This window comes from Nuphar pumila, chromosome 4 (assembly GCF_984573655.1).
Source record: "Nuphar pumila chromosome 4, dmNupPumi1.hap1.1, whole genome shotgun sequence".
Lineage (NCBI taxonomy): Eukaryota > Viridiplantae > Streptophyta > Magnoliopsida > Nymphaeales > Nymphaeaceae > Nuphar > Nuphar pumila.
Window position 1 is genome coordinate 136321835 of NC_143252.1, and position 60942 is coordinate 136382776.

The 60942-nt window shown below is 38.1% G+C and overlaps 2 protein-coding genes across 10 annotated transcripts; one reads left to right on the forward strand and one right to left on the reverse strand.

The window, feature by feature from the left end:
- The first annotated feature begins 11993 nt into the window (after positions 1-11993).
- LOC149841207 (uncharacterized) lies at positions 11994-33273 on the forward strand. Of its 6 annotated transcripts, none has more exons than XR_016431430.1 (7): positions 11994-13459; positions 13550-14406; positions 14476-14565; positions 31768-32481; positions 32644-32808; positions 32900-33013; positions 33205-33273. XR_016431430.1 is itself a non-coding variant. In XM_090003680.1 (7 exons), exons 1-6 carry the CDS (start codon positions 13351-13353, stop codon positions 32989-32991), a joined length of 1998 nt encoding a protein of 665 aa, XP_089859806.1. In that variant the 5' UTR covers positions 12408-13350; the 3' UTR covers positions 32992-33013; positions 33205-33273. The 6 variants fall into 6 exon arrangements, 4 of the variants coding, with proteins under 4 accessions (XP_089859808.1, XP_089859807.1, XP_089859806.1 ...); XR_016431429.1 differs by having other exon boundaries at positions 12408-13459; positions 32644-32779; positions 32900-33101; XM_090003680.1 differs by having other exon boundaries at positions 12408-13459; positions 32644-32779.
- Positions 33274-35776: 2503 nt separating this feature from the next.
- LOC149841208 (uncharacterized) lies at positions 35777-46254 on the reverse strand. 4 transcript variants are annotated; one of them, XR_016431428.1, is made up of 10 exons: positions 45967-46254; positions 45535-45626; positions 44966-45119; positions 43138-43269; positions 42832-42981; positions 39338-42706; positions 39073-39236; positions 38813-38909; positions 38577-38688; positions 35777-36303 (listed from the first exon to the last, which is right to left on the reverse strand). XR_016431428.1 is itself a non-coding variant. In XM_090003672.1 (10 exons), the coding sequence occupies exons 1-9, from the start codon at positions 46063-46065 to the stop codon at positions 38656-38658; spliced, it is 4290 nt and encodes a 1429-aa protein (XP_089859798.1). In that variant the 5' UTR covers positions 46066-46254; the 3' UTR covers positions 35777-36303; positions 38611-38655. The 4 variants fall into 4 exon arrangements, 2 of the variants coding, with proteins under 2 accessions (XP_089859798.1, XP_089859797.1); XM_090003672.1 differs by having other exon boundaries at positions 38611-38688; XR_016431427.1 differs by having other exon boundaries at positions 38611-38909.
- Positions 46255-60942: the final 14688 nt, after the last annotated feature.

A 60942-nucleotide genomic window follows, 5' to 3' on the forward strand; every position in this document is an offset into this window, starting at 1 on the left:
ATTGTCTCAATCAGATTTCATAGATGCATCCAACATACTTTATTTGATAGGAATCATGTTTTTTATACAAAAATAAGGTTTTTTAAGTCTTGACATTATATATATATATATATATATATATATATATATATATATATATATATATATATATATATATATATATAAAATCACTACAATATGAGAACTGGGAATATGGGAACTAATGTGTGAACAGCTATTTTCATGGATTTTTTGTTCTTTTCTCTTGAATCTAACTGTAAGGATGTGATTTACATGATTGGATTTATAAGAACCAGCTCTTGAATCATCTGATTTTGATACATAAACATTATTTTTTTAAGGTTTTAAAATCAATAGCTCATAATCTTCATAAATATTCAGACATTCAAAAATCACTTTTTTTCATCTAAAATACATGATCCAACTGTTGATTCCTAGCAAATTCACCATGCCAAGCACATCCACATGGTTGGATTTGCAAAAAAAATGTTGGAAGTGCCCATATTTCTAGTTCTCATATTTCAGCTCTCACATTCTAGTTACCATATATATAATTACTAGAATATGAGAACCAAATATTAAAACTGAAAACATGGGCATTTCCAACGCTTTCTTTGCAAATCCAACCATGTGGTTGTGCTTGGCATGATGAATTTGCTAGAAATCAACCATTGGATCCTGTATTTTTTATGAAACATATGATTTTTTAATGCTTGAATATTTGTGAAGAATATGAGCCATTGATTTGAAAGCCTTAAAAAAATCTCATTTATACGTCAAAATTGAATTATTCAAAAGTGTGTTCTTATGAAACCAACCTTGTAGATCACATCCGTACAGTTAAATTCAAGAGAAAAGAATAAAAAATTTTGTTTCACACATTAGTTCTTATATATATATAGGGGAATGGAAACATACCCAATAGAAAACCTCTCAAACCTACCCAATAAGAAACATTTATGGGATTTTTTGTGTTTTTTAGAAATTTTGACCTTATAGATGTTATCTATGCCCTTATTTTGATAGGAATCAGTTCTTCGAGCACTTGATTATGATGCATGGATATGTTTTTATAAGCTTTCAAAACTCAATGGCCTGCAGTTTTATAAATTTTTGAGGTTCTAAATATCATTTTTTCCATTCAAAATGCATGTTCCAAGTATCGATTTCTACCAAATTAATCATGTTGAACACATTTGTACGACGAAAATTTTGAAAAAATACTGAAAATCTGATAAATATTTTTTATTGGATAGGTTTGGGAGGTTTTCTATTTAGTAGGTTTTCATTTTCTCATACACACACATTATATATATATATATATATATATATATATATATATATATATATATATATATATATATATATATATATATAGTGTTTTAGGAGCACCTACTTCCACCTAATAGAAACCATATATGTCAATATTTCATAGATGCATTCAACATAGTTTGTTTGATAAGAATCATGTTTTTTGACACAAAAATAAGATTTTTTAAGTCTTAAAATTTTGGTACATTGTGGGCCATTGTTTGTAAAGATCTTGAAAAACCTACTCATAGGTTACATTCACATGATTTAAAGTCAACAAAAAAAAATCAAAAATCTTGAAAAATTAAAGATTTCTTTAGGTAAGTGTAGGTGCTTTGGGAGCATCCCATCACTATTAATATATATATATATATATATATATATATATATATATATATATATATATATATATATAATAGTTGTGTTGAATATTAGATGAAAGTGATTAAAATATCATTGAAATTAAAATAGTATTTTTTTAAATGCATTGTTATTTTTTTTAGTATTATAGGTCTTTTGAATTTGGAGGGAATTGAAAAGTCAAACACCTTTTCTGAAAAGTACCTTTATGAAGCTATCAAAGTTAGCTTTTACCTTGCATGTTTAAAAATAATATTATTTTAATGGTATTTTAATCATTTTAATAAGATTGAATTCATCTAATGTCAAATACAACTAATTATATATATATGTATATATATATATGTATATATATATATATATATATTGGAGTTGAAATGTGTTTTTGAACTGAATTTGCACTTCTATGGTTGAAATTTTCTGGATTCAGACTCAGATACAGGTCAACCTTTTTGTTGTATCTGCATTAGGATACAGATAAATTTTGATTAATTTATGCATTTTACATATACAATTAAAAATACAAATTTTGTTTTGCTTTTTTACTTGATTTGATGGTACCATATAACATTTGGATTAAGAGTCAAACATACTTCATCAGATTTATTTTGGATTCATCTTGTTGCTTGAAGTTTGGATTTAGACTTGAATCAATCATGATCCATCTCATAGAGCATCGGTATGCACTCTTCAATATTTTGCCGGAGAACCCATTTTCTTAATAAATTGTACAATCAAATGGCTCACAGCCCATCAATAGGTTGTTGGGCCTGATAAAAAATAAACATCTGCCAAACCATTTATGGGCAGCCCATGGCCCAATTCTTCTGGCTGGGTCTGAGCCAGGGCTTTCGACCGCCATTGCCCAGCCTTAATGCCACAGTCATTTTAGATTTTGGTCTTACTAAAATTTTAGGTGCACCTTTGCTTTGGTCAGAGGTGGGATGGGCCATCATGCTTGGGAAAGTTCAAGCCATAAGGTTACATTTGGAAGTGAGAAAGATGTAGGAGAAGTAATCCAAAATGAAAAATCTGTCTCATTTTTTTACTCTTTCAAATGAGACTTTTTCAGTGAAAGAGTTTTTCTAAAAGTTAACTTTTTGATAAGAAACATTCCTCCAAAAGAAAATTTATTTTTACACTCCCTACCACCCTTCTCACCACTACCATCTATCTTACCACCACCTACTACCCTCCTCTCTCTCTCATTTTTTTACATTTTCCCACTTTGTTTTTCTCATGCTATGCAAACAAGCCAAAAACTTTCTTTTGGAAAACTTCTCATATAAAAAAACTCTCATAGGCAAAACTTTCATTTCCTATGAGAGTTTTCCACTCTTCCAAATGTTCCCTAAATGTCAGCTAAAAAGTTTGTAAAGTTTTAAGAAAATAGCATTTTCAAGTGATTCTCACAATTGTGAGACCTAGGACGTTAGGCAGGTAGTCTAAGTTCAAATCCCATAAGTGTCACCCCTTACACAAGCCAAAGTGTGGTGACTTTTTTGGAGGCAAGGGGTAAGCCCAGAGAGTTTTACGCTGCTAGGACAATGACCTTAAGTACGACAGACAAAGCTAGTGCAGCTAGGTCTTTGATCCTGATTTGCAATCACAAGATCCTGTGAAGATCCAACTTTCACAACTATAATGAATCCATCTAAGGTAATCTGAATATGGTTTGTTGTAGTTAAAAATTATAAAACTGCAGCAGATTTCTCCCCCTCAAGTTTGATAACAAACTTATATCAAGTTTACATTTGTGCTATGTCTGGCAAGATCAGTTAGTGCATGTCACCTTGTGTTGGGACATTGCAATTTCAAATCCCAATGGTATTAGTTGTATAACGGGTAGGGGTCCGCCTAACCTGAGCTTTCTCTGTCAAAAAAAAAAAGTTCACATTTGTACTCTTGAAGTATCAAAGGCACATATAAACCTAACATTGACATGAAGGGGAATATCCTAGACAAATTTCATGCAACCAACTACAAAAGTTATGAACTTGAAGATGAATGATCTACCAGTACATTTGAGTACATTTGAGAGCCCTAGTTCTCAAATTTGGGGGATTTGATTTGAGCTCCGAAGATTTTTAGCCTGATCTAATGGGGTCAAAACAAAAAAACGCAGATTTTTCTCTAAAACGTGTGTAGTAGATTTAGTGATCAGCCGAATACTTTACAATGCTACTTAGCCCAACATCCCACACCTCCCTCTTTCTTCAAAAGGACCAAGTACCTTGCAAAATACTCAGCCCTAACACTGGATCCTCCCTCCAAAATGCCATGGATTTTCCTCCAAAACGTGTGTAGCATATTCAGTGATCGGCCGAATACTTTACAAAGGTACTTAGCCCAACATCTCACACCTTCTTCTTTCTTCAAAAGGACCAAGTACTTTGCAAAATACTTGGCCCGGACATTGGATTCTCCCTCTAAAATGCAATAATGTTAAATTTGGTTCACTAGGTGAATTGACTTATCAAAAAAATAAAAAAATGGAATTGAATCAAATCAATCTTAAATTGACCCATTTTTTACCATCAAATGACGTGTCATTAAAAAATATTTTAAAATATTAAAAATGTTAAAAACAATAATTTAGATCGACCTTGAATCAACCCTTTGAATCGTCCTTGGGCCTGAGTCAAGCAGATTTAGACCGATCTTGATAGCATTGACAAAAATATTTATATAAGATCCTCAAAAAAGTGAAGATTTGGGATACAATGTTTAAATGCATTGGCTTTGCATGTGGACTCCATGCTGGATCAGCAGCTGCCCATGCCACATCAAATATTTGGATCTGAGATTCATAACTCTAACGCACCATAAATGTCAGGCTAATGAAAGAACCTAAGGTTGAAATGAAAAAATAGCCACAAGATATATACATGGGGCCGAGAGAGGGATGCCTTCCAAATGTGGCATCTTTTTCCATCCATTATCTTGAAAATCTCTTATCTAAATCCAAATCACAAATTAGTGATGGCCTTTAGGGGTTGTTTGATGCGGCGTTCCGTGCAAGATGTCGTGGATGTGCGGAACGCCGAGTCAAACAAACAAGGGATGAGGCGAATGCATGGAATGCGTCCGCTGCGTCCTTTTTATCATATTATTTTCGTTATACCCACCCTGTTATGGTTAGAACATGGACAGTGAAACATTTTTTTTAGTTGGGGGAGGGATCTCCCAACTCTCTCTCTCTCTCTTAGTTCTTCTTTGGTGTTCTACTTCTTTTTAGGGCATTGTTAGGTTTTTTTATTAATTAGGTTCTTTTTATTTTCATTGATTAAAGGTTTTTTCTTTGATTTTCATGGTGATTTTTTTTTTATTTTCATAGATTAGGGTTTTTTTCTTGGATTTTCATTGATTAAAGATTTGAATCAAATTTCTTAAATTAGGGCCTTTTTGTAGTTAATATGATTATAGTTTTTTTATTTAATTTTTTCTTATTAGTGCTTTTAATCAAAATTTTAAATTAGGACTTTTTATAATTAATTTGATTAGGGTTTTCTTTGATTTGATTAAAGTTTTTTTTTTCTATGATTAGTGTGTTGAATCGATTTTGTGTAGATAATTTGATTAGGCATTTTCTTGTATTTAATTAAGGTTGATTTTTTTTTATTAAAGTTTGAATTTGGGCTTTTTTTATTTTATGATTTATTTTTCTTGTATTTTAGGGTTTTTGGTTTATTTATGATTTATTTTCTTGCATTTTAAGGTTTTATGATTTAATAGGGTTTGATAATTTGATTTTTATAGTTAATTTGAGTTCAAGGTTTAATATTTTTATTATAAACTCATAATTTTGATTAAAACATTTATATACCAAAAACAAAAAAATATCAATTCTTATTTTTTCTCAAATTACTTAAATTTTAAACATTTTTTAGTTTTTAGATCCAATCTAAGATCTATATCCGAGGATAAAATCCATAATAAACATGTTTAAACACTCATATGGTTTAGCGGATTGAGTCATACAATTCAAAACGAAGTTATCTGGCCCATTATCCATGTTTGTCCATGTTGTACATAAAACAAACATTGGACATAGGGAACACAACTTTTGTAAACAAGCTACCAAATGTTGGATGTAGTGCAGTTGTTACAGAACAAACATCACTTGTGTTTTGTCGGTTTTGTTCTTTCATTCTGTCCAATCTTGGACAAGCTATCAAACAAAGGCTTACCTCCCCTTCCAAATGGACAACTTGGCCATTTACGAAGTCAAGGTGAAAATTGGTCCCAGTTCCTATCAGGGTCAAGCCGCATCTAACCCATATTATTAGATTTAAGTAGCATATATTTGAATTCATGTAGGATATGAAAAAAGTACCGTAAGCTCAAGTTTGAATTAAGGCCAGAATAAGGTTTAACCCGAGTTATTTTACTTGTTCACATGAAAATCAATAGATTTTACTCATTTTCAACATATTCATTGCCATAAGAATTCAAATCATAGTAAAATTGAAAACTTTGCTTTAAAATCCTAATAATATCTAAATCTAATTCCAGGCAACTCACGGTGTGTTTGAATGTCGTGGATCCCCTTAATGATCCATGGACTCATCAATCAAGCCATGGGGTTGACTCTCTTTCAAACAAGGGATAGATGTCAGTCACAGGTTAAAAAGTTATAAAAAATGACCATACTACCCATGAGAATAACAATATTTTATACAATAGCCATAGGATATTGAATACTCATCCGCTCAATTTTCATTAAATACAGGGATATTTTTTATGATTTTGCCCTTCACTAGAATATAAAAAAGTAGCTTTCATCAAGAAATATTTTTTGTAGAACTCCTTTCTAGCGAAACTCTTACTTGAAAGCGTAATTGGCATTTGCCCAGGGAACAAAACAACTGAAGTACAAAAGACAAAGTTAACACCCTTCCATTGAAATATAGTAGCGGATTTCGCTGTCAAAACCCAACAAAACTCTACTTTTAAGCAGATATGAGTTTCGCCTTTTATTGGACATAGTGAACCTCAAATTTCTGGGTTTACCTACTAGCGGAACTCTCCAGTGTTTAAATTTATAATGAAGTTTCACTTTCAATGTAACTCATTTTCTAGTGGATCTCTTTCAATAACTAGAAAAACTCTCTAGTAAGTGGGACTAAGTTTTAATGAAACTAAGATTCTAGCAAAACTCCTTTTGGTATAAAATCGAAATTTGAAAACATGTTTTTTGGTCAACTACACACTAATTCCTAATGAAGATTCGAGAAGGTGCTTTCTCCTAGTTCGTGTCCTTGCACTTTTTCCTACCACTATTCTAGCAAAATTCTCTTGTGACTTTTCCAACAGTTATTCCAACATGTTTCTTCAGCAATTATTCCTCTCTGGTCAGTGTTCTTTTCTATTTTCTCATGAAATATTTCTTTTGATGATTTTTGTTCTTTTATGAAGTTATTGTGTATTGTTTCATTTGATCATTATCAACCTCCTTTTGTGAGATTCCTTGTAAGAGACACATCTATATTTTTTTATGTAATGTTACCACCTATCTTTATGGATGTCAACATTCTACTTTGTCATGTTTGTGTGCACTGTTTTATCAATTTGTTGTCAACCTTCTTTTTTAAAATTGAATTGGCCTTTGTTGTAAGATGGTTCATTTGTACATGTTTGTTATTCTTATTATTGTTGATGTTTTGAAAATTATGAAGTTGAAACATTTATATTGCCTGAATGTAATGTACCCATATGCTTGCATGGTCCTATCTCTGACAAGAATCTGCAATAACATCACCGATTGCATATGTGAGTGTGGATTGTTTAATGCAATCATGTAAAAGATTGTCAAACATTGTCATGTTTTCATCTGTATTTAACGGTCATACCGTTGTATACTTTTTTTTCATTATTACATTATTGATTTTTTTTGCCATGTTATTCTAATTAACATGACATCATATCATGTTTTGTATCATAAGTATACTTTTTGCTTAAGATTGTAGTGTTGAGGTTTCTATAATAAATGGTTTGAGTAATGAGGTTAAGATATGATTATCTAAAAAAATAAGAGTTTACTTTCTCTGTGTTGATGATAAGGAACAACAAACTTTACTGTTGTTAAGAAGCAATAGTTTTAATGATGATAAATTGATGAAATGAAAAATTGAATTGGTAGGGAAAGGTATGAAGTTTTGCTTTAGCTTTAGAGATTTTTAATGGAAATATAAAGTTGGTGCGCATTGAAGATGATGATGACATGACTTCAATGTTGAGCAATATTGATATTTATCTTGTCATTTCATGTGATGGAGATGACAAGTTGAAGTGCAAAGATACTGACCGAGTGAGCAAGCACGCTTGAAGGACAGAAAAGCCCAATAAAGCATTATCAAAATATATAAGCTTTGAATTAAACAATGATGTTGTCAATGAAGAACCATCCTTCATGGGGACAATTGTATATGATAAAGACATGTCAGCAAGGATGAATATAGCAAAGGAGCACAAACCCCCATTGATGCACATTCATAGTGATGCAGTTGCAAGAAAAGTTGTGCATAAGAGCACAACAAAGTACATAAGTGTTGACGATTCTGATGATGAAGACTCACTCTATAAAAAATGGATGCATATAATGAGAATGATGCACATGCATGAAGTTGCACACCGTTAAGGGATGCATGAGATGGGCAACTTAATTGTGAAGGACATTACATGTCAAATACAATTGTATAATGCATTACATATTTCGAATGTGACACTTGATAAAGTTGAGAACATAAATAATGTGACAAATGAAACAGATGTGCACATATACATTGTGACAAATAAAACACGTGTTCGATATCAATAAACTTAAGAGTGACAACAATGGCCCAATAAGTTTAAGATATGCCTTCTATAATTTGATTGAACATTCATGATGAGTATGCACATTAAATTTTCGTTTATATGCATAAGATATCCATCCTCCCAAAGTTTTGATGATGTACTACATGATTATATGTCTAATACATATAAAAATTAAAATGAAGATAATGGTGAAGAAGTTTATGCTAACGAATATTAAAGGAATTTGCATAATACAAACCAAGGAGTCTAAAACACAAATATGATTGTATAATACTTACAAACATATTGTGTTGTAATATAATATCATGAAAATTCATAACATGGTTAATGTTTTGCATATCTATGATATGTGGATTTTGTAATGAAGTGGATTATAGAGCATTTTGATTGCAAGTCTACAAGTTGATCAAGAAAATAGATCAATGTTATAAAGAATGTGATGAAATAAATGTTCTTTCATCTGCAATTGGGCCTTGTGTTAATCAATCATTTGATGATATGAAGAGTTATCAAGAGTGACCAAAAACTTATGTGATACAAAAAAATTATAACGTCAAATTCAAGAGGAGTTGCAATAATTGAGTTACGATTATATGTATTTGAGAATGGAATTGCCCATAGAAGATTCATTATTTGAGGGTGTGTGATATCATTTAACTTCAGGTTAGAATCGATGAAAACACTTACACCTATGGTGGTTTATATGGGAACATGCAAGCGGTCCATGTGCTAGCAAAATAGGTTTTCAGTGTTATATGTGATCGACTACACAATCAACCATCAATGACGCAACGATAAATCGTCAATGATATATCTCATGATTGAGAGATTAAAATTAGTTACAAGCAAGTGTGGCGAGAAAAAAGGCACAATTAGAGTTTTATGGTTTTTTTGAACTCTTTTTCCTTGTGTACATTCATCGGTCAAAGACAACACATCCAACCTCATATGAAATTATCAAAATTGAAAGAAGGACAAATCAATTTAAATATATGTTTATTTATTTAAGACCTTGCATTGAAGAGTTTATACACGAATGTAGGCCACACTTTCCACACTTTCTGCACAATGATACTTTCTTGAAGGGAAAGTACATGTCCATATGCTTAGCAACATATTCTATCAATGCTTGGGGACCATATTCATTATAACATTTGAGGTTGTAAACACAGATGTTATTGCATCATGAAAATTATTTTTGTAGTGTCCAAAAAAAGAATTACACCAACTCAACGTGCATCGTCAACTAAAAAAATATTGATATTGTTCGATAGACAGAAAGGTTTACAAAATGTTGTGCCCTAAGTATTTTAAAATGCTCATGTTAGCTATTGCAAGAAATATCTTACAAATAACTTCAAGAATAATTTCAAATCAGTACTTGTGAGACATTGGTGCAATGCAACTATGGTCTATACTAAAATACAATACAATGAATATTTTGGTGAAAATCAAGGAGCACAGCTTGGTCGGGTATGATTGTGTTGTGTCAATTGACCTTAAACTTTGGGTCAACTCTCAAATTTTCAAAAAAAAAAATCATTTGACAACAAATATAGTTGAGAGTTTTAACTCATAAATTGAAGATAATCATGATAAACCACTCATCATGTTTGTGAATCATACTTGACATATATTGATGTTTTTTTGTGGAGAGAAGGCAATGTAAGAATGAAATGCAAGGCATTGTTATACCAAGTGTGACTAAGAAATCTGAAGAGTTGAAAAGTAAAGCTAGAAAATTGTGTAAATGAGATAACTGATTTGAAGCATGTGTGAGTCCTCACAAGTATTAAGTTAACCTTGAGAGACATTGTTGTATACGTATAAAGTGAAATACACTGAGATTTCATGTGCTCATGCAATTGCTTGCATATATAACTTGTATAAACGATCAAAAAATTATTGTGGCGAGGGTTTCACAAATGAAAAGTATAGGAAGATGTACAACAATTTATCTTTTATTAAAATACCAAATAACATTCCTTATGAGGCTCCACTTGATCAACTTATGGTCATAATGATGTCTGTCCTAACATGTCCACCAGGGTGATCGAAAACCAAAATAAAAGAAACAAATGTACCAAACAAGATATCATACAAGTGTGGTACATGTGATAATTATGACCATATCAGACGAACATGTCATAAATAATAATAGGTATAAAAAAAGAGGTAACTATAAAATAAACAAATTATTTAGTTTATGGTGTATTTCATAGTTGTATCTATACTTTTTTTGTTATTGCAAATTTTGTTTTGTGTAGTTATGTTTATCATTTTGTTTATTCATATTTATGTATTAATTGTTATGTGCAGCAAGTGAGTGTTATAAATAGATAAAAGAAAGGTTAGCGGCCATAAAAAAGGCAAGAAAAAAGCAGATGCCAAAGAGAAGGGTGACTCCATTGAGGTAAAAATGTTATAAATGTATGAACACTTGTATTTGATGTTTGCATACAACATGTCATATTATTATTTTTTACTCTACATACTTTGATTAAACACAGGTATCTCCTTTGACTCTGAGGAAAGCCACAACGATGAAAGAAGAAAATGCTAGCGCACTCTTGGGTCCCTACACAAAGTTAAGCATTTAAGTAAGCAATAGTGTCTCATGAATTGCTGTTTTAGTTAAATTAATCGATAATATCAGTTCAATCTCAAATTAATGAATCTCATTGTGTAGCATATTCATTTTTTTATGGAGCAGCTCATATATTTGTACAATACCTTACCTTACATAATGTATTGTTTCTCCATTTTTTATGGTGAGTTTGCAATGTTGATGATATTGTTCGAGTTTGATTTAAGCATATTCTTTATGTTATATTTGCATAATACCCCCATATTTAGGGAAAACCAAACAAGTGGATGTTTGAGAAATATTATATCGTGTGACTATTATGTGAAATACCGTTATTCTTAGAAGTAGTGCTGTTATTTTCCGTAGAAGTTAAAACCCTTCCACAGTCTCAAATCTCTAGTTCAATGCAAGGGGAGTGTGGCAGGATCAGATTACAGTTCATTGGATCTAGGGTTGGGAAACAAGCCGAGGTGCTCGTGACTCTGCTCATGTTCAGCTTGTAAAGAGCTTGTTGAAACTTGTAAAATAGTTTCAGCGAGCTAAACATGAACAATAAGTACTTTACTCGACTCGAATCATATAAGCTTGTTATATAGTAAGAAATACATTCTAGATATATTTTACATGCATGTTACTTAATCTTATTTCTTTCAACTCTAAAACAATGTAGTTTTTTCTATAAACAAGCCAACTTAAACTCGACTCATCTAATTCTGACCCATTATGAGCTACTTTCTACAAGATTGAGCCTTGAATACTTCAAGGGCCGTTTCTTTAGCGGGAAAATAACGGAAATTTAAAGATTTGGGGGAAACCTTAAAAATGGAAGGAAAATGTGGGAGAGGGCAAGAGAGAGAGAGAGAGAGAGAGAGAGAGAGAGAGAGAGAGAGAGAGAGTACAAATCTTGGGGGAGGGCGTTTTTTTTAAGGGGGCGGAGAAGCGCAGAAAAGAGGGTGTTCATACGTTTCTGCAACCAACAGCAAACTCAGATAAAACCCTTCCCCTTCCCTTATTCCCTTATTGTTCCCATCTCTCTCTCCCCGTAGTCTCTGAGAGCACCGGCCGGAAGTGCACCCTCTGCCTCAGTTTCCTGGCGACCGGAGTTTTCGCCTTCTTCCGGTGGGCGAAGAGGAACTCTCTCTCTCTCTGTGGGTGGAGAGAGGTAGGAGATTGAACGCCCTAGCGCTTACAGATCACGCTCGTGTGCTTCCTTTCGGGTATCGGTTTTGTTCAATTCTGTCGTTGGGTTTTTCCTTCTCGGGGAGGGAGGGAGGGTGGGAGGAAGGATTGGGAATTGTGGGTTTTTATTGAGGAGGGGGATTGAGGAAAGAGGGGTTTCTTATCGTATTCAGCATTCGGTTGTTTGGGTTATCTTTAGTTTTTCTGTTTTTAGTCATATACTTGCTTATAGAGCACTTCTTGTGTGCTTTCTTTTGGATGGTTTTTCTTCTTTCCACTTCTCCGTGGTTTTTGAATATATCGTTTGCCAGGTTTACTTTAGGATTTTATTGGTTTTAGTTCAGCTTGGTATTGGGTATTGGTCCTTCGTTTCTAGTGCTTCTTCTTCTTCTTCTTGCCAAGAGATGAAGGTATTGAGAGTGAATTCGTCGGGTTGAATTTTTGTTGATCTGCGGAACGTGGTAGCCCGTTCTTCAGCGTCTCTCTTTTCGGGATCGATTTTCCCCCTTGATCCTCCTCTCTAGGTAATGCGGGCGCGTGGGTTTCTGGTTCTGCGTAGAATTACGTTGCGCATTGGACTATTTTGACGCAGAATCTGGTTGGCGGTGAAGGATGTGATGCCCAAGGAGAAAGAACTCTAGACACATCGATATATTTGGTGACCTTGCCGATTCCTGAGATTTTAACCAAGTTTCTATGTGAAGAAGTCGCACACCGGATAAATATTCTACAAGAGTTTTTGTCATTCTGCAGGGAGCAGTATGGACTAAGATTATGTGTTTTTTATCAGAAGCAGGCATGCCAAGCTGGTGACAGTCTCTAATTTTAATGTGGGATTCAGGGCGTGGATTAGTTCTACGGAGACCAGGAAGCTTTGGAATTGTTGTTCAGGTGCTGCTGCAGAGATAGTGGAGAAAGTTGGTGTTCTTGGGTCTAGACGAGCGGAAGGCGTAGGGGAGTTTTGCTTTTGTTTTTGGTAGAGTATTGCATTGCTGAATCTGCATCCAACAATGCTTTCTATCAACGGCAGTTTGTGTACCGGATTATCAATTTCCATATGGTCACAGATGATTTGATCATGGTTGAGAAGTGCCATGGAGAAAGGTGAGCCAGCACTTGTTCCTGAATGGTTGAAGGCATCTACTGGAAGCACGGTGGGGGGTGGCACCACCCCCCATCGCCTCACTTCAGCTTCTCAATCGGGTATTGAATATTTGCACTCAGGTTTTAGTGTGTAATCTTCTAAAAGTCTTCAATTTCTCATTATTTGTTAGATTGCTTGTTTATTTACAGATGATTTATTGCCTTCAACTAGAAACCGATCATCTCATTTGCAATTTCCTGGGTCAAGTGTTAACGGTTGTGACACTGCTCGATCTTCCTCATTTGCTGAAAGGAATTCAGCCTCTCACTTTCTTCGGAGTTCTAGTAGTAATGTTGTTATGATGAATGACAGGGATCTGCTATTAAGTTCACGTCCATATAGTAGTTTTGGATGGAATCACCGAGCTTATGACTATGATTGTGATAGGGATGCTCCACGGCCTGATCGGAGTAGAGACCGGGAAAGGGACTTTGAATTTCGTGAGAAAGATAGGTTGGCATTGGGGGATGTTAGGGACAAGGATCACGATTATGCTGATGCTTTGACAAATCACATGGCTACCATCAGGCCTGAGAAGGCGACCTTGAGACGGTCGCAGTCCATGGTTTCTTCAAAAAGGGGTGAGAGAAGTGAGAACAGGGTTAAATGGCCAGGGAGTGAGTTGGGAGGCATGGTTACTGGGGGAAGTCTTGTGAGCAGTATTCAGAAAGCTGCATTTGAAAGAGATTTCCCGTCTCTAGGTTCTGAAGATAAACATGGACAGCTTAGTACAGGAGCTCCTGATATAGGTAGAGTTCCTTCTCCTGGCCTTAGCACGGTTGCTCAAGCCTTACCATTGGGTAGCACATCTGTTATTGGTGGTGATGGCTGGACATCTGCTTTAGCTGAAGTTCCTGTTATAATTGGAAGCAACAGCCCCATGCTTTTATCTGTTCAACAAACTACCACAGCAAGTGCAGCTTCTGTGCCACCAAGCACACCAGCTGGTCTTAATATGGCTGAAACATTAGCTCAAGCTCCTGCACGTGCTCGTACCACTCCGCAAGTATGTGTTTTATTTTAAAATTGCTGAGAAACTGTTCTATTGTTTTATACTTTATCTCCTTTTATGCAGGTGTCCATCGAGACTCAGAAGCTTGAGGAATTGGCTATTAAGCAGTCAAGACAGTTGATCCCTGTGACACCTTCGATGTCCAAAAACTCGGTAAGAAACATGATTTATCCTTTTCCTTCTCTAATGCAGCTCCAGTGAACCTAAGTTAGAATAAATTAGTTGCATCTCCATGTTGATGTTGCAGGAAACGATGCTTTATCAGTTTCCTTTTCTGAAGAAATTAAACACAACAAACTTATTATAGAGTTTTGGATGTATTTGGTACATTTGATCCGCAATCTCATACTAAGTTTTCACCTGATGAAAAAGTATGGTCCAATTAATTGGTTTAAGAGTGTTGTATACCTTTAGAGAATAGGAATTAAACACACTATCAAGGAGAAGGTTATTCAGTTAATCTGACAGAAAAATGCAATGACTTTTTGAGTGTTGCAAGATCTTGATATTGGAGTGAAGTTAAAAATACCTATTTAATCATAGCTGTAATTCTTTGTAATGCTCCACTTTGAATGCTCTTGGATAGAGCAGGTTCGCTCTTTGGGTGTTCCTGTGTTTGTGGGTTTCCCTTTATGCATGTGCGCATGACCGTGTGAGCTACACTTGTGGGTAATTTATTTGTTAATCTCTTTCCTTTTAACTTTGTTTCTTCATCTAGGAGAAGGAATTGCTATGAACAAATTTTCTTCAATGACTGAAATTACTTTTTTTCTTTCTTAATGAGCATTTTGGTTAGATAGAAGCGGGAAATTGATAGATACATTACCTGATTTCCTTTTAGGCAAGTGGGCTTGAAAGTTGAAACATCTAGCTTATGAGATTCTCATTTGGGATTTTCTGGAAAGCATTTATGATGCCTCTAATGACTGACTATGGATGATAGAAGTTATGAAACTTTATTTATTCCTTCTAAACAATTTTAAGTTTTTAACAATGCTGAAGTAAGAAACTGTGCAAAATTATTGCATTTAGTCATCAATTTCTTGTACTCTTTGGTGTTTCAACTTTCAGTTAATAGGTCTAGGTACACTGTTTCATTTTTTCCCTTTTGTAGCCACTAGTCCATTAAAAAGGTTCTGTACACCTTGGTGGCTAACTATGAGATATCATATATGTACTCTTTGATTTTGAAGTCATTTATCATATCTGCAGACTAAGTGTTTGTTAAAATTCCTCAAATAGGAATTTCGACCCAGGTGATGCGTTTTGAGTTGGTTTATTTCTCTTTATTTTCTTGTTTGCTGAATTTACTTTTATGCTTAATTGTTTAACTATTTTTAGGCTGTGTATAACTGTTTAGTGTACATTGTCGGTCCCAAGCCCGGATAAAGGAGGAGGGTTGCGGTAGGCCAGTGACAGCTAGCATAAAAACTTAGTCACAACTTATGCATATGAACCAATATGAGAATTTCGTTGGGGCGTTCACTACTGAGCGACTCACTGTACTAGATAGGCCCGGAGGCAGTGATAAATGGGCAAGGGTTGTTAGGTCGTCGCCCAAAAGCGACGCGTCACATTGGCGCCCAGGTGTGGTGTCAAATAGGCAAGGGTTCTCTCATTTTGTTGGACGGGTGGGGGTAAAGAAGATAGTTCAAGAACATAAACTTAGGTTAGCCACTTGGAACATAGGGTCTTTAACGGGTAAGCTGGTAGAGTTAGTAGATGTTATGTGTAGGAGAAAGATTGGTATTTTATCTCTAGAAGAGACCAAATGGGTAGGTGAGAAAGCAAAAGTGATAGAACCTTGAGGATATAAGATTTGGTATACAGGAATAAATAGGAATAGAAATGGAGTAGGGATTGTTATTAGTTGTGAGCTTATAGATAATGTAGTTGAGGTCCGTAGGAAGGGTGATAGGATTTTACTTATTAAATTAGTATTATGTACGGATATTATTAATATTATTAGTGTTTATGCACCTCAAGTAGGTTTAGATGATTCCATTAAGTGTCAATTCTAGGAAGATTTAGATGGAGTAGTACAAGGGATATCGTATGGAGAAAAGCTTTTCATCGGCGGTGACCTAAATGGACATGTAGGCATTAGTCGGGATGGATTTGAGAGTATCCATGGAGGCTATGGTATAGGAGAAAGAAACGAAAGTGGAGAAAGAATTTTAGATTTTGGTTTGTCCTATGATATGATCTTAGCAAACACTTGGTTTAGGAAGAGGGAGTCTCACCTAATAACATTTAAAAGTGGGGTTAATACGAGTCGGATAGATTTTTTCCTACTTAGAAAGAGAGATAGGGGGTTTTGCATCGATTGTAAGGTTATACCGGGAGAAAGTGTAGCTACACAACATAAAGTCTTAATTTTAGATCTTAGAATTAGAAAATGCCGCAAAAGGGATAGACATAGGATAGATCCTAAAATTAAGTGGTGGGCATCGAAAGGAGCTAAACAAGGAATGCTTGTAGAGCAGGTAGTTAAGGAAGTTGATTGGTGTACCGAGGAGGATTCAGAATCAATGTGGAATAAGATAGCGGGTTGCATGAGAAAGGTGGCTAAGGAGGTATTGGGTGAGTATAAAGGCGGTGCACCGCTAGGTAAGGATACATCATGGTGGAACGAGGATGTCAAATTAGCTATTAAGGTTAAAAGAAAGTGTTATAGGAATCTAAGTAAGAGTCGTGGTAATGAGAATTTGGAGAAGTATATGTTAGCAAAGAAGGAAGCTAAAAAAGTAGTGCGAAACGTGAGGGATAAGGTCTATAAGGAGGTTTATGACAAGTTGGATACCAAAGAGGGCGAGAAGGATATTTACAGGCTTGTAAAGAGGAGAGATAGGAAATCAAGTGATCTGGGTATGGTTAGATGTATCAAAGATGAAACACAAAGGTTTTTAGTCAAAGATAAGGAGATTAAGGAGAGATGGAAAGATTATTTTGATAAGCTTTTTAATGGAAGTCATGCTTAGGATCTTGGAGACTTCTACATTCCTTTTCATGAGATGAATCGTGACTTCATGGGCAAGATTCAAAAGAAAAAAATTGCAGAGGCTTTGAAGAAAATGAAATCAAGAAAGGCAGTTGGCTTTGATGGTATACTTATCGAGGCTTGGAAATGCTTGGGTGAGGAAGGCTTAGAATGGTTGACAAATCTTTTTAACAAGATTTGACGGACAAATAAGATGCCTAATGAGTGGAGGAAGAGTACGTTGGTGCCCCTATATAAGAATAAGGGTGATATACAAGATTGCACAAACTATCGTGGTATAAAACTCATGAGTCATACTATGAAACTTTGGGAGAGGGTGATTGAGTATAGGTTGAGGAAGGTTGTCATGATATCGGAGAATCAATTTGGTTTTATGCTTGGAAGATCAACTATAGAAGCTATACATCTTCTTAGACAACTTATTGAGAGATATAGAAAGAGGAACAAAGAGTTGCATATGGTTTTTATTGATTTGGAGAAGACATACGATAGAGTACCTAGGGATGTTCTCTGGTGGTCAATGATGAAGAAAGGCGTTTCTCTCAAGTACATTAGTATAATTAAAGATATGTACGACAGAGTAGTAACCAATGTATGCACTTGTGGAGGGGTGACAACCAATTTTCCTATAACGGTTGAGTTACATCAAGGATCTGCATTAAGCCCTTTCCTATTTGCTATAGTGATGAATGAACTTACGAGATCAATTCAAGAAAATGTGTCATGGTGTATGTTGTTTGCTGATGATATTGTTTTGATTGATGAGACTAGAGCTGAGGTTAATGCTAAGTTAGAATTATGGAGACAGACATTGGAAGCCAGAGGTTTTAAGTTGAGTAAGAGTAAGACAAAATATATGGAATGTCGATTTAGTAAGCAACTAAGTAGTGATGGGAGTGTAGTGAAGCTTGGTGAGCAGGAAATATCGGTGGATGATTGTTTCAAATATTTGGGATCTATCATTCAAAAGAATGAAGAAATTGATGGAGATGTAAATCATAGGATAAATGTTGGTGGATGAAATGGAAAAGTGCAACTGAAGTGTTGTGCGATCATAGAATGCCATTGCGGTTGAAGGGAAAGTTTTATAGGACGACAATTAGGCCCACTTTACTATATGGTACGGAATGTTGGGCTGCCAAGAGACATCATATTCAAGAAATGAGTGTAGCTGAGATGCGTATGCTTAGATGGATGTGTGGAAATACAATAAAAGATAAGATTCAAAATGGGGAGATACGTAAGAAGGTAGGCGTTGCATCCATTGAAAATAAGATGAGAGAGAATCGTTTACGGTGGTTTGGACATATTCGGCGAAGGCCTAATGATGCTCCAGTTAGAAGGATGGAGAAATGAGATAATATATTAGTTAAAAGAGGTCGAGGTAGGCCTAAGAAGATTTGGATGGAGATGATAAGAAAGGATATGAATGCTTTGAACCTCACCGAGGACATGGCATTGGATAGAAATGATTGGAGGAGAAGGATTCATGTGGAAGACCCGAAATGATTTTCTTTTTTGGTTCATATCGCCGACCCCATTTTTTTTTGGGGATGAAGGCGTAGTTGTTGTTGTTGTTGTTTCTGTTTCACATTGTTTTGTAGCCATTTTCTTATTAGTAAAACATGATATTGATAATACTCCGACTGTTGAAAGATTGGACTTACAAAATTGTTCAAATCCAATTTTGAACTGTCAATTTGCCCCTTGATGTATGTAATGTGAATGCTCCTAAAAGGGCATTACACCCATGTTGCACCCATCTCGATATGGATGCGACACTTGGATGCTGCTTCCACAGTGTCGGACGCTGTCAACCTCCCCCGGGTCCATCATTGCTCAAAACTGGACTCAGTCAAACCTGACCTAGTCCAGTTTTGTCCACATTTTACATAATTATATGTGGATGCCAGTCAACCCTGTGGAATTGCAAATACTAATGAAGAGGTTATGGGTTTCCAGTCAACCCTGTGGGGAGCAGTAATCATTGACTGCATGATTACATTAATGTGATTGTTTTATTTAATTATATTATATTCCTTCTCTCAGGAAAAAAATTGTGTGTATGTTAAGTGCCTATTTCCTGAAAACACATACATATGTGCATACATGCATATGTGAGAGGGGGGAGGGAGGGGGACATTTCTCCATTTCTTATGATAGCTTGGATTAGAGAACATGGCTGCTATTGTCACCTTTGATATAGTTGGATATAAGTGTAGTTTCTTTTGTAGGAATGACATATGCTATCCTCATATGCTTGGGTTAGTAGACTCTTTTGTTCCTAGTGCACTGCCAAATTAAACCCTTCTAGAAGTGATTTCGTAATGAGGTACCCTTGTTCAACTCGTCTGTCATAATGACATGGACATGAACATGAACATGAACCATGAGTTGATACAAGTTCGAGATGCGAGTTAGCAAACCTTTAAAAATAAGACATGGATCTTTTATTATTTAATAATGATTTTTTATATTTTAATATGTAAACATATATTAATAAAAACTATTACAGATTTATAAAAAATGATAGAACTTTTTTTTTTGGATAGTCCAAATGAAAAAAAAACATCACTGACCACACATTGGCTGTTCTCCAGTTGGTAAATCCCTTGAGGTCCCCTCTGCCCACAGGGGAGTATACCCAGCTTTGACCTTGTGGCAAGGGATGCCACTCGTGGGTTTTGAACTTGTGATGTCCCGTCAACTTGGTGAAATTTACAAGTGGCCCCTACCAGATGAATAGAGCCCTTGTGGGCCAAAAATGATAGAACATTGTCAGCTATCATGTGTCATGTAGTACAATTGCATGTGCCTGTCACTATGCAACTCATTTACAGTATCCAAAAAAATTGTGCGAAGTTTGAAGAGATGGGCACGTTGAACCTATTTTGCTTAGTGGGTTATTGGGAAGTTCCTTATACCTGGAGAAAGTTATTAATGGTTTACTGGAAAAATCTTCATACTTGAAGAAAGTTACTCTTAAAGGTGGCTTCGTAGTTATATGTGGGGAGTATCTAGCTGGATGGACATGGATGTCAAATGGTGGCAAATTTTTTTGATACCTTGTGCTACTACTTTTTACCAGAGCACCTAATTTATGACATCCAGCAGATGCCAACATCAGAATTGCAAGATAGGTGGAAAATATCTCTCACTTGAATGTAGGTCTGCCTTCATGGAACTTCTGTTCCATGTTCAACTCTCTTATTTGTTGTTGGCATATGTTTTGTTCTATGATAGTGGCAGCTAGGATAGGGAAGGTTTGCAACTTCTTTTAGCAAGGTATAGATGCCAGAGGTATTCTCAGATCCTCCAAATGTGGAGCTGGTAGGGCTTTGAATCCAAATACATTGCCCAGTGGAAGTAAGCATTGTTAGTAACATACCTGCCTTAAAAAAAGTCCAAGCTTGGCTCTAGCTTGGTGAAGTGAAGGCATCCTTGCCCTTCTCTCTCTCTATATCTATCTATCTATCTATCTATCTATCTATCTATCTATCTATCTCTCTCTCTCTCTCTCTCTATACATATATATATATAGGTACTAATGAAAATATAAAACTATTGGGCTAGAAATCATAGATGTATATTTCATTGACTAAATCTGACTACATAGATGCATTCAGTATGGTTTGTTTACTAAGGGTTGAATCTTGGATCATGTCTTTTCAATGTAAAAATAAGATTTTTTGAGTTGTGAAATTTTGGTACATTGTGAGCCATTGATTTTTAAAGCCCTTGAAAAACTTGTCTACATGTCATAATCACATGATTCAAAATCAGACTTACCGGAAGCTTCTTAGATAGGTGGGAAGCCCGCTTCTCCGGAACTCGCTTTGGAAGTGTGATACTCCTCACTTACGAAACTTGATGAGAATCTCTATTCTCCCATGCTTCTCCTATGTTTTCCACATGCTTCATCTATTCTTCTTATATGTTCTCTCATTCTACTTTTCATGTTTTTTATGTGTTTCTTCTCACGCTTCTCACTCACATGTGCTTTCTCTAAATTGGTAGTCATCATTTTTAGATTTTGTTAAAAATTTAATTCTTACACTAAAAAATCATGAAATTTAAGAATAGTCACTTTTATTTTAGTTTTAGTTTTTGTTTCATTTTGATTCCTATTCAATTCTTATATTTTTTTTTATTTATCGCTTCCCACTTCCTGCTTCCTATACATTTTAAAATGCATATCTTCTCGCTTTCGCTTCCCGTATTGTTTCTTGCTTCCGCTTCCTAGTTTGGCAACCTTGTTCAAAACTCATTCCCTACTAAACAAACATTCTGGATTACAAACATATGGTCTGATCTGCAAAACAATTTAAAAAATATGAAATAAAGGTAATTTCTACTCAATAGTTTCATACCTTTATTAGTACCAACTATTTACCCTATGTGTATATATATATATATATATATATATATATATATATATATATATATATATATATATATATATATATATATATATATATATATATATATGGAGAAGGCCACTTACTGACAAGAATGTATCAACCTTGGAACACCCTCACTTCATATTGTGGACCTAATTTGAATTTTCTTTCGAGTGCAGACATATCTTTAGGAGAGCAGTTATGGTCATACTGTATATGACAATATACTCTATCTCCACCACACCTCACTTGATGGCTGCATGGCTCCCTATTTTGGGGTTTAGTTGTATGTAGGAATGACAAACAAAAACCTTCCTTTTGATAGTCAAGCTGGGGCATGTACCCGAGAACTCGATTTAGGTTGTGTGACTTTTGCAAGTCCAGTTAAGCCATTTGAAACTAATGCAAATATTTTGACAGAAAATGGTATTGGAGGATGACATATGTAAAAAAATGGTGGATCTGCATCTTCAGAAGCAAATAAGAATTGGAGGGACTCTGTTATGAATAAAAGGCTGGTGTAGAACTTAGAAATAATTACTATGATTTTTTGGATGAGGTCTTGCAAGGTTTGAAGTTTGAACACATTCTAGTTGCTTCCTGCAATAGATGCTCAGTTGTTGTATAGTTGCAATGTTAGTAGATGGTTCTTTTATAGTGCGACCATCCCATTCCTGGAGCTGGTTCCACGGTTCATTAGTGGATTCTTTCCTAGAATATCTTCATGTTAAATTCCAGAGTGTTGAACTTCCATGTTGCTTGGAATCTAACATTTATAGCCTGTGTTGCAATACTTCCACTGTGTCTGCTGGCTATATATAAAACTACTTTATACGTGCTATTTTTCTTAGATGCACCATTCGGCTGTAATGTGTAGATGTTTTGCTTGCATCTACTACATATGCTTTGGGGTGAAAGAACTTAGGTAATTATAGATCTGAGATCCAGGATCTTATATAATTCAAGTACTGGTCTATATCTTGATGTGGTCTGGATCTGATTGGAGTCTGTCAGGTAGTCTTAATAGCCATGTTTAAGCTGCAAATCTCATAGGATCGAGTTTGGGTTTTGGGGTTTTGATCATGCGAGTCCAGTCTTGATCTCGTGGGTCTGGGTTTGGACTCTAGATTTCTGTAGGTTTAAATATATCTGAGGGTTTTGGGTGTTTCTAATTTTTGGGTTTAGGTTGTAGCATGTTGAGTTCAGGTCCAATTCAAAATGTGTTGAAGCTTATCAGCTAGATTTCTCTTTGCAGGAGCTTTATGCCATGGATACCAAGAGCTTCTACATATTTTCAAATGTTTGGTTCTTTAGAAGCTGTTTCTGAAGCTAAAATCAGGGTGCTTTTGAAGTCTGCTTGCCATGTTATGGAATTGTATTTTTAAATACATGAGATTTTAGATGTAGGGATGTACTTTCATTAAAAACCAATATATTTTAAACACTAATGAATTGTGACCCCTACAGCAAAGGAATCCGAGTTAGCCGAATAAATTATAAATAATATTCTTTTCTGCGAAGTCTTTAAAATCCATCATTTTAATTGAAGCTTTTTAATCATTAAAAAAATTAGTCAAGGCAAAAGGGCTTCAAATTTGTTTCGCATTGTAAGAACATGTAGACTGTTATTTGCTTGTTTTCATATTACCTTTTGTTATCATAATCATAATCTATGTCACAGGGACTTGGCAAACTGGGTGTTGCACCCGCATTGATGCGACGTGATGCGGGTGCAGCACCCGGTGCGGTCAATGCACCCAGGGTCATTTGTGTCCTGACTTTTCTTCCGGCGAATGCAGAGAGAGAGAGGGGAAGGACGCGGTAGGGGGTCGTCGGCCTTCCGACGAACGCAGAGAGAAAGGGGGAGGGCATGGCAGGGAGCCGCCGGCCTCCTGTCGGCCCTTCAGCAAACAAAAGGAGACGAAGAAGAAAAGAAGAAGAGAAGAAGGGGAGAAGAAGGAGATGCGTACCTGAGAGAGAGAGCTGGCGTCATCGTCGACGCTGGGGTTCGGTCGTACGATGGGAGCGAGAGACAGTGCACAATCGAGAGGGAAGGAGGAGGAGCGTAGGGGTGAGGGCTTTCCCCTCACCCTTGCGTGATTCAAAGGGCACGAGAGGACGCAAATCAGGAAACCCCAAAGGGGTTTCCCTTATCAGCAGAGGGGGGGGGGGAACGACCAATAGGGTTTTTCCTTATGGGCGTTAAATGTTTTTTTAAAGGGGTTTTCCCTGGACTCGGTTCCGGTCCGGGTCCAATTTTTTTTTTTGTAAAATTGTTATGTCCAACTTTTGGACTTTATATATATATATATTTGCCGCACTCCCGCACCCAAGTTTTTTGAAAGTGCCGCAGCCCCGCACCCGCACCTGCACCCATGTGACATAGATCATAATCTATACCATCACCATCATTAGCAATTTAGCATCATGGACACTAATTTCCATTTCTAGTGTACAAGTTTTAAAAAGTGCAACAATGGTTTCACCCATAGATATCAGAAGCACCTAGGTGGGCCAGGAAGCATTTCGGATGGTGAAACATGCTTCCCCTTAAGATGAGAAAGAGTGGGGAAACATTTTTCTCAATAGTGGGAAGTGTGCTTCTTGCATAATAGGAAGCACACTTCTGGATTTTTTCTCATTCACTTCTCAATCTTGACCTTGAAAAAGGTGCAGGATCCGAACTCGATCCATGTAACTTTCTTTTAGTTATCGGGTCTGGATACACCAGACCCGGACCCATAGTGTAATGTAAACTTAAATACACATTTAGGTCACAATTTCTTTTAACAGAAATCGTGACAGCCGCAATCTCTCTCTCTCTCTCTCTCTCTCTCTCTCTCTCTCTCTCTCTTCTCTTTCTCAATACAGGGGCGGAAGGAAAACTTACATGGTATCAGAGCAGGTTCCAGCTAAGGGTTGAAGAGGATTCCAAAGGTGCGGCAGATCAAAGGTTTGAGGTTTTGTCTATCCATTCTTTCTTTCCTTCAGTTTTTTTCTTTCTCTACCTCCATTCCCAATCTCCATCTCTCGTTTCCCCCTTTCTGTTTTCCCAGCCTTTTCTTTTCTTCTTTTAGTGGATTCACGTCTCACGTGAATCCCTAAACTGTTAGAAGGGAAAGGCTTGTTTCACGTGAATCTCCTGTTTCACGTGAAACACAAAGATCAAATTATAAAGATCGTGCATTTCACGTGAATCTCCTGTTTTTATTCAAATCTGTTTTTTTTGAATCTCCTGTTTCTTTATTCAAACTGTTCCTTTATTGAAATCTTTTTCTCCTGCGTATCCCTTTTTCATTTTGGGCTGTTGTGCGACATAAAATCTGTCTGGGATTCATTTTGATTCTACTTTCATTTTTTTTGAATCTCCTGTTTCTTTATTCAAATCTTTTTTTTCTTGCGTATCCCTTCTTCATTTGGACTGCTGTACAACATAAAATCTGTCTGGGATTCATTTTGATTCGACTTTCATTCTTTGTTCTCATTTGCCCTTTCTCGTATCATATTTATTTTGACTATTACGAGTGGGATCCACATTAAAACTCAGTCCTTCTTCTGACAACTTTTGGTCGTCAATTTTTGAGTTACTCAGCGCAAAAAAAAAGAAGAAAAAAAAAGAGGAAGACGATCAGCAAACCTCTCTGGCTGCAGACTAAGCACTCTGTGAACACTTCAAAACAAAAAAACAAAAAAAAGGGTTCCTTTTCTTGTTAAAACTCATTTTTCATGGATCTTCATTCTTCTTCATCCAATCTTTCTTCAAGTTTTCTTACTAAACTCGTTTCTGAAAAGTTAACTACCTCAAACTTCTTGATTTGGAAGAGACAAATCATTCCTTTTATGAGTCAAGGTCTCTTAGGTCACCTTGATGAAACCACTCCCGCCCCACTCGAATTTGTTACGAGAGAAGAAAAAGACGACAAAGGAGTAAGTTCAATTGTGTATGTCAAGAATGTAGAGTACCTCAACTGGGAAAGGAAAGATCAGTCAGTGGTTGCATACATCACTTCCACCTTGTCCCAAGAGGTCCTTGTTGTAATTCCCGACAATTGTACTGCTCTACAACTTTGGGAAAAATTGGTTCAAACATACTCACAAGTTTCGCAGGCGAGAATGGCTTTTCTCAAGAGGGAATTTCAGATGTTGAGGAAAGATTCCATGACCATCATGGAATATCTGAACAAGATGAAGACTATCACAGACCAATTTGCAGTTATAGGATGCGCGGTGAGTGACAGCGATATGGTACAACAGACTCTGAGTGGATTGGGATCCGACTACAATATGATCGTCACTTCACTATTGTGTCTCCCTGCCCTTCCTACCTTTGATGAGTTGCGAGTAAAATTGATTCAGTATGAGATGACCTTGAAAGGGTTCTCTGAGGAATCTCACATTCACACAAATTCTCAGGAAGTTTTTGCCACAGGAGTGACTTATGGTAGAGGACGAGGACGAGGAGGACAAGGGCGAAGTGGACACGCAGGGCGTGGTCTGCTTCCCACTCCAAATATGTCAGCTCATGCGCAGGGGTCAAGATCCATTCCTACCTGCTTCCTTTGTAACAAAAAGGGGCATATCAAGGCGAATTGCTGGCATAATCCAGAGAATAAAGGAAAGGGTCCACAGACAGAAAACAAAAAGAAGTTCTCAAGTAGTGGGGAGATTAAAGATCTGCTGATATCTGCCTTGTTAGAGTTGAAATTGAAGCAGAGTGATGAAGGCACCTGGTTTGTCGACTCAGGGGCAACGACTCATGTGACAGGTGATGCAGGTAAGATTTCTAATCCCATTCCTTATTTTGGAAAAAAGTAAGATTGTCACTGGAGATGGATCCCACCATCTTGTTTCTCATGTTGGAAAAATTGTCATTCACATGTCATATTCCACTCTTACTCTTTCTGACGTTCTTCATGCTCCTGACATTAAGAAAAATATTGTCTCTGTTTCCAAACTTATTGATGATAATAATGCTTCAGTTGAATTCACTCTCTTCTCTGTGCAGGTCAAGGACCTACGCACGAGGGAAACATTCGCTGAAGGAAAGAGACGAGGCAATATGTATGTCTTTGAAGAAGCTCCTTGTCACGCTGTTCGCCCTGTTCACCTGAATTCAAAGCCGCCTTCATTAGAGTCGTGTTCATCCTCTTCTGCTAATGTTTTTAGTATTTCTGAATATAATAAGTCATTCTTATGGCATAGTCGATTAGGACATTGTGGGAGTCATTTCATTGAGAAACTTGTATCTAATAATCTCATTTCAAAAGAAAGTCTAAATAGGGATGAGAACAGTCACAAATGTTCCAGTTGTCTTTCCTGCAAGAGCCATGTATTGCCTTTTCATTCCATTAATAAGAGAGCTTCAAAACCTTTTGAGATAATCTGTTCTGATGTATGGGGACCCGCCCCAGTTGTCTCTGGATCTGGGAGCAAATACTATCTAATATTTGTTGATAGCTATACTCGATACACTTGGATATATTTCATAAAAAATAAGTCGGAAGTCTTCTCTTTGTTTCAAGATTTTCTTTCCCTTGTCAAAAATCAATTTTCTGAGTCCATTCAATTTTTCCAATGTGATGGAGGTGGGGAATTCTCATCCCGTGATTTTATTTCTTTTCTTCAAAATAACGGAATAGGAAGAAGAGTGTCTTGTCCTCACACCCCTCAACAAAATGAAATTGCTGAACGAAAACACAGGCATATCGTTGAAAGTGTCATGAGTATGCTTCATGACAGCAATCTTCCCATCAACCTATGGACAGAAGCTTTCCATTCTGTCGTGCATGTGATAAATAGACTGCCTATGATTATTCTGGAAAATAAGTCTCCTTATCACTGTCTTTTTGGAACTCATCCTAGTTATTATGATCTGCCTGTTTTTTGATGTGTTTGCTATGTGCATATCGATCAGTCCCTGAGAAACAAGTTTCAAGACAAGGCTCAAAAGTGCAGATTTGTGGGATATGCAGATGACTACAAAGGATATAGGTGTTATGATCCCACCAACAAACGCATCAGAATCTCAAGAAATGTTGTCTTTGATGAACAAAATTTTGACCACGGAGCTGACACAACGAATATGTCAACTGAAATTTACTATCCTTGGCTGAGCTCAGAACTTTTTGCTGGGTCCAATGAAACATGTTCCTCAGATTGCGTGCAACAAGAAGAAGAGATGTTTGAGAACACTGGGACGTCGGGGTCACAGAATGCAGAGGAAGTACCGGGCAGATACAAAGGCATTGTCTATTCCAGACAGAGACCGACAACATCAAGCCATTCAGATCATGTCTCAGTCGCCAATCCTACTTCTCATACCCTTGCAGTCAGAAAATCAAACCGCATACAACATCCTATTGACAGGTGGGTTAGTTATAACAACTTCCCCTTGGATTTTCAATTGTTTTTAACTGCCATCAATAAGGACGAAGAGCCCATCATGTATTATCAGGCAGCAACTTCTATGAAATGGGTAGAAGCCATGAATGATGAAATGCAAGCCTTGCATGAATGTGGAACATGGGAAGTTGTTCCCAGACCACCTGACAAAAATGTTGTCGGATGCAAATGGGTCTACAAAATCAAGTACAAGCCAGATGGAACCATTGAACGATATAAGGCAAGGCTTGTAGCAAAAAGATTCACTCAAGAAGCAGGGCAAGACTATGATGAGACTTTTAGTCCGGTTGTAAGAATGAAAACAATTTGGATTATTATCTCTCTAGCTGTTGAACATGGATGAAAGTTGAGTCAGCTTGATGTAAAAAATGCTTTCTTGCATGGGGACTTGAAGGAGGAAGTGTACATGGAGCAACCCCCTGGATATCAAGAACAAAATTGTAAAACTCATGTGTGTAGGTTGAAGAGAGCTATCTATGGTCTGAAGCAAGCATCTCGCTCTTGGTTTGATAGCTTCTCACTAGAGATTCAGAAACATGGATTTTCACGTTCCATGCTGGACCACTCATTGTTTATTTTCAGAAGTCAGACTGTGACCACTCTGTTATTAATTTATGTTGATGATATTGTTATCACAGGAAACTCTGCGGTCCACATCCAAGAAGTAAATGACTTACTAGGTCAGAGGTTCAAAATGAAAGATCTTGGAGCTCTACGCTATTTTCTTGGTGTAGAAGTTGATAATCAGGCTCATGGCTTGACACTCACTCAGCACAAGTACACCGTAGATGTTCTCAGCAAGGCAGGCATGAAAGACCGCAAACCTCTGGGAACTCCGAGTGTGCTTCATAAAAAACTTAGCGTTTATGATGGAGATATGTGTGATGACCCCACCAGGTATCGAAACATAATAGGAATGTTACAGTACCTCACATTCACTAGACCTGATATTGTTTATTCAGTCAATCAAGTGTCTCAATTTATGCATGCGCCACGTACTGGACATATGGAAGCGGTCAAGAGGATCCTTAGATATCCGAAAGGGACTATTGGGGATGGATTGATATATTTACCACAGTCATATGGCCAAAACGAGCACGAAATTACTGTATATTGTGATGCAGACTGGGCTGGAGATCCTGACGAAAGAAGATCTACATCAGGATATTGTGCCTTCATTGGAAGAAATTTAGTCTCTTGGAGCAGTAGAAAACAAAAAGCTATCGCTAGATCAAGCACTGAGACTGAATATAGATCCATGGCTGCTGCCACTGCCGAAGTCACATGGATCAGGCATCTTCTAACTGAAGTAGGAGAAAGGATCTCCCACACTGCCTTGCTCTGTGACAATCAAAGTGCTATCAATATGTCATTAAATCCAGTACATCACAGTCGTGCCAAGCACATTGAGATCGACCAACACTTTGTGAGACAGAAGGTTGAAGAAAAAGAGATTGAGCCTGAGTTTGTCAGTACTGAAAGACAGGTTGCAGACATATTTACCAAAGGGTTAACCAAGGATCGCTTTTGGATGCTTAAAAGCAAGTTGTTCATGGTCCAAAACCATGATCAACTTGAGGGGGGGTGAAAAAGGTGCAGGATCCGAACCCGATCCATGTAAAGAAGATCCATGTAACTTTCTTTTAGTTATCGGGTCTGGATACACCAGACTCGGACCCATAGTGTAATGTAAACTTAAATACACATTTAGGTCACGATTTCTTTTAACAGAAATCGTGACAGCCGCAATCTCTCTCTCTCTCTCTCTCTCTCTTCTCTTTCTCAATACAGGGGCGGAAGGAAAACTTACAGACCTCACCTTTTTTTCTCTCGTGTTATATTATCTTTAACTATAATGTCTTATGTTCGCTTCTTTGTCTCTTCCTACTTGCTTCCATATAGCTTCCTGTTCATTTCCCTGTTTTTTCTTATTTGCTTTCACTTTCATATCGCTTATCATGTGTTTCTTATATAGCTTTACGAATTGTTTCCGTGAATGCTTCATAAATGTTTTGTTTCTCGCACTTCACACTTCTTTCTAGCACTTGCTTCTCTGTGTCTACTTCACACATTGCCTCTTGTACCCTTTTTTTATTTTGGTAACTATGGTGATCCGGTCTAACCTAATTACCTAATAGTACTTCAAAATTTGCACATAAAAGGTTCCTCCCACCAAGCGCAACACAATGTTTGTACTCTATAATCATGGTATGTTACTCTTTCATGATCTAAGTAAAATATTCCAAAACTTTCACATGGTTAACCTAATAAATGTTAAGAAAAATAGACACAATGAAACCACTGGGTAGAACTCACATGGACTACCACCATTTTTAAACCTACAATTTAGCATTTATTTTCTAGAACTGTCATACATTCTTTTCATCAAATTGTTCTTTGTTTATCTCTCTATTTCACATTTGTGTTAAGAACTTACGTCTTTCCTTTTTCTCTCTTTTATCCAAATTAAGAAACTAATTTATTTTCTAGAACTGACATGCATTTTTGTCATCAAATTGTCCTTTGTTTATCTCTATATTTCACATTGGTGTTAAGAACTTACATCTTTCCTTTTTCTCTCTCTTGTCCAAATTAAGAAACTAACACACTCTCTCTTTCTCAAAATAATTTAGGGTAATATTTTCCTCTTTAATAGAAAAAATTGAGTTAATTACAATAGCTTGTATGGTCTTCATCAAATACTATTACTTTCTATTTTTCTCTCATTTACCTGAATCAGTTTTACTTATTTTATTAGTTTTTCTTATAAAAATAAAAATCTAATTTTACTAAAATTATCAATTTTATAACCGATTTGTTTTCTTGTTAAAATATTTTATGTATAAAACCACCATCATCCTAAATGAAAAATGATTCAGTTACCTCCGGGTTATGTTGTGTGTTAAGAACCAGCACTGGAGCAAAGATCCGACAGCCAAGTCAATGACATCCCAGTCAGCTCAAGTAGAAAAAGTTAGATTGAAGGTGCTATAAAATTCTCAGAGATTGTATTGATGTATCTATAAAACGCTCAGAGATTATATTGATGTATTTGGGGGATATCTCTATTTGGAGTTGTTTGGAATGCCACCCATTTTTTTATCTCTTATTTTCCAAAACAGGTTATTTTACAACCCCCAATGTGAATATATTGCAGATAAGACCTCTATTCATATCAGCCCACATATTTCTGGTGTTTGCTGAGTTATTTCTTGGTTGTATTATGATAAGTGGGGTGTTTATAGATGTGATTAATGATATAATTGTTACAACGGTATTCAAATTTTCAGCACAGCTGACACCAGGATTGGTATATTGAAATAGGTTATTTTTGCTTTTCTTGATTAGGTTAGCAGATATTGAAGATAATGAAATTCTGTTATAGCCTTTGTGGTTTGAATAGCTGTTGCAACAGGATCACATGATCTGATTAGCTGGACTTGATTGCGACCTGTTGGCCGCATTTACTCTTGTACTTATTAATTTCCTTTTAAATCTTTGAGTACAATAAAGATTCTTTATCATTTTGTTTCATCCTTGCTTCATGAACAGACACTCAGCCCTTCAGATAAACCAAAACCTAAAACAGCACGACCTGGATGTCAAGTTGGGAACTCTGTGCGTGGACCTGTGAGAGCCGATACTCCCAAGACATCTCAAGTTGGGAAGCTTCTTGTTCTCAAGCCCAACTGTGAAAAGAATGGGATTTCTCTCGTCACCAAAGATAGTTTGGGTTCTTTGAATTCAACTAAAACTGCAAATAGTTCTGCTAATGTTTCTCCTCCAGCTGGATTTGTTCCTAGTAACTCGAACCCAAAATTTGTAATGGATCGCAAGTCTCCAACTTTGTCAGCAAGTCAGATCTCTGATGACAAAAAGCCATCTGCTCAAGGCCAAAATAGGATTGAGTTCTTTAATTCTCTGAGGAAGAAGACTGTGAATGTGACAACAGCTTCAGCACAGCGTAGTCCCACTTTACCCTCTGATGCGGAGAAGTTGGTGGAGCCAATACCTGAAGTTGATTCTGTTGATCAGATGAAAGATGTCCCTGGTGCAGATTCTGAAGATACTGTGTGTGATAATGGTGATGCCTGTGAAGAATCAGTGGACATTCTGGCTGATGGTGGGAAGGATGCAGATTCAAATGGAGTTTCAATTATGGTTGCTCCAGAAGAAGAGGAGGCAGCTTTTCTGAGGTCCCTTGGATGGGAAGAGAATGCTGGTGAGGAGGCACTGACTGAAGAGGAAATTAATGCCTTCTATGAGGTATACTCTCTCTCTCTCTCTCTCTCTCTCTCTCTCTCTCTCTCTCTTGTGTGTGTGTGTGTGTGTGTGTGCACTATGCATGCACTTTCACAGGCTGGAATGACTATTTTAAGAATGAGTAAAAGAGCAGCATATATTGAAAAACATCATCTCCTTTTGCAGTTAATGAAGCTAAGGCCATCTGCTTCATTCCGTCACAGAGCTCAGCATTTCAAGGACTCCGCATTTGAGTCTAATGCAGTTGATGGCTTAGGCAGTACTACTGCTGGACTAACTTCGTCCAAGTCTGAGACTGAAGGTTGATTATTTTAGGCCTCAGCATCAAAGGTTTCTATTATAGGTTTTCTTTTCTTTCTTTTTTATTTTGGGTTTGGTCTGAAATTGTGACACCAGCGGTAGATTGTGGTTGCTTCCAAAGTTTCGGAGGCATTTGCAGGAAATGACGTGAAGAATTTGCTGTTTGAGCATTTGTTTTGGAAATCAGCGTGGTCACTAGAGGGCATGAAGTAAATGTACACATCACTTTGTGAAGGTAGAAATGCAATAACATATTTCCAGTTCCTCATTTTGTCCCTTGCTTATAGAGGTGCTGCCCTGTGAATTCACTGTAATATTTCAAGGTATCTCTGACTGTAAGGTTAGGGTGGCACTTTGGTTCCTGGTCTGAGGAAAATGAAGCTTAGCATCTCTCTCACAACTATATTGTGTTTTCTTGAAAAACAGGTGGCTGCGTCGATGCTTTGTTTTGGAAAAAAGATAAAGAAAGATGAATATCAAAATATTTTAGCTTACAAGTGATTCTTTTCATTGTTACATGGTGTTAGACTTGAAATTGTCAAGTAGGGTTCTACATTTTAGACGAGGGTTAGTTCTGTTCCCATGCTTCTGAATTTGTTATTGGTTTGTTTACAGAGCTTCTTGTCATTGATTGACGATCACACAGGCTTTCAGGAAAATTGTTGCATGATTTGTTAATATGGTTGCACTTCACTAAAGGATTTTTTTGTGAACGTGGCAAAGTTTCAGTTTTTGATGTTTTCAGCAATTATTTATTTATTTATTTATTTATAACTTGGTGGACGTGGAACATAACAATCCGACATTTCAATTATTTACGTGTGACCACCTAACATCTACGTTTATTGCGTGAACATCATGTTTTTTTTTTTTTAATTTGCCTCGAGCACCTTTTTTGAGATATGTAATCACTTTTCTGCCTTTTGCTGATGTAAACGATCTTATCGAGGATATTTTAAACGTTTTACTTGACTTTATCGTAATCAAATGATTACAAGTCCAAGTGCATTTCTTTTTTTCTTTTTTAAGGCAAGCTGGGGTTAGGCGGACCCCTAGCAGAACAACAGCCGGCCCCATGTGGCAGAGGGATTCGATCCTGGGACTTCAGCTTGACACAGGACCCCGCTTAACCACATGGGATACCACACCTCGGTATCCAAGTGCATTTCTGTTGCAAAGGCAAAATGCTAAAGTAGTTAAATGTAGTAGTCGAAAAATTAACTGTTCTGTTTAAATACCTGATACATCAGGTGGTTCGTTTGTGATTAATCTTTTCCTTTTTTGTCACGTTTTTAAGTTTCACTTTGCCCTTATTAGATGTGAGATTGTTAAAAGTGAGAACTAGGACAAAGTGGAATACTGGGATATTGTTATTTTCTTATTGATGATTCAGTTCTGCCATGGTCCCAATGCTTTGTCTTTTATGGAAATATTTCTGATTAAACCAAATTCATTCAGACGTACTCAGGCTTCAATTGAAATACAAGTGGCAACTATTAATAACTAGGCAGGCCAAGGGAAAATCTCCCATCACCGGTTGCACATTGACAGCCCTTTTATTGGTAAAACCCTTGAGGTCTCTTGTGCCCATCAAGGAGTACGTTAGCTTCAGACTTTTTTTTTTGGTGGGCTAGGTTAGTGCCACCAACTGCACATTGGCAGGCCTTCAGTTGGTAAAGCCCTTAACATCCCCTCCGCCCACCCACTCAGCTTGAACTTTGTGCTAAGGAATGCCTCCCATGGGTTTCGAACTCGTAACATCTTGTTAACTGGGCCCTTCCAGATGAGTGGACCCTTGTGTGCATGTTGTGGTACCTCATGCAGAGCACTAGCACATTATTGCTTGTATAGTTTATCTATAAACCTTTATTCTTTTAACCTCTTCCAAACTGAAAGTCTTACGAACCATTGAATAAGCGGGCCAGCAATCGACCACCCCACCATTCCTCCAGTGCTAATAGTCTAGTGATTAATGCGCCGCCACCTAGGGATATCAATGGGTATGGTTCGGGTCGGATCTAGGTATTACCAAATCTGACTTAATTGGTTATAACCTAATCGGATTCAGAGTTGGATGGTAAAAGATAATACCGAATCTGGATCCGGCTAGTCTAACCTGATATTTACATGTTTTAATTGGATTCAGATTTGGATTTCAATGCAAAATCAATACCGAATCCGAATCTGACTTTTATTTGGTTTTGGATATCGGGTCATATCTGACCTGACATCCCTACCTCCACCTCTCCCGGAGCATGTTTTGTAGTAACTAAGCCAACATTACTAAAATCAGTTCACTAAGTGAATCGGTTTTTTAAAAAACAATAATCAGTCTGAATGGAATTGAATCAGTTTGTTTTTTAATCCAACCATTTCAAGGGTTATTTTTATTTAATTTCCATTTTTTATAGATATTTTTTTAAACACATGTAGGTGAATTGATTCAGACAGAATTCAATCCAATATGAGCCAATTCTGCCAATTTGACCATAAAATTGGCCAACTTTTGGGAATAACTCAATCTGGCCTTGTTTCGATTTCATAAGGGACCAATTCGATCGGCCGATTCTCCCATGCAAATCAATTTTGATATAGGCAATGATAAACACTCTACCAGTTCACATCAAGCAAAACACACACACACATGCACACATACATTGCGCGTGTGCAAAGAAACTCCAAAGCTCCCTTAATGAACTTCCAACCTTTAGGAACGAAGTCATGCCCAGCAACCAATTTATTTGGGGATTATAAGTGTCACGGGCATAAAATGAGCTTCACACTGCACATGCCCCAGTCCGAAGACTCGATCTGGGACAATAATATACATTTCCTATAAAAAAACATGTATATTTTCATATTTAGCTGAACACAAGCTTATTTCAGAAACCAAACTGAGCTGAGTTGCAAGAGGCTTAGCTTATTTACCAGCCCTACTGAGAAGTATCACCTACTTATACAAGGCCACGAACAGTTGTCAGGATAACTCAAGGAGGCATAAGAAAAACATGTAATATTGATGAAATTGTTCTCAATATATCATGTATTAATCTATACAAACATGATTTTTCAACTAGGATCCCACATTGCATGTGTACAGTAATTGGTTATGTTTAAAATAATTGAAGTTCTTTCTACTCTCCTGTCGATAGTCCAGTGCAGCAGAAACTTACCAAATCAGGAGAAAATCACTTTGGAAAACCACATTACATCTTAGAAATGCCTTATCAACAAAGCTCCTGGCTGTTCACACCACATAATGTTTGATTCTGCTGTCAGTAACTGCCCCCAGATTATGTGATCTCGCTTACAGGCCCCTCAAAGATCGAGTCTTGCAGGTGAAGTCATGGTTGGCATTGAATTCAAGACATGCCAGGGAAGCAACTGCTTATCTACATGGCACTTGCTTTTCCAACTTCCTTTCTCTTTCGCTATCCTAAAATTAGTATTCACAGTTTCTGATACTAAAACGCTCTATCCTTGATAAATGCAGCTGGGTTTCATTTAGCATTGCTGGATCATAATCTGCAGGTCAAAAGATATGTCAGCAAAATGCAATTTTCCTTTAAAAGCACATTTGAAATTAATACATGAGCAAAGAACAGTAATTTACTGCAAAAAATCTTCCAAACAAGGATGAAAGTATATGTAATATGCCAGCTTACTTTCAGTTTATAACCTCAAAAGCTCAAAAGAACACCATCATTAAGCTTGCAACTTGGACCAAAGAGTTTTAATAAGCACCACTAAGACTGCGATTGCATATGATGTGCATGAAATTTTATGTCCAACAGGTCTAACGTTTTAGAAAGCTAGGAAAAATCAAATTGTCAGCAAGAGGCTCTGTAAGAAATCAATATTCAAGAATCTGATCAAGGATATAAGACTTGAGACAAGCAAAACCTTAAGCTGATAAATCTGATAAAAGTATCTTCCATTATCTAGGTTCAATGTGGAGGGAAGGATGGAACGAAGGAAGAGGAGAAGAAAGGGAGGGAGGGAGGGAGGAAATAAAGAAAGAGGAAAGGAGGAGAAACAGTCGTGGACAGAGGAAGCAAGGGAAAAAAGAGAAGGGAAGGAAGAAAGAGGGAGAAGGAAAGAAGAAAGAGGAAAGAAGAAAAAAGAGGGAAGGAAGAAATCGTGCATTTTTATCTTAGTTTTTTGTTTGTATTTTTATTTAATGTTTACAATTTTTATTTGAATTTTTTAAATTTCTGAGATTTTTCAAAAAATTCACTTTTTAAAAACTCAATGCGAGAAATCACTGAGAACGATACTGGTGAATGGTGACTATATTTGCAAACCACAAGAGAGCAAATCTCTCTGAAAGAGATGGCAACATAGGACTGGAGCCTGGCACTGATGGGGAAGGAAACTCCAAGGAGATAGCACATGATGAAAATACCTCACTGATGGTCAACATCAGACTCCAGGAACCTTAAGAACTTTATGCTTGACACTTATTGGCTTAAGCACTTCCTTTCCTGATGTACCAATGGAGCTCGTGGAGTTGACCTGCAAGCAGCAAGCCCATGGGAATCCTTATGTGGAACCAGGCGACCAACAATAGTCTTGAGCTCTACAGGGATTGAATGGTCTCTTCCCCCCAGGTGAGGTCTTTATAGCAAACTGGTTACTTTTCTAGATGAATCATCTAAATTCAAGTCCATCGGGAGTGAAATTGAAATGAGAGTCTACCGTAGTTAACCTGCTGGAACCAGCACATCAAATAAAAGCATCTCAACATGAAGTACTCCATGCTTCTTGTTTTTCTCAGTAAAATGAGAAAAAGCTTTCTCAGTAGCCTCAACACCTAGGATGCCACCACGTTGCAGAGTGGAGGATTTCCAAGAAACTTCTTTTTTCCTTTACACCAAATAGAAGCATGGTACATAATGACACACTGCTCTATTACATGCATTGAATCAAATTTAAAGAGAGATTTTCCTTTGTCAGTAGCCGCTCATTATAAAATGGTCTTCCTGACAAGGTATGTATGGCATCTAATTCAAAGAGAACGGTTTTCATATGCCGAGCTGATGCACCTTGTGCTGCTGTAAATAAGGGACAAATATCCACCTTTTTTGGATATGTCCCTACTTTCATAGATTATTCTGTTTAGCCTGGATGACTTCTGAACTAAAACTTTTGGTCAGTAGCTGTATTAGAGAGTTGGGGCCCTATGTCACATAGGTGGGGTGCAGATACCGGTGCGGATGCGGCACTTTAAAAAAACTTGGGTGCAGGGAGGGTATATATATATATATATATATATATATAACTGGACTTGGTTAGGGTTAAATGAATCTACTTTTTGAAAGAAATGGACCTCAATGTGGTTGACTTCACCTGACACAAAGGAAGCCGTGTCCAAGTGTTGCATATGCATGGGTGCAGGTGTGATGCGGGTGCTGTGTCCTGTTAGAAGAGTCCGTGTTACATAGTTGGGGCCATTAATTCTGCATGAGAAAAAAAATGGCATTTCATATGGAAGTGGTGGATAAAATCATCACAGTGGTTAATCTGGTTAGAGAGGAACAGGCGACTATTCAGAGACCAAGTCACAAAACCTGAACTCGTCTATTTTGAGGTTATGTTTGATGTGAAGGCATCAGTTAGGAATCAATGACCTAAAAGCAACCTATTATGGTTGGGAAAGCACATGTCAAACTGTAACATTTGATTCATTACTGATTTTATAATACTTTTCTTTAGTGACTTGGCATCACTTTGATTTATCTGAAAAAAAATCTTCAGTTTGTTTCAAAAGTGTTATGAAATGACTGCCAGATGATTACTTGATCACATTTCCATCCTAAAGGATTCCTTCACCTTGATAAGATAGCTATGGTAAATGAAGGTACTGATGAAATCATCTCAATATTCGTTCAGCCCCAAGCTCCACATCAGCTGAAAAGAATGAGGCCAATTAGCAGCAAGGATGATTTAGAGCTTAAACATAGCTCAGTTTGCATCATTAATCAGTCAACATCAGCCTGCTGCCAGGATAAACAAAATCATCTTTGTTGGTTACCAGGCTGCCTTGATTTGATTCCTTCCGGCTCGGCCTGACCATTTTTGATGCTCCATATAACATATCACCAGTCCTGTACTTATTAGATCTTTTTCTCCTGTAAAATGATATAATACTCATTTTAGGATAAGCTCTAAACAAAGAGAGAACTACTAGAACATGATTCAATTTAAGCAGAACATAATATGCTGAACAACATTGCCTACTATAATCCTTTTTCAGTAACTCAATGATAGCTAAAAATCTGAGCCTGCTCATACCAAAGTTGAAATAGAAAACAAAATGCCCCAAAGAACATTACTCCACCAGCAACAGTTACAAGCTGCTTTTTCCTACTTGGCCTGCAGTTTGCTGCAACTTCTGCATCCTCTTCTACTTCTGGCCTGTGCATGTTGCCACAGAGTGCTTCATGTTTTCCGGATCCCTATACAGCATACTACTAGATATCAGATTATTGTGAGGTAGATAAATTAAGCCTAGGACAAGGAAGAAGGGAGAGGGTATGCAGATTTTCTTTGACAATACCTGTTCCATATTCATACAGCAACTTATGTCCTTGCAGTCCTTATTCCTTTCATTTTCTGGCAGCTGGCCTTCATCTTTATGCTGGATAGTGAACTCTTCCACTTTTTCAGTAGCAATTTCTGATTGCAGGGATACAGGCTTTGAGCAGGCATCATTCTCCATCACCAGGCAACCTAATTGTAGACTATTAACCTCAGGCATAATTTGACAACCACGGTCCACATATGACAGATTAGTGCCATCATCAAATGTGATCTTGTTTACTTTTTTAGCATAACCATTACATGGACCTGAACAATGGAAGTCCAACTCTTTGAAGCCTGATTCAGGAAAATCTCCCTCACCAATGCCAGAGTGAGAACACAGACAACTGCAGTCAGATTCCAGAACCCCTGTGCTTTTTGCACCCACTTCTGAAATTGGCATCGGTTTGACAAATGATGATGATAAATGCTGTAGTGTTGTGTATGTAGGAATTATATCAGAATGCGTCACCATTGATAATTCAAACTGGTCAACATCTGCAACATGAAAAGGATCATCCAATAACAAGGGATTAGAAGCCATGTTTTCTGTCATGGCTTTTGCTTCAAATAGTGAGCTCTGTTCTTCACTATCTTTAACAATGTGACTCAAACTATCCATAAAAAATGCATTAGACTGTTCAGCAGTTGAACAAACCACAGCCATGCTATCCATCTTTATCTGATCCTGGCAACAAGAATGGTTAACATTCACCTTCTCTCCTAATGTGATCTGGAGGTTAGTTTCCATAAGGATAACACCTGACATACTTTTGTCAGTTAGTTCTTTCTCTGCTAAACTAGACAAAGATACAGATTCCAGTTTACCACTGCCCATCCCTAAGCCTCGTTGAATAATCTCTGACTGAAAATTATTTTTATGGCCAATATTGTTGGAGTTGTCTCCTGTTGCAAATTTGCTGATTTGGCCTAGACCATATTCTTCAGTCAAGCTGATCTGGCTCTGCAACTCGTCATAAGCCAAATTTGCATCTCTAAATTCCAATGATCCATCAGCAACCTGAAGGTCTTTCTTAGGGAAAACATCCAGCATAGAACACTGATTACTAGTTGAATGGCACTCAGTGATTCGTTCAACCTTCATCTTTTCATTCATCAGCCTGTTGTCAATGTTAAGTTCCGATTCTAGTGCAATTTCTGTGATGCAGTTATTAATTTGTAGGATGTCAAAATTACTTGCATTTACAACCTTTCTTGTATTCATGTCTATGCTGCCTTTGTTTTCCATTCTAGTATCAGTATTGATTCTATCTGAGTCTCTTGTTTCCAAGGATGCAGTTTTATGATCCCTTGGTGTGTATGCCTCTATATTTTCAATGCCTGAACATGCCACAGGAAACATAAATGGCATTGGAGTACCTTCAGTAGAAACATCAGGATCACTCTTACCAGTAATCTTCATAAAATATGAGGATCTGTAATTTCTGTTCTTTGTATCCTGGTCGACTTTGACGAATAAATGGAAATCATCTTCTCTTACCCTGTCAGACAATCTCCCAGCTACATCACTGATTGTAGAAAGGATCATAGGAGGATGAGGTGATTCCCTTACAGGCTCTAATGGTGTTGACGGTGGAGGCATCCCAGGGATAGGCATGGGCTCCTCTATGATGTTATCAGAGGAAGGATGATTACAGACAGTCGGATAACATGATGAAGATTCTGAGACTGAGTCAGGGTTATGCTGAGTGTGATGAGCGGCATTGGACTTGCTGATAGGTTCTTTGTAAGGCCCAGGTGTAATAGACTTGGTGGTCATATGCTCGACTGAAGAGATAGTCTCAGAAGCCACATTCCCTACATAATCAGGCTCAGCTAACAATTCCTCTACATTATTTTGTCCAATAGTTGAATACCCTTGAGATGCACAAACATCAGGACTAAAAAAGACTTGGACAGTTCCACTGCGATGTGGTTCGAAATCACTTGTTCCTTTATATACTGCATTCATGTGATCCATGCTTGCAATTGCTGAGTTCTGAGATCCTTCATGAAAATGTGTGCCTGCTAAGGACATGATCCAGCCTTTCTCAGAATCACTGTGATCACCAGAATGTACACTCATTGAGAGTTGTTCATCATCATCATAGCACCATTCTTCAGCTTCTGCGCTAATTTCAGATCTAGCTTCTCCAGGGCCTCTACTCATTTTTTCATTTGAGTCACAGACTATGTCAATTCCCCTTTCACATGCAGATCTAGATAGAGGCACACAATTTTCATATTTTAGAAGTATTTGACTGGAAATTTTTCTCATGTTGGCATTGGATAAGCGACCAATGTCACATGCATCAGAGTTGGCAGGATCATGGGTGTCCAGTATGCACTCCAAGGATTTAGAATGAGTAACTTCAAAATCAGCATGATCACATGGCTTCTGGCTGTTGCTAGAGTCCTCTGCATTAATGCCCTTTTTGCTGCCAACAAAATTCTTGTCCTCAGTTTCCTGGTTACCAACACAATCAAATACCTTTCTGCTTATGATAAAGGTCATGCCTGGTGAGCCATTGTTTTCCTTGCAGTTTGCTTCCAAGTAATTTAGTGGTAATGAACTGCAAGCATCAACAAAACTTTCCTGTACAATGCAGTTTCCCCTAAATTCTGCACGAACCCCATCTTCTAGGCCATTGCCTAGGATTGGTGTAAAATCCAAACATGTGTTTCCACTTTCACTATGGAAGCAACACAAATCAACATCAGAATCACAGTTTACACAATTTGACCACCCAACACTTTGGACTTCGTCAAATGTGCTAGATTTATGGCAGTTCTCCCCATTGCAAGAGCCTTTTGGAGCAGCAACAACTTGAAAACTTGACTCAGCGGATGAATCTCCAACGGATGTTTCTGGTGAACCAAGCTCTGCATCAAACCTCCTCAGTCCCTGCCTAGTATCATGAATGGGACATCTTATCCCAGTCAAACAAGTGCATACAGTTTCCACATTTGAATTAATTTCACATCTGATGGATGTTGATAAAGTAGACGATGATGGTGATGTTTCAAGCTGTTGATGGTCATTATTTAGGATATATGCAGGAAAAGAATCTGTTGATGTGTCCCATGAGTAAGAGGAACCATAGTCATTCGCTCCTTTACTTTCCTTGGTAGATGATAGGAACACGTGTGGCGTCAAAAAACTTTCTAAATCATCCAATACGTTTAATCCAGAAATACCTTGAATCAAGTCTAGTGGAGATACAGGCTCGTATGATGTATCTGTGGAAGGACTTTCACATTCTAGTGCTCTAATACTACTCACTGCATCATCAGATTCTTTTGACAACAGATCACCCTGTTGGGCAAATACTGCATCAGATGCTCCCTACAATGAAAAAGATGAATGGTTAGAATTATAAGAAATGTTTAAAAGGATCCCTTAAAACTTAAAAGAGATTCAGAAATACAGGTTTATCTTCCTTCTCTCTTTTTCAAATTAGCAGTGCCCACCTTCTGGTACCTTCTTCTTGTGCTAGTGGATGAACTGCTACTCATGGAGCTAGAAGTGCTACACCGTGATTTCTCCCAGTATCTCCGGATACAGCCAACAATATAAGTAGGCATTGCAATTGTATAGGTAACTATGTCAAAATCAGGAACCTAACAAAATGACAGTGTACCTTAGCATAGTAACAAACATCAGTGATATTTCGAAAATATCATGAAATCATGGTATTCCCAAAAGATGATAAAGCGCCAAAAAAATATTTAAATAAATACAAGCCCAAGAAAGCAGCAATGATCAGCAGTCCTTACATTTAAATTCTTAAACCGGGCTCTCTTTGAGAGAGCACGAATACACATGCAAACTCTACGGACATCTCTCTTTTCCACAACATCTGATGGGGCAAAAACATCAACAGCAGTCAACCCCAAGATCTGGCACACCTGCAAGACATGGCAGCTGCCAAACAATCGGAAGAAAGCCAGTCCAACAAAAATATATCCGCATCCAACTTATAGATGCCATTCAAGATATTCAGTGTTGATTACAAGGATGCAAAACAATATTAATATAGAAACCTCTATAAAGTTTCGTAGATGTCGAACTAGCAATAAACATTGCATTGCTCTTGGATAGTTTACTATATGAACCAACAGTGAGACAGAAATTCAATTGCTCTATGAACCAAAGAAATTCTACCTTAAGAAATGGCTTGCAGAAGGGAAAAGATGCATGCAATAAGCATATATTGGACACACACACACACACACTATATATATATATATATGATTTATTGTTACAGAAAACTTCTACATACATTTTTAGGTTTCTTTATGCATACTTAGTTATAGAGATGGCAGGGTCAAACAAGTGCCTGTATGCTGAAGCCCTTTAATTCTTCCAACAAGTACATAAACATAAACATATATATATATATATATATATATATATATATATATATATATATATATATATATATATATATATATATATATATATGCACACATACATGCATGCACAAATATGTTGAGAGAGAGAGAGTAACAAGCATAGAACATCGAACATTAAAAAGAAAAAGAACAACATGAGGGAAAAACTGCTATGAAGAATTGATGATAAATGAGTGTATGAGTTCAATAGAAAGCTGAAAGCAGAAGGGTTCCACTTATAAGGGCTATCACTACTGATGTAGGGATCTACCATCATGAGATTTGATCCTTGTATTGTTTGTTTGGCTTTATCAGTTTTCTGATGAAAGAATAAGCACATTAATATTATTTAAATAAAAAACCTTATCTGCATAATAACTAAAAATACTAAAAATAAAGAAAAAGCAAAGCACAGGAAAAAAAGTTCATTTTTGTCCTAGAAAAATTGAAAGAAGAGTTTTTTTTTTGATTTATAACCCGAAGAAACCACACCCAACACGAAGACCTGGCCACGCTGGCTCAGCCTGCCATACCTACAGTTATCATGCCAGCAGCGTAAAACTCCGAGGTTAGGACCCCTGCCCCCGGGGCCTATGCTAGGCGTTGGCTTGCGCAGAGGGGTGACACCCATGGGAATCGAACCTTGACTGCCCATCTAGCAGCCAAGGCCCCACCCCACTACAACCCCCCTTGGGGCTTGAAAGAAGAGGTTAGAAATGGTTTTCCAGAAACACACAAAATCTACTTAAACAAGAGAAAATGGTTTTCCAGAAACACAAGAAAACTACTTAAACAAGAGACAGAAAATGTTTGTTTAGAGAGAGAGAGAGAGAAGCAGCCATGACTCCATGAGAATAAGATATGTATATAGCCTACGTATGCTACATCTATGATAAGAAAAGAACGAACGGAAGCATTCGTGCAAGCTTAGTTGTCCAACACAAGTACCTAGCTGAGATTGTGTACATGGTTCTCATCATTGACAAGGTTCAAGCGCATAGGCACGCCAAAGCAGTCATCCCAGACCAACATGTACCAAGATAAATGTTATTTACTACATAAATAGAAAAGAATAGAAACAAACAGAATTGAAGAAGTTTGATCAAAGACCACTTCAATAATTATATAACAAAGAACTTCCAAATACGGAACACACAATAGCCACCCCAATTCAGAGATGAACCATACACCAGACAAAGAGAGCAATTACCTTAAGAAATGCATCGACATTTGAATAAGGCAGGTACCTGCTCCCAATTTTCCCATACACTATCGGTCGAAAGACATTTTTATACGCCTTCAAATGCTTCAACTCTGGGTATGTCACCACCAGCATCCTCCATATCACCCAAGACACCTGGAACCTAAATCATCAAATTGTATTACTTAGAAAGCTTCCCAACCAGCAAACAATATCCAAGCTCTCCCCTGTACACCTGCAGACAATCCCTTTCAAGAAAATCAAATGACCATCAACCATTGCCATATATTCCTCTTAGAATTTCTTGGCATAAAATCTCCCAGAAGAAATCCTTTCTTTTCCAATCTTCTTGAAGAACTCTTTTCATGAAAATCTTGGGTAATTGAAACAGAAACATCCAACATGGAAAAACAGCACAAATAAGGGAAGAAGTTAAAAGCCTAAGCCAATCCCAAGAGACATATTAAACAAGAAACTTATTCGGTACCAACTACAAGAAAGGACATTAAATATGAATGAACAAGAAATCAAGCACAATTTAATCAAAGAAATTTAATTAACTTTCATAAACTACTCACAACAGATCACCATCAGAGAGCAAATCACCAACCGACGTCTCCGAGTCGAACCTCAGATGCAGCAACTCCGCCAACCATATCCTCGTCTGCGCCTGTTCAAACCAAGAAGAAGCATATCCGGGCTACGGTTATACCCTCCAAGTCACTCGACTCAAAACCAGGTAAAACCATAAAAACCTTACAAAGCAGATGTACCCACTTATCCAAAAAACCGGGATAAGTTGGGGACATTACATTATGGAATAATAATACAATATCTCAACTCATCCATGTTTCCTGGATATGTTGGTGCATCAAAACACCAAACTCAAAAGAACCTTTCTTGCAAAAGAAACTCCCACCAACGAAGAACAAGAAGAAGAAGATGGTAATGATGGTCATCATGACGATGGTAATGGCGATGATGGTGGTGATGATGAGAAAGAGAGTAACCTGCAAGAACTCGTCGTCGAGCTCCCGGAAACTCCCCTCAGACGATTCCGAGCAACGCCGGAGGATTCCCTCTGATTCCCAACTCTCGCTCTTCGGCATTCTTTACCGTTGCTTCCCGCCAAGGTAATATTTCAAACGAACCGACACACACACAGAGAGACAGAGAGATGATGATGCTCTCTCTTTTTTTTTTGTTTAATCTTTTCCTTTACCTTTCTTGCAGCAGAAAAGCGAGCAGAGAGTGCCAGAGGACTCTCTCTCTCTCTCTCTCTCAAGTACGAAGAAACCAGAAAGTCTCTCCAACTCTTCTTTTCTTACCTTTTTCCTTCTTAATTGCGGCTTCACTTTTTCCGTGATTTTTTTTTCTCCAATCAGGTGGGCCCCATGTTCAACACCAAATGACCATAACGTCCCCTGCTTTCCTTGTAACGATCTGCACCGATTCGGGTCGAGAGTGGACTTGGTTCCTACGCTCCTAAAACGTGAATTTGACATGTTTGGATTCATGGAATTAGGTGGAATTGGATTTCATTTCTATTTGAGGCTCAGTTTGGGAGATGGTTAAGGTGCAAATCCGATGAAAATGAGTTAGAAGGAAATGGTTAGAAATGATTTGAAAAGAATTAGAAGAATCCATCTTGTTTGACAGCACCTTCGATTCCTTCAACGACTCTAGCTACACAATTCTCTTTGATTCTCACCTTGTTTGGAGACATCTTTTTGTTCATATAAAATGCAAATAATAGAAATATATATATAGCAAATAAGGTCAAATGAGAGTGGTAAATAGCAAAATTCATTATCCCTTTCTTTGGAAAGTTTTCCATTTCAATTAGAATCCTTCAAGAATAAGATTTGGCAAATGTCTTCTCTTTATCGAGAAAAAGGAAAAAAATGACAAACCAGGACTATTTTCTTATTTTCATGAACTTACCGCTTCCACCTTTCCAAACAGGTTAGGTGGTAGTCCACATCAGTCTCTCTTATTGGCATCATTTATCTCAGATCACCACTTTCCAAACAAACCCTAAAAAATCATCTATCCACTGTCAAAAACAAGATAAAAGAGAGTTTTGAAAAAATTGGATTTCAATTTCAACCTAATTCCATGAAGTCAAACGTGCCAAAGCCCCTTCTTCCCTGACCCGACTCAGTCATGAACTCGGTTTACGTATTAGAGACCACAATTCATGGATGTCCGTAACCAAACACATGGAATTGATCAACATTTGAAAGGAAGGTTTTGTTTTCACATGTTGAAATAAAGCCCATACAACTACAAGTCAAATCAAACATAAATAATTTGGATCCCAACATCATTTTCTTAGTGATATTTTAATACTACGTTCAAATTTGAAATTTAAATGAATCAGATTCAAAATCAATTTGTGTTTGGACATTCCACTGATATTTGGGGCATGTTTGGTTGCATCTCATGTGATTTGAAATCCCGAGAGTTGGAAACCATGTAACTTGGAGTCATATGATTCCAAATCATGGGAGTAAATTATGTGATTTGGAATCACATAATTTGCAAGTAAATTCACCCCAAATGTGATTTCAAATCACATTTTTTATTTTTTTCCATGTTTCTTTGCATTTGTGGATTAGGCAAATTCTGAGAGAGTGATTCTCATATAGGGCCTATGTCGTGGGGACACGCCATTTTGGGTGTGTCTCTGGTGACATAAGCGAACACGCTAAAAAATGATGACACATATACTATTATGTACGATCATTATTTTTTAATAAAAATATATATTTTAATTATTTAAATATCAAAAATAGTTTTTTAATGATTAAAAATTGTGTTTTTATGCCTTATTTTCCAAAAAAAAAAAATTGAACAAAAAGAATCCTTATTACAGTTTGAGCCAGCCAAAATACCTTGCTTAACCCAGCTTGCCAATCAAAAAAAAAAAATCTCAGTTTCTAAATCATATAAAAGAAAGTACCCTAGACCCAAGGGTTTTGGCTTAGTGTGATGGCGCCTTGGCAGTTTGATGGGCAGCTTAGATTCAAATCTCATGGGTGTCACCCCCTGCATAAGCCCAAACTTGGCAACTCTATGGGGGGGTGGAAGGGTAAGCTTTCGGAGTTTTACATTGATAGGACAGTGACTGTAAGTATGGCACGGCTAGGTCTCTGAGCCTGGGACAGTTTCTCCGAATAAAACTAAAAAAAATAAAAGTACCCTACTTATTGTTAAAACCACACATTTTAAAACCACACATTTGTTTCTACAATTCGTATGTCATTTGTGTCTTCATGCGTCTTTTTGGAATTTTGTTCATGTGCTCTGATCTAGGGCAAAAGACAGGAAACCAAAAAGGAATTTTGGATTCTGAGTAGTCTTAAATCAAGGAAGATCAGACCAACCCTAAATCCGTTTATATCATTGGACAACATGCCAGCCCAACCTGATGCCACACAACCTGACCTGACTCTTATCCGTGTTGATGCTGAGTCAGGTGTTTTTTTTTTCTTTTTTCTTTTTTATAATTTATCTGGAAAGCCCCTCAGTCAGTTACAAGCTCGTTAGCGTGAAAACTCCAAGTTCCTCATATCCACCCAGCTTGCAAAACTCATGCACTCGCAAATTTCTAACTCATAATGCCCCTTCCAATTCGTTGGCGTCCATGATTACACTATTCTCTCTCTCTCTCTCTCTCTCTCTATATATATATATATATATATATATATGTATATATATATATTAAGGATGGCAGTGGACCATAGCAGGGGCGGGCATGGGACAAGGTCTCCACCCCACCTCGTCTCAAAATCCTGCCCCTCCATCCCTGCCTGGGTTTTGATTTTAACCTCCATCTCCACCGTTTTATGTCCTCCATCTCCGGTCCAAATGGAGCGAGGCAGGGCGGGGCTCCATTTTTCCCCAGTCCACTGCCATCCTTAATATATATATATATATATATATATATATATATATATATATATATATATATATATATATATATATATATATAGTAATGGGTTTGTGTTAAACCGCGTGCTAAATGAGTTTTTCAGCTTTTTCGGTGCTTTGTATGCAGTTCTGTCACTATAAATGTGTTGGGCATCGTCGATTTACTAAGAATCCATACCTGGCTCATGTGATTTCCATGAAAAAAATGATGTTTGAAGCCTCAAAATTTTACAAAAATTTTGGACCATTGATTTTTCAAACTTTATAAAAACTCACTCATGTGAACAGAATTTAAAAATAAAACTAAAAAAGATTAAAAAACCTATTTAGTATATGGTTTAGCACCAACCCATTACTCTTTCTCTCTCTCGTTTGGTTACCCGGTAGGTTCAATGTTGGTTGAACCTGTTTTCGGTTCGTAATGTTGATGGTTATAGTTCATCTCTCTCTCTCTCTCTCTCTCTCTCTCTATATATATATATATATATATATATATATATATATATATATATAGAGAGAGAGAGAGAGAGAGAGAGAGACTAAAGGCCATGAAGGAATGGGGGAGGGAATATGGAGGCTGCCCCCCCCCCAATCAGGATACACTGCTGCAATTAATGGAATCAGACCGACTCTTGACTCTTATATGTTGAATGAAATTAATGCGAATATCATAGCTGCTCCATCTACTGGGAGCCAAGTCCATAAGTCTTGGGCAAGAATTGTAGAGGGTGTAAAGAGGGCGGATTCCCATGGGGATTTAACAACAAATATCTTTCTTACCGATACATGTTCGAAGCCTTGGTAGCGCAATGGCCCCAAATGCCAGGGCTAGCCTTATCAGTGCTCAAGGATGGCCTGTTTCTGATATTGATGCAAACAGAAGAACACTACAAGACCGATTCGCCTACCTCTAACGTTTTCAATGATGCTGATGTCTTGGAATGTTAGGAGACTGGATCGCCGGTGGGTCAGCTAGCAAATCCTTAAAAGTATTGAGAACCCAGAGAATAAATTTAGCATTTCTTCTGGAGACGAAGATTACAGGAGACAAGATTCAACAAGCTGAGAAAGAATTTCTTGGTTTCAAAATGACTGGGAATGGTGAAGTGGTCGATAACAGTTGTATTATCTGTATTTGGAACCCTACCACTGTGAAAGTGGAGGTGATGTATAGTTAGGATCAGTCGATAGTAGCGACTGGGGGTGTATGGACGTAATGAAGCAGCCAAAAGATGTGAATTATGGCAATAACTAATGGCACATTCAAGGGATAGCCCCTAGATTGTATCAGGAGATTGGAATAGGTGTTGGACATTTTGGGTTTTACGGGTCCAACCCGCAGTCTGACCCGGTTTGACACAGCCATTTGTGGGTCAAGTAACTGGCCAAGTAATGGAGATAGTGGGTGGGAGTTACGTGAATGTGGAGAGACCACATTCACGTAACTGCCTAATCTCCCATTACAAATAAGGGGTTAGGGGCTACTGGGATGATGAGTGACTTGTAGCTGTTTCCCTGCCCAAATTCTGCTCTGCATTCGGACGCTGTGGAAAGGGTCCTGCTCACCGTCGACATAAGGCCTGGGCTCATTGTGGGCGTCGACCGGCTGAGGAGAACGCCGAACTACCTACACGATAATGGCGAATCCAGGTACGCACCCTGTCTATTTGTTTTCACAGGGGTATCGCCAACAATGGGTTATGGGCCCACAACCCACGCATTCCCGCTGCGCGTGGCCGTGTAGGCTGAAACGGCGTTTTGGCGTCGGTGGAGTCGCCGTGGGGCGACAACCACCGATTAGCCGAAGACTGTCGCTGTGAGGCGACAGTCATCACCGGCAAATGTCACCGAAAAAAGGCGACATTTTTTTCCCTGTTCTGGCAAACCTTAAAAAAAAAAAAATTATACCTGTGGCCGTTGAGCTGCAGGCCGGTTTTGCTGTCGCCGGTAGTATTGCCGGAGCCGTCACCAAAAAACCCCTGCATCATTGGGTTGCAGGGTGGTCGGCTTATGCAGGAGATGTTGCCGTGGTTGAACGCCGGATGGCCGACGTCAGGGGCCTCAAAACACGCATTTCACTGCGTGGGGCGTCTGCCGGAGATTCCAGTCGGTGCCAGCAATAGGACGTCGTCGTAGGGCGCCGTCAGTCGTCGGTGTGCTTTCGCCGGAAGATGTCGTCGGCCGATGGCGGAAAGGGTTTAAAACCCCTTTTTTCTCTGCCCTGCTCCTTCAGCCATAGGGCTGGGTTGATCGTCGTAGGGCGATTTGCCGGCAGGGGCAGCCATCGGTCGCCGGAGGCCTTGCTAACACCGTCGGGGCTGCCGCCGGACTGGCAGGCGCTGCCGTGCACTTCAGCCATCGGATGGCAGCCACCATCGTCGCCGTGGGGCGACGTCTTCTGTCGGGGTGGGTTGTCGCCGGACCGGCGTCACCGTGGGGTGACGCCGGTCGCCGGCAACCGGCGTCAGTCGCCGTTACGGCGACGTGGGTCACCGTGGAACCGAAAAGGGCGGAAACCCTTTTCGGTTTCCCTGAAATCTCAAACAGAAACCCATCGGGTTTCTATTTAATTTCAATGTTTGGACCGGATCGGGTCCGGCGAGGAAACCCGATGACAGACCCGATCCAAACCCTTTTGGGTGGATCGGGGTCTGCTCTTTTCTTTTGGATATGACCCGGACCCATAAAGGTACCGGGTCTGATCCGGAAAGGATCGGGTCCAATCCGGACCCATTTTAGATCGGGTCCGATCCGAACCCATTAAGAACCGGGTCATACCCGGGTCCATATAGGACCGGGTCATACCTGGGTCCATGTTGGACCGGGTCAAACCCGGTATCCGGTCTGAACCGGGTCATACCCGGGTCCATGTTGGACCGGGTCAAACCCAGTATCCGGTCTGAACCGGGCCGTATCCGGGTCCATGATGGACCGGGTCGAACCCGGTATCCATTTTGGACCGGGTCTAACCCGGTATCTGTTTTGGACCGGGTCCGACCCGGGCCTGTTTCGGACCGGGTCTAACCTGAGTTTTGGTTCGGGCCGGGTCCGACCCGTATTAAGTATGGGTCGGGTCAGACCCGGATCCCATTTGAAACTGGGTTGGATCCATAAAAACAGGATCCAAACACTATTGAGACTGAATCGGGTCAGGAACCTGATCCGACCCCTTCCGGAACCGGTTCGGAGCCATTTTTGACCGGTTCTTTCCAGTTTTTCACCGGTTCCGGAATGCTGAGACCCTGTTTTCATAAATATAAAGAAATACAGGGATTTTGGCATACGGTTATAGGGTTTTATGAACTTTTGTTCATATTAAGTATCGGTTTATAAGGTTCAGAACCGGTTCGGACCCTTAGATGACCGGTTCGGGGCGGTTTCAGACCGGTTCAGAGTGTTTTAAGACCGGTTCCTACATGAGGACCCTGAGTTTTACCCATATGAGCATGATTTTGTTATTTTTCATGCTTTATAAAGTCTTTATTTTGAATAATGCATGACTTATGCATGTTAATTCATGTATTTAGCGTTGGTTAAGTTATGCATGATGATTTTAAGCATGAATTATGACTAAATTTATGATAATTAGTTTATGCATTTTTGTTGTAGTATAAACTAATATTATGTCATGAATATACATGCATTAAAATGTGTGCATGGGTGTGCTCCATAATACGAATAAATTTTTCGGTAAAAGATTTTGATTAACCGATTCATGTAATCACCAAAGTGATCTGAGTCGTGTTAATTGAGGATTCTTTGAACCGTATTAAGATTCGTAATTATGATTGTGTGTGAATTTATGAAACATCGATTCTACCCAAAGGTGGGTCGTTGTGTTCCAAATTTACACAGGGTGTGATAGTAGATATGAATTCCAGCCCATGAAGAATGTTCGTACCCAAAGGTACAGTACTGAATTGCCTCTGAATTCATGATCTACTAGTTTCACCAACTGAAGTCAATTCCTTGGGAATTGAAGAGACGGAGCAATCATGAGTATTATCGTTTTCACCAAAGTGAAACGATAATGGCTCAACTATGCTTGTCTCAAAAAAGGTGAAAATAAAGGGTCTCACTTTTACCTTTTCAACACGAGTCTTGTTTGAGCAATAATAGTAACATCTTTCCGTTTTTCGTTCCTTTTATCAGGTTCCTTCCATGTTGACGGTTCTAGTAGTATCCCTATCTTAGACGAATCAAATTTTTCTGATTGGAAAGAAATTGTGTTGTTCACTTTGGGCTATATGGATTTAGATCTGGCTCTTAGAATTGACGAACCTCCCACTCTTACAGAGCAGATTACAGCTGATCAGAAGGCTGCCTCTGAGAAGTGGGAGCGCTCGAACAGACTTAGCCTGTTGCTTTTGCAATCTCGGATGGCTAAGAACATTCGAGGCGCAATTCCTCACTGTAGGACTGTGAAGGAATTTCTGGGAGCCATTGAGGCTCAATTCGTCACTTCTAATAAGGCAAGGGCCAGTACCCTTATGTCCAAATTAGTGTCTATGAAATATGCTGGTGACAGTCACATCCGACAGCACATTTTGGAAATGAGGAATATTGCGACTCAACTGAATGACATGAAGTTCGCCATCTCTGACTCATTTTTAGTCCATTTGATCTTAACCTCGTTACCTACTGAGTATGGACCCTTTAAAATCTCCTACAATGCACATAATGATGAGTGGTCTTTTAATGACCTCTTGAGTAAGTGTGTTGAGGAAGAGGAGAGGTTGAAGGGTGAGAGGGTGCCAAGTGCACATATGGCCTCTCATAAGGATAAACAGAGGTCGAGGCCAAAGAAAAGCTCTTTCAAAAAGAAGAATCAGAAGAGAGCCACTGGGAAGAGTTCAAACTCTCAGGCGAAAGCCAAATCCCAGTTTGGTGGCCCTTCTATAAAGTGTTTCTTCTGCAAAAAGAAAGGGCATAAGAAGGTGGACTGTTTGAAGTTCAAGAAGTGGCTCGAAAATAAAGGTAATAAGTCATTTGTTTCTCATGAGTGCAATTTAATTCATGTTCCATTGCATAGTTGGTGGATTGATTCTGGTGCCACGGTGTACATTGCCAACTCTTTGCAGGCATTTCTGAACAAAAGGGAACCAACGGAGCATGAAAGAAGCATCTTCTCAGGAAATAAGATGCGTTCACATGTCAAGAGCGTTGGGACCTGCAGAATTGTGTTGGAGTCAGGATTCATGTTGGATTTGGTCGATACATTTTATGTTCCATCTTATAGTCGGAACCTAATTTCAATTTCAAAACTTGATAAGTTTGATTTTATATTTAAATTTGAAAAATCTGAACTTATTATTATGAAAAATTCAATGAATATAGGTTCTGCATACATGTGTGATGGTTTGTATCGATTAAGAACCAAACTCCAAATTCAGGAATCTCACTCCAATGAGAACACAATGATTGGCAATAAACGTGGTCTAAAGGATGATCAATCCTATTTGCTTTGGCATCAGAGGTTAGGACATATCTCGAAAGAGAGAGTCCAAAGACTCGTAAAAGAGGGAATCCTTGGATCTCTTGATTTTACGAATATAGAGCCATGTGTTGACTGCATAAAAGCTAAGCAGTCTAACACATATAAGAAAGATGCCAAACGCAGCAATGGAAAGTTAGAAATAGTGCATACGGATGTCTGCGGCCCTTTTTCACCGTGTTATACGGGTGAAAAATATTTTGTCACCTTTATAAACGATTACTCACGGTATATGTATCTCTACTTATTATCTGAAAAATCAGAAGTCTTTCAGGTTTTTAAGGACTTCAAGAAAGAAGTAGAGAAACAAACCGGTGAAGTTATTAAGGTTGTCAGGTCAGATAGAGGTGGCGAATATTATGGTCGTTTCACTGAGATGAGACAAAAGGAAGGTCCATTAGCGCGGTTTCTAAAAGAGGAAGGCATTGTACCTCAGTATACCATGCCTGGTAGTGCTTATCAGAATGGTGTAGCTGAGAGGAGAAACCGTACGCTTAAAGAAATGGTTCGAGCGATGTTGAATCACTCAAACCTTCCTTTAACCTTGTGGGGTGAAGCTCTTAGGACTGCAGTGCATATTTTGAATAAGGTTCCTACGAAAGTTGTTCAAAAGACTCCTTATGAGTTATAGACAGGTAGAAAACCTTCTTTGTCATATATGCACATATGGGGATGTCCAGCAGAAGCTAAATTGTATAACCCACATATAAAAGCTTTTGATCCTAGGACAACTAGTGGTTTCTTCATTGGTTATCCAGAAAGATCGAAAGGCTTTAGGTTTTATTGTCCATCTCATACACCACAGATAGTGGAAACAGATAAAGCAAGATTTCTTGAAAATGGTTCTGTTGGGATAGATGCATCTCAAAATATTAATTTTGAGGAAATGCAGGATTCAGGTTTCTCACCTGCTAAGGATAATGACCCGACTTTCTCTATCATTGTTCCTTCGAGTAATGTAAGAGAAAGTCCAGTCAATGAACATCAATCCCAACTAGATCCGGTTGTTGATGAGGATATACAACAACAACAGGATACAAAGGTTCATTTTGACCCACCTGTAGCACCTGTATGGAGGTCCACCAGAATTAGGAAATCTGCTATCCATCCGGACTATGTGGTGTATTTACAAGAGTCAAATGATTTCATAGACATTGATGAAGATCCCTTCACATTTGCAGAAGTCATTGAAAGTGAAAGATCAACACATTGGATTAATGCCATGAAAGAAGAGCTTGACTCTATGGCAAAGAACCAAGTGTGGGATCTTGTACCTCGACCTGATGGAGTTAGACCTGTTGGTTGTAAATGGGTTTACAAAACCAAAACAGACTCTAAAGGTCATGTGGAGAGGTACAAGGCTAGGCTTGTTGCAAAAGGTTTCACACAGATAGAGGGCATTGATTATAATGAGACTTTTTCTCCTGTCTCAACTAAAGATTCATTAAGAATAATCATGGCCCTCGTAGCTCATTTTGATTTAGAGCTGCATTAGATGGATGTGAAAACCGCCTTCCTAAATGGGGATCTGGATGAGGAGGTATACATGCAACAACCTCCTGGTTTCAGTATAGATGACTCAAATAACTTAGTTTGCAAATTGAATAAGTCAATTTATGGACTTAAACAGACCTCCCGCCAGTGGTATAAGAAGTTCAATCAGGTTATAATGAACTTTGGATTCACTGAAAACATTGTTGATCAGTGTATTTACATTAAGACTAGTGGGAGTAAGTTCATAATTTTGGTTTTATATGTTGACAACATTCTTCTTGCAACTGATGATTTGAGTCTTTTACATTAAACAAAAAATTTTCTTTCCTCTCATTTCGATATGAAAGACATGGGTGAGGCTACTTATGTCCTTGGAATTGAGATCCGTCGTAATAGAACTAAAGGTGTCCTTGGCCTATCTCAGAAATCCTATATCCTTAAGGTTCTTAAAAGATATGGGATGAAGAATTGTTCTCCTAGTTCGACACCTATAGTGAAAGGGGATAAATTGAGCTTGAAGGACTGTCCTCAGGATGATATTGCGAAGGCTCAGATGGATGCTGTCCCATATGCTTCAGCAGTTGGGAGTTTACAGTATGCGCAGACCTGCACTCGACCTGATATAGCATTTGTTGTGGGAATGCTTGGTAGATATCAGTCAAATCTAGGCATTGCGCACTGGAAGGCAGCGAAGAAGGTCATGCACTATTTACAATGAACGAAAGACTATATGTTGATCTACAGGAAAGCTGACCACCTAGAGGTCGTTGGATACTCTGATGCGGACTTAGGAGGATGTATTGACAGTAGAAAATCCACTACTGGATACATTTTCCTTCTAGCAGGTGGTGTTGTCTCATGGAGAAGCGAAAAGCAGTCTACCACTGCTGCTCATACCATGGAGGCAGAATTTATTGCTCTATACGAGACTTCGTCACAGGCCATTTGGATAAGGAACTTCATTATGGGTCTTGGTATAGTGGACTCTATTGAGAGACCACTAAAGATCTTTTGTGATAATGAAGCAGCCGTGTCTTTTTCAAATAACAACAAGAGCTCAACATCGTGTCGACACATAGAGTTAAAATATTTTGTTGTTAAGGAAAGGACCGAGAATCATCTGGTATGTATTGATACAATTGGGACGAAGGAAATGACTGCGGATCCCCTTACTAAAGGGCTAGCACCGGTATTGTATTCCCAACATGTAAAGGGGATGGGTCTTTTTTATTCCTTCTGATGTATGACAATACATTATGTAATCACATTTGTGTTTATGTTTTGATTCTCTAAAGTTTTGTGTTATTGTTGATTTTGCATAAAGAATCTCTCATATGGGTTAGAGAGAATAGCAGAATAACAATATTAAAGGACCAATAGAATAGGTGAGAGACCAACCTATTCATAAAGGTAATTACTTTACATGCCTAAGCACTGAAGGTGAATTGTAGTGTAGTACAAGAAAATATGACATTTCATAAAGGGGTGTTCATATCCTTGACTCATACGATTTATCCTTGTGATAAAGGGTGGCATGTGAACCCACATGAAGAATTAAATTGAGATAACGGTATACACCTCGATTTAGTACACTTTTGGTGTCAATGGGTCAAGTGGGAGAATGTTGGACATTTTGGGTTTTACGGGTCCAACCCGCAGTCTGACCCGGTTTGACACAGTCATTAGTGGGTCAAGTAACTGGCCAAGTAATGGAGATAGTGGGTGGGAGTTACGTGAATGTGGAGAGACCACATTCACGTAACTGCCTAATCTCGCATTACAAATAAGGGGTTAGGGGCTACTGGGATGATGAGTGACTTGTAGCTGTTTCCCTGCCCAAATTCTGCTCCGCATTCGGACGCTGCGGAAAGGGTCCTGCTCACCGTCGACATAAGGCCTGGGCTCATTGTGGGCGTCGACCGGCTGAGGAGAACGCCGAACTACCTACACGATAATGGCGAATCCAGGTACGCGCCCTGTCTATTTGTTTTCACAGGGGTATCGCCAACAATAGGTGCCTAGTCAATGAATAATGGGTGCAACATTTTCTAAATACATATGGTAAATTGATTCTGAAGTTGGTGCAATAGGCTGATTCCTGGCATTGTCTAGCCTGCTCGTTTCCTCCAGAAGAGGACTGGATTCAGGTATGTATTCACAGACTTTTAAAGAGAAGTGGCATTTTGTGTACACAATTCAGAACCACAGGAGTCACTTTCTAGAAAGAATGGTGTGGTTGGCTTCAAATGAAGCCTAAGGTTGCTAAAATAGGGTTTGAGAATGAAGCATCATTTTTATAGACATAAATTTTGCCAGAAAAAAAAAATTCTCAGTACTAGTGCCAAACTCCTTGCTACTTTTGCAAGTTTAACAAGTTTTAAAAATTTAGCAATAATTTTTTAAATATTCTCAACATCTGTTGCAATTTTATTGACGAGTTTTGCAAGTCCATCAACTTTTACCGTTGTGACTTGCGAAAATAAAAAATTCACAGCTGCATGGGATAAAATCATTCAACAAATTAGAAAACCTGATTTGATGGATTTTAATAAATTGTGAGGCATTTTCAAAAAAACTCATCAAATTTGTCATACATTATGATCATTTTCGGCATATATAATCAAAATCCAAAATTCTTTAGCTGTACTTTGTTGGGAATCATATATATTGCACTCTTTAGAAATCCAAACACTGTTCTTTGCACTAACCAGGGTCGGCCATTAGGCCAGGACATCCTACGGGGTGTCTGTTATCCATCCAGGTTGGGCCCAGGCTGTGCCTGATATGGGTCAGACTCATGTATAGAATACATAGGGCCTGATAGTCCTGGCCTGTTAACTAGGTCAGGCCTAAAGGGCCTGGTACGAGCCGGATTATAACTGACTCGGGCTGGGCTTAGGGCCAGGGTGTGGGTCGGGCCCTCGATGGACCACATCTCTCTCGAGAGTCATTTTAGGCTTTTCCACATCTCATATATAATCAGTGCAATTGTTGTTTGGCTGGCCATGACCCATATCCAAACTATTGCCCCGGCCGAGTTATGTGGGCTCCCAACTTATTCTCAAAACCGGTTTATGAACCGAAATTTTTCCAAATCGGTTGGTGCTTTGGTCATTTCCTTAGCTTCAATAAAGAGGTTTTTCAAGTAAAAAAAATGTGTGGCCTCTGGTTCGGATCGTGGACTGTTGACTGGCAGTGCCCCGGAAAGCTCAGGCGTCTTCCTCCAATGACGTCAGCCCTTGTTGAAAACATGGCTACAACGTCATGGGCGTGGGACCCACGGCGGAGGTGCCACCATGCACCACCAAACATGGACATCAGATCATGGATGGGTTGGCGTGTCCCTCACCAGCACCATCAATTCATCGTTAACAGCCTCATCCATGGTCGGATACGGGTTGGGTCATGCTTGATCCGATACATTATTCAACTATCGAAAAGTGGGTCCAGTTCAGGATTCGGATCTGATTTGAATCTCACAATAAAGTTACGTGTATGGATTTGATCAGGTGTATTATTATTGCATGAAAAAACATATGCACAGGTACGTCTCTCTGAATAGGGATGTCAATGAATCAGATTTTATCCAATATCTGGCCGAATTCGATGCCTTTTAATTAGTTGCATTTGGTAAGCCAAAACCACATCCAAATATAATTGGATGAGAATGATTTTGATTTTTTTTTTGTACCAAATCTGATAAATAGTCGAATTTGATGGATATCCGTATCCGTTTATATGTAGAAAAGCAGATCTGGTATGAACTTTTCACCATCCAATCTGAATATGAATTGGAATCCGTTTGGCCAACATCCCATTAGTTGATATGATATTGGCCACATCCAAACAGAATCTAAACCATTCACGTCCCTGTCTCTGAATGACAATTATCCGATTCATAGCACCTGATCATCTCTTTGTGCCCTAGGCCCAGTTCCGGGTGGAACGGTAGGCTCAAGTAAGTCCACATTGGGCGCGGGCCCAAGCAAGGAAAACCCTGGTTGAGGCCGGGCGCAGATCAGGTCATGCTGAAAATGAGCGTTTTTGCTCATGCGGACATCGTGGCCGTCTGATTGCATTTTGGATGAATGCCACGTGGTTTTATTGACATTTGGGCTTTTTAAAATGCAAATCGGATGGCCATGATGTCAGCATGAGAAAAAACGCTCATGTTCAGCATGACCTGATCCGCTTCCGTTGAGGCCCCACGTAAGCTGTTGTCTTATTGTATCATGTAGAAGCTGTTTGTCTTCTCAATGATACTCAAGTGGATACGGAGATGGCAGAATCCTGGTAGCATTTGTCTACAGACTCAAGCTCCTGCTGATCTTCTTTCAGCACCACACAAATATTTCATGATTGCAATGGTAAAATCATAGTGACAAACGTTTTTTTCATGCAAAATCTCATTTTTCAAAAACTCGCGAGAAATTGAAATTTTTTTATAAATCTCGCATTGTTTTCTGCAAAATCTCAGAAATAAAAAAATAATTAAATATATATATATAATGTTTTTATAAGAACATATTAATAAAAAAAAATTAAAATAAAATACACGGTTTTTTCACGATAAATAGTCATTTAAAACATAAATATCATGTTTAAATCTCGATATTTTTGTTTTTTTCATAAATCTCGCAAGAAATTGCCGTTTTAAACTTTCAGGCAATTTGTTGCGAATCACGAGATTTTGTTGCTATGGGTAAAATCAATTTAGCATGGAAACGCGGGTTCCAGTCTTGAAAGCAACTGCTTCATGCAAAAGACAGAAGGTGAGAACCATTTGTAGCTAGGACTGTCAACGAGCCGAGTATTTAATGGATCAAGATAAGTATCTGGGTTATGGTTCAGGTTCAGGTTATACATGGTTAAGAAAGCAAAAGTAACAACTCGGCTCGTATAATTTAAAGAATCTCTAGCTCGTATGCATTTATATTTTAAAAATACATATAAAATACTCTGATCAAATCAGTAGGATAACTGGCAAAAATCATAGCTCTATCATAGATCAAGTCAGGTTGTGTTTGCTCCTTGAGGAAAAAACTCTGCTCCTTTACCAGCT

Coding starts and splice junctions, on each gene's coding strand:
- LOC149841207 (XM_090003679.1), top strand. CDS start 13,351: ATGGAGAAAGGTGAGCCAGCACTTGTTCCTGAATGGTTGAAGGCATCT. Junction 13,460..13,549: donor CACTTCAGCTTCTCAATCGG/GTATTGAATATT, acceptor GTTTATTTACAG/ATGATTTATTGCCTTCAACT. Junction 14,407..14,475: donor GTGCTCGTACCACTCCGCAA/GTATGTGTTTTA, acceptor CCTTTTATGCAG/GTGTCCATCGAGACTCAGAA.
- LOC149841208 (XM_090003671.1), bottom strand. CDS start 46,065: ATGCCGAAGAGCGAGAGTTGGGAATCAGAGGGAATCCTCCGGCGTTGC. Junction 43,270..44,965: donor ATGTCGATGCATTTCTTAAG/GTAATTGCTCTC, acceptor CATGTCTTGCAG/GTGTGCCAGATCTTGGGGTT. Junction 42,707..42,831: donor CAAGAAGAAGGTACCAGAAG/GTGGGCACTGCT, acceptor TTTTCATTGTAG/GGAGCATCTGATGCAGTATT.